The sequence below is a fragment of the Triticum aestivum genome, chromosome 2A (assembly GCF_018294505.1).
Source record: "Triticum aestivum cultivar Chinese Spring chromosome 2A, IWGSC CS RefSeq v2.1, whole genome shotgun sequence".
Classification (NCBI taxonomy): Eukaryota; Viridiplantae; Streptophyta; class Magnoliopsida; order Poales; family Poaceae; genus Triticum; species Triticum aestivum.
Window position 1 is genome coordinate 67,342,995 of NC_057797.1, and position 72,089 is coordinate 67,415,083.

The window sequence follows — 72,089 nt, forward strand, 5'->3', positions numbered from 1 at the left end:
TTCCTTGGTTCGGTTTATTTTAAGAAAACCGTTCCGGTTCTTTTCTTTTTCCTCCCGATTTTGTTTCGGATTTTTTCCGAAAACCCTATATCGGTTTTCCGTTTTGTTTTCGGTTTAGTTGTTTAGCGAGCGTTCGCCGGACCGTTCGTCCTAACGAACGTGATCACCGGTTATTCCCGGTTAACGAACGTCCGTTCGTTTAACCGTTCTTCGTTTTCTTTTCGTCGGATTTATTCCGAGTTTTTCGCTCGCGATCTCAGATCCGATCTTCGTTCTAGTTTTTCTTCTCGCTCGTTTATCGGAATCAGGTGATTCAAGCGCCTGGAGTTTCGTTTCGAAACCGCCGTTCCGTCTAATGAACTTAAACAAGTTTTTGCTATGGTAAAATTTGACCTAGTTTCAACTGGCTAGAACCGAGCTGTTTTCTTCCGCCGTTTGTTTTCCGTTGCTTTGTTCGGTTCGTTCTTTCTTTTCAACCGGAGTTCTTAAGTTGAACTTTCTGGTTCGATCTCTTGTTTGAGTTTTACCTGTGCATTAGATGAGTACTTATTGTGTGCTTGTTGTTTGTCTGCGATAGATTACCCGGAGTGCGCCGCATGTTACTTTGAATCCCTAGGTCTCGCGGATCATCAGCAAGGCAAGTAACACTTTTATCATACCTTTTCTACAACCCATGTTTTATTGCATTAGATCAATCCTCTCACATTGCATGATTAGGATCTAATTAAATTGTGGGATGGGAAGTAGATGAGGTAGTACCTATTACCTGTTTATTATGAAACCCTTGGGAGTTACTTCTACGTTTGCTTATTATGCCATGCTATGCTAGTAGACGTGGATTGGGTGAGTGATATCCATGACAGATGTGAGTTTGTTAATGTTAATGGTTTATCTAAGGTGGCAACTTAAACACACATCTGGGTGGATTGAGGCACCTGGTTTCTATCAGGACTTGCCTGTTTATTTTGGACCGCCACCCAGGCTCAAAGGGATCATAAGATCCTTCATGCTAGTAACTTCCGTGTGCAGCCACAAGCCATTATGGGCTCTGGCATAGTTGACTAAGTCGTGCGAACTCTTACAGTGGTAGACTAGCAGATGTACGGGATAGGTGGTACGGTCTACCCGATCGTAAGGTGCTAGTGCTTCTGAAAGACTATGTCTTGGTCATCCGTTTCTCAAACACCATGTAGTGCGAGAAAACAAACGGAGGCGGTCGAGTCTTGTGGGGAAAAGTGCGCAAACCTCTGCAAGTGTAACAAACTAATCATGATTAGCCGTGTCCCCGGTTATGGACAACTTGAGTATCTAGTACTTGAATATCGTGTGAATCTCATCATGTTACTTCTAATTAATATTGTTGGGTTTTAATTGTTCACTTAATTGGGATCGGAATGCTGTCAACCATTCTCGATGTTCAACTACCATGATAGTTAAATAAATCTATTCCTTTGCAGTAGGGAAAAACTGGCTTTACGCAAAACCTGTAACCATAGAGCTTTCCACCAGCCATACTTGCATATAGTATAGCCATTACTGTTCATTACTCTCTATGTGTTACCTTGCCAGCATATTCCATGTGCTGACCCGTTTTCGGGCTGCAACTTTCATATTGCAGACTTTTCAGACGACGAGTAAGGTGTTTTTGGTCATGCTTCTATACTCAGTGATGTCGTTGGAGTTGATGGACCCATTTATCTTCCAAGTCTTCCGCTGTTATCGGTATTAGATGGCCTTAAGCCATATTTATTGTAATAAGTTCTCTTTGAGACATCAATGTAATAAGTGTGTGATTGCCACTCTGCTATAAATCCTTCGAAGTACTGTGTGGTGTCAGCATTACTGATCCAGGGATGACACCGGAGCACAGTAGACTTGATCCATTCGGGTCGGGTCGCTACAGAGATGGTATCAGAGCACACGTTGACTGTAGGACACGACCACTAAGTTAAAGCCATAGATCACTATTCTCTTCTCATTTTCTAACTCCCCATCTTTTCTACTCTTTTAGGATGACGAACGCGAAGATTAAGTACGCTCAACCGGATGAAGGCACACCTTTTGGATTTCACTTGAAGGAAGTCACCAAGTACCTGAACATTGGACTACCAAGCTTCACCGGGACCTTCAACGCCACTCTGCCTGAAGAGGAGCGCTGGAAGATTCAAGCTCACGTTTCGGGAAGGACATTCGCGCCAATCACAAAACCCATAGATAGTGTTTTCAATGCATCAACCTTGAGTCTGGGAAAGAGCATGGCAGCCCATATCACCATAGGATGCATTGGAGAAGTTTACCAAGAAGACCTTAAGGACACTATCTACCAGATTTGCGGACGCCGAGATGAACAATGGGAGTTAGTCAAGCACTAAGAGGATAGATCCATTGCAGCTTTCATCCAGGAGTTAAAGACCAGCACATTGACGCTCAGAGAAACCATATGTGCAATGATATGATAGAGTTGAAGAATGCGAAGGCAAGGATCATCGAGTTAGAAGGAGAACTGAAGGCTACACGCAAGGACTATATGGAGGAGATAGTAGCTCTAGCAAGACACAATGGCGATCTTAAGCAGGAGGTTGAAGAACTCAAGGTGAAGTTAGCATCCAGGAAGGAAGATATGTACGACGCATGTCCGGACAATTACATCATCATCGACGACACCGATTCGGATCCAAGTGAACCCGACTTTGAAGACGAAGCTGGAGCGGACATCATGGAGTCTTCCACCGGTTCAAATTTCTAGATGACCACCAAATATTAGTAGTAGTTCCCCCCATGTAAACATTATAGTTCGAGCACTTTTGCGATAGCTAGATCGATTGTAAGCCCTTGTTTGAATTGAATGAAGTGATTTTTGTTGGGGAACGTTGCAGAAAACAAAAATTTTCCTACTCGTTTCACCAAGATCATCTACGTACCTTGTAGATCGCGCACGGAAGCGTTCAAAAGAACGGTGATGATGTAGTCGTACTCGACGTGATCCAAATCACCGATGACCAGCGCCGAACGGACGGCACCTCCGCGTTCAACACACGTACGGAACAGCCACGTCTCCTCTTCTTGATCCAGCAAGGGAGGGAGGAGAGGTTGAGGGAGATGGCACCAGCAGCAGCACGACGGCGTGGTGTTGATGGAGCTGCAGTACTCCGGCAGAGCTTCGCTAAGCACTATGGAGGTGGAGGAGGTGTTGGGGAGGGAGAAGGAGGCAACCAAAGGCCAAGGCTTCAAGGTATGAAGTCCCTCCTCTCCCCCACTATATATAGGGGTGCCAAGGGGGGGTGGCCGGCCCTAGGAGATCCAATCTCCTAGGGGGTGCGGCGGCCAAGGGGGGTTTCCCTCCCCCCCAAGGCACCTAGGAGGTGCCTTACCCTCCTAGGACTCTTGCCCCCTTGAACCCTAGGCGCATGGGCCTATGTGGGGCTGGTGCCCTTGGCCCAAGCAGGCCAAGGCGCACCCCCTACAGCCCATGTGGCCCCCCGGGAAGGTGGCCCCACCCGGTGGGCCCCCGGGACCCCTTCCGGTGGTCCCGGTACAATACCGATAACCCCGAAACTTGTCCCGATGCCCGAAACAGGACTTCCCATATATAAATCTTTACCTCCGGACCATTCCGGAACTCCTCGTGACGTCCGGGATCTCATCCGGGACTCCGAACAACATTCGGGTTACTGCATATACATATCCCTACAACCCTAGCGTAACCGAACCTTAAGTGTGTAGACCCTACGGGTTCGGGAAACAAGCAGACATGACCGAGACGACTCTCGGTCAATAACCAACAGCGGGATCTGGATACCCATGTTGGCTCCCACATGCTCCACGATGATCTCATCGGATGAACCACGATGTCGAGGATTCAATCAACCCCGTACGCTATTCCCTTCGTCTATCGATATGTTACTTGCCCGAGATTCGATCGTCGGTATCCCAATACCTCATTCAATCTCGTTACCGGCAAGTCACTTTACTCGTACCGTAATGCATGATCCCGTGACCAGACACTTGGTCACTCTGAGCTCATTATGATGATGCATTACCGAGTGGGCCCAGTGATACCTCTCCGTCATACGGAGTGACAAATCCCAGTCTTGATCCATGTCACCCAACAGACACTTTCGGAAGATACCCGTAGTCTACCTTTATAGTCACCCAGTTACGTTGTGACGTTTGGCATACCCAAAGCACTCCTACGGTATCCGGGAGTTACACGATCTCATGGTCTAAGGAAAAGATACTTGACATTGGAAAACTCTAGCAAACGAACTATACGATCTTGTGCTATGTTTAGGATTGGGTCTTGTCCATCACATCATTCTCCTAATGATGTGATCTCGTTATCAATGACATCCAGTGTCCATAGTCAGGAAACCATGACTATCTGTTGATCAACGAGCTAGTCAACTAGAGGCTCACTAGGGACACGTTGGTGTCTGTTATTCACACATGTATTACGATTTCCGGATAACACAATTATAGCATGAATAAAGACAATTATCATGAACAAGGAAATATAATAATAATGCTTTTATTATTGCCTCTAGGGCATATTTCCAACAGTCTCCCACTTGCACTAGAGTCAATAATCTAGTTACATTGTGATGAATCGAACACCCATGGAATTCTGGTGTTGATCATGTTTTGCTCTAGGGAGAGGTTTAGTCAACGGATCTGCTACATTCAGGTCCGTATGTACTTTACAAATCTCTATGTCTCCATCTTGAACATTTTCACGAATGGAGTTGAAGCGACGCTTGATGTGCCTTGTCTTCTTGTGAAACCTGGGCTCCTTGGCAAGTGCAATAGCTCCAGTGTTGTCACAGAAGAGCTTGATCGGCCCCGACGCATTGGGTATGACTCCTAGGTCGGTGATGAACTCCTTCACCCATATTGCTTCATGTGCTGCCTCCGAGGCTGCCATGTACTCCGCTTCACATGTAGATCCCGCCACGACGCTTTGCTTGCAACTGCACCAGCTTACTGCCCCACCATTCAAAATATACACGTATCCGGTTTGTGACTTAGAGTCATCCAGATCTGTGTCGAAGCTAGCGTCGACGTAACCCTTTACGACGAGCTCTTCGTCACCTCCATAAACGAGAAACATTTCCTTAGTCCTTTTCAGGTACTTCAGGATATTCTTGACCGCTGTCCAGTGTTCCTTGCCGGGATTACTTTGGTACCTTCCTACCAAACTTACGGCAAGGTTAACATCAGGTCTGGTACACAGCATGGCATACATAATAGAACCTATGGCTGAGGCATAGGGGATGACGCTCATCTCTTCTATATCTTCTGCCGTGGTCGGACATTGAGCTGAGCTCAATTTCATACCTTGTAACACAGGCAAGAACCCTTCTTGGATTGATCCATATTGAACTTCTTCAATATCTTATCAAGGTATGTGCTTTGTGAAAGACCTATGAGGCGTCTCGATCTATCTCTATAGATTTTGATGCCTAATATATAAGCAGCTTCTCCAAGGTCCTTCATTGAAAAACTTTTATTCAAGTAGGCCTTGATGCTGTCCAAGAGTTCTATATCATTTCCCATCAAAAGTATGTCATCTACATATAATATGAGAAATGCTACAGAGCTCCCACTCACTTTCTTGTAAACGCAGGCTTCTCCATAAGTCTGTGTAAACCCAAACGCTTTGATCATCTCATCAAAGCGAATGTTCCAACTCCGAGATGCTTGCACCAGCCCATAAATCGAGCGTTGGAGCTTGCACACTTTGTCAGCATTCTTAGGATCGACAAAACCTTCCGGCTGCATCATATACAATTCTTCCTTAAGGAAACCATTAAGGAATGCCGTTTTGACGTCCATTTGCCATATTTCATAATCATAGAATGCGGCAATTGCTAACATGATTCGGACGGACTTCAGCTTCGCTACCGGTGAAGAAGTCTCATCGTAGTCAACCCCTTGAACTTGTCGATAACCCTTAGCGACAAGCCGAGCTTTATAGATGGTCACATTACCATCCGCGTCTGTCTTCTTCTTAAAGATCCATTTATTTTCTATGGCTCGCCGCTCAACGGGCAAGTCAGTCAAAGTCCATACTTTGTTTTCATACATGGATCCTATCTCGGATTTCATGGCTTCTAGCCATTTGTCGGAATCCGGGCCCGCCATCGCTTCTTCATAGTTCGAAGGTTCACCGTTGTCTAACAACATGATTTCCAAGACAGGGTTGCCGTACCACTTTGGTGCGGAACGTGTCCTTGTGGACCTTCGAATTTCAGTAGGAGCTTGATCAGAAGTATCTTGATCATTATCATTAACTTCCTCTCTAGTCGGTGCTGGCACCTCAGGAACATTTTCTTGAGTTGCGCCATTTTCCGGTTCAAGAGGCAATACTTCATCAAGCTCTACTTTCCTCCCACTTACTTCTTTCGAGAGAAACTCTTTCTCCAGAAAGGACCCATTCTTGGCAACAAAGATCTTGCCTTCGGATCTGAGGTAGAAGGTGTACCCAATAGTTTCTTTTGGGTATCCTATGAAGACGCATTTTTCCGATTTGGGTTCGAGCTTTTCAGGTTGAAGTTTCTTGACATAAGCATCGCATCCCCAAACTTTTAGAAACGACAGCTTAGGTTTCTTCCCAAACCATAATTCATACGGTGTCGTCTCAACGGATTTCGACGGAGCCCTATTTAAAGTGAATGCGGCAGTCTCTAAAGCATAGCCCCAAAAAGAAAGCGGTAAATCGGTAAGAGACATCATAGATCGCACCATATCTAACAGAGTGCGATTACGACGTTCGGACACACCATTACGCTGAGGTGTTCCAGGCGGCGTGAGTTGTGAAACTATTCCACATTTTCTTAAGTGTGCCCCAAACTCGTGACTCAAGTATTCTCCTCCACGATCTGATCGTAGAAACTTGATTTTCCTGTCACGTTGATTTTCAACCTCACTCTGAAATTCCTTGAACTTTTCAAAGGTTTCAGACTTGTGTTTCATTAAGTAGATATACCCATACCTACTTAAATCATCAGTGAGGGTGAGAACATAACGATAGCCACCGCGAGCCTCAACACTCATCGGACCGCACACATCAGTATGTATGATTTCCAATAAGTCGGTTGCTCGCTCCATTGTTCCTGAGAACGGAGTCTTGGTCATTTTACCCATAAGGCATGGTTCGCACGTGTCAAATGATTCATAATCAAGAGACTCTAAAAGTCCATCAGCATGGAGCTTCTTCATGCGTTTGACACCTATGTGACCAAGGCGGCAGTGCCACAAGTATGTGGGACTATCATTATCAACCTTACTTCTTTTGGTACTCACATTATGAACATGTGTAGCATCACGTTCGAGATTCATAAAGAATAAACCATTCACCATAGGAGCATGACCATAAAACATATCTCTCATAAAAATGGAACAACCATTATTCTCAGATTTAAAAGAGTAGCCATCTCGAATTAAACGAGATCCCGATACAATGTTCATGCTCAAAGCTGGCACTAAATAACAATTATTAAGGTTTAAAACTAATCCCGAAGGGAGATGCAGAGGTAGCGTGCCGACGGCGATCACATTGACCTTGGAACCATTCCCGACGCGCATCGTCACCTCGTCCTTTGCCAGTTTCCGCTTATTCCGCAGCCCCTGCTTTGAGTTACAAATGTGAGCAACTGCACCGGTATCAAATACCCAGGAGCCACTACGGGCACTAGTAAGGTACACATCAATTACATGTATATCACATATACCTTTGGTTTTGCCGGCCTTCTTATCCGCTAAGTACTTAGGGCAGTTCCGCTTCCAGTGACCGCTTCCCTTGCAATAAAAGCACTCAGTCTCGGGCTTGGGTCCATTCTTTGGCTTCTTCCCGGCAGCTTGCTTGCCGGGCGCGGCAACCTCCTTGCCGTCCTTCTTGAAGTTCTTTTTACCCTTGCCTTTCTTGAACTTAGTGGTTTTATTGACCATCAACACTTGATGTTCCTTCCTGACTTCTACCTCTGCTGATTTCAGCATAGCAAATACTTCAGGAATGGTCTTTTCCATCCCCTGCATATTGAAGTTCATCACAAAGCTCTTGTAGCTTGGTGGAAGCGACTGGAGGATTCTGTCAATGACCGCATCATCCGGGAGATTAACTCCCAGCTGAGTCAAGCGGTTATGCAACCCAGACATAGTGAGTATGTGCTCACTGACAGAACTGTTTTCCTCCATCTTACAGCTGAAGAATTTGTCGGAGACTTCATATCTCTCGACCCGGGCATGAGCTTGGAAAACCATTTTCAGCTCTTCGAACATCTCATATGCTCCATGTCTCTCAAAACGCTTTTGGAGCCCCGGCTCTAGGCTGTAAAGCATGCCGCACTGAACGAGGGAGTAGTCATCGAAACGTGCCTGCCAAGCGTTCATAACATCTTGTTCTGCAGGGAGAACGGGTGCGTCACCAAGCGGTGCTTGTAGGACATAATCTTTCTTGGCAGCTATGAGGATGATCCTCAGGTTCCGGACCCAGTCCGTATAGTTGCTGCCATCGTCTTTCAGCTTAGTTTTCTCTAGGAACGCGTTGAAGTTGAGGACTACGTTGGCCATTTGATCTACAAGACATATTGCAAAGATTTTAGACTAAGTTCATGATAATTAAGTTCAACTAATCAAATTATTAGTGAACTCCCACTTAGATTAGACATCCCTCTAGTCATCTAAGTATTACATGATCCGAGTTAAACTAGACCGTGTCCGATCATCACGTGAGACGGACTAGTCAACATCGGTGAACATCTTCATGTTGATCGTATCTTCTATACGACTCATGCTCGACCTTTCGGTCTTCTGTGTTCCGAGGCCATGTCTGTACATGCTAGGCTCGTCAAGTCAACCTAAGTGTTTGCATGTGTAAATCTGTCTTACACCCGTTGTATGTGAACGTCTGAATAAAACACCCGATCATCACGTGGTGTTTTGAAACAGCGAACTGTCGCAACGGTGCACAGTTAGGGGGAACACTTCTTGAATTTATTGTGAGGGATCATCTTATTTACTACCGTCGTTCTAAGTAAACAAGATGCAAAACATGATAAACATCACATGCAATCAAATAATAAACGTGACATGATATGGCCAATATCACATAGCTCCTTTGATCTCCATCTTGGGGCTCCATGATCATCTTGTCACCGGCTTGACACCATGATCTCCATCATCATGATCTCCATCATCGTGTCTCCATGAAGTTGCTCGCCAACTATTACTTCTACTACTATGGCTAACGCGTTTAGCAATAAAGTAAAGTAATTTACATGGCGTTTCTCGATGACACGCAGGTCATTAAAAGAATAAAGACAACTCCTATGGCTCCTGCCGGTTGTCATACTCATCGACATGCAAGTCGTGAATCCTATTACAATAGCATGAACATCTCATACATCACATATAGATCATTCATCATTCATCACAACTTTGGCCATATCATATCACAAACCACTTGCTGCAAAAACAAGTTAGACGTCCTCTAATTGTTGTTGCAAGTTTTACGTGGCTGAATTAGGGTTCTAGCAAGAACGTTTTCTTACCTACGTTAAAGCCACAACGTGATTTGTCAACTTCTATTTACCCTTCATAAGGACCCTGTTCATCGATTCCGCTCCAACTAAAGTAGGAGAGACAGACACCCGCCAGCCACCTTATGCAACTAGTGCATGTTAGTCGGTGGAACCGGTCTCACGTAAGCGTACGTGTAAGGTTGGTCCGGGCCGCTTCATCCCACAATACCGCTGAAGCAAGAAAGGACTAGTAACGGCAAGAAAGTTGACAAATCTACGCCCACAACAAATTGTGTTCTACTCGCGCAAGAAGAACTACGCATAGACCTAGCTCATGATGCCACTGTTGGGGAACGTTGCAGAAAACAAAAATTTTCCTACTCGTTTCACCAAGATCATCTAGGAGTTCATCTAGCAACGAGTCATTGGATGCATCTACGTACCTTGTAGATCGCGCAGCGGAAGCGTTCAAAAGAACGGTGATGATGTAGTCGTACTCGACGTGATCCAAATCACCGATGACCAGCGCCGAACGGACGGCACCTCCGCGTTCAACACACGTACGGAACAGCCACGTCTCCTCTTCTTGATCCAGCAAGGGAGGGAGGAGAGGTTGAGGAAGATGGCACCAGCAGCAGCACGACGGCGTGGTGTTGATGGAGCTGCAGTACTCCGGCAGAGCTTCGCTAAGCACTATGGAGGTGGAGGAGGTGTTGGGGAGGGAGAAGGAGGCAACCAAAGGCCAAGGACTCAAGGTATGAAGTCCCTCCTCTCCCCCACTATATATAGGGGTGCCAAGGGGGGGTGGCCGGCCCTAGGAGATCCAATCTCCTAGGGGGTGCGGCGGCCAAGGGGGGTTTCCCTCCCCCCCAAGGCACCTAGGAGGTGCCTTACCCTCCTAGGACTCTTGCCCCCTTGAACCCTAGGCGCATGGGCCTATGTGGGGCTGGTGCCCTTGGCCCAAGCAGGCCAAGGCGCACCCCCTACAGCCCATGTGGCCCCCGGGATGGGTGGCCCCACCCGGTGGGCCCCCGGGACCCCTCCGGTGGTCCCGGTACAATACCGATAACCCCGAAACTTGTCCCGATGCCCGAAACAGGACTTCCCATATATAAATCTTTACCTCCGGACCATTCCGGAACTCCTCGTGACGTCCGGGATCTCATCCGGGACTCCGAACAACATTTGGGTTACTGCATATACATATCCCTACAACCCTAGCGTAACCGAACCTTAAGTGTGTAGACCCTACGGGTTCGGGAAACAAGCAGACATGACCGAGACGACTCTTCGGTCAATAACCAACAGCGGGATCTGGATACCCATGTTGGCTCCCACATGCTCCACGATGATCTCATCGGATGAACCACGATGTCGAGGATTCAATCAACCCCGTACGCTATTCCCTTCGTCTATCGATATGTTACTTGCCCGAGATTCGATCGTCGGTATCCCAATACCTCGTTCAATCTCGTTACCGGCAAGTCACTTTGCTCGTACCGTAATGCATGATCCCGTGACCAGACACTTGGTCACTCTGAGCTCATTATGATGATGCATTACCGAGTGGGCCCAGTGATACCTCTCCGTCATACGGAGTGACAAATCCCAGTCTTGATTCATGTCACCCAACAGACACTTTCGGAGATACCCGTAGTCTACCTTTATAGTCACCCAGTTACGTTGTGACGTTTGGCATACCCAAAGCACTCCTACGGTATCCGGGAGTTACACGATCTCATGGTCTAAGGAAAAGATACTTGACATTGTAAAACTCTAGCAAACGAACTATACGATCTTGTGCTATGTTTAGGATTGGGTCTTGTCCATCACATCATTCTCCTAATGATGTGATCTCGTTATCAATGACATCTAGTGTCCATAGTCAGGAAACCATGACTATCTGTTGATCAACGAGCTAGTCAACTAGAGGCTCACTAGGGACACGTTGGTGTCTGTTATTCACACATGTATTACGGTTTCCGGATAACACAATTATAGCATGAATAAAGACAATTATCATGAACAAGGAAATATAATAATAATGCTTTTATTATTGCCTCTAGGGCATATTTCCAACAATTTTGTGTGCATTTGCTCATGTGCATTGGGGTAGTGTTTTCTCTTTTAGACCTCAATCTATTCTTAAATCTCATCTTTTCTAAACCCTTAGATGCCTCCGAGACGTGACAATGGATTCCCACCGGAGCTCACTCAGTTGATCCAGCAACAGAATCAATTGATGCAGGTGTTAGTCCAGAACCAGCAGAACAACAACAACCCACCACCACCACCACCACCTGTTGACCACTTAGCCCGTTTCCTTAGGCTGAATCCGCCGTTGTTTTCCAGTAGCACCGAGCCGATAGTAGCAGACGATTGGCTCCGCAAGATAGGAAGGGAGTTGACCACCGCAGGATGCACAGATGGTGAGAAAATGAAGTTTGCCGCACATCAACTTGACGGACCCGCGGCAGCATGGTGGGAGAATTTCACAGCCACTTACCCAGTTGACACTGTCACATGGGATCAGTTTCAGCAAGCCTTCCACACTGCCCATGTTTCAGCAGGAGCTATGGCCATGAAGAAGCGTGAGTTTCGCAACTTACGCCAAGGAGGAAGGACAGTTGGCCAGTACGTTGACGATTTCAGCAAGTTAGCACGTTATGCCCCAGATGACGTTGCTACGGATGCAACTAAGCAGGAGAAGTTTTTAGAAGGACTGAATGATGAGTTGAGTATGCAGTTGATGGTAGCAAGTTTCAACAACTACCAGGAGTTGGTAGATCGTGCCATCATGATTGAAGGGAAGCAACAGCAAATTGAGAACCGCAAGAGGAAGTATGGACAGGGGAAGTATAACTCTGGAGCCCAGCAGAAGCCCCGTTTTACCCCTAAACCGGGATTTCAGTTTCAGCATACCCATGGAGGAGGTAGTTTGCACAACCATAATGGCCACAAGAATGGTAATGGGAATGGAGGAAGCAACGGCCAGAACCCTACCGCCCCATCAACCCCAACCAAGAGAGATCTGAGTCAAGTCACCTGTTTCAAGTGTTCCAAGACCGGACATTATGCCAATGAATGTCCTGAAGGCCAGAATGGAAATGGCAATGGAAGCTCTGGGAAGAAGCCGAACCCTTTCAATAGGGGACAGGTGAACCACGTTAGTGTGGAGGAGATTGAAGCTCAGCCTGATGCAGTAATAGGTAAGTTTCTGGTTAGGTCATTTACTGCACTTGTTCTTTTTGACACTGGTGCATCGCATTCATACATATCACGGGGATTTGTGGATAAATATGACCTGCCAACCCAAGCCCTTAGGTCACCCATGTTAGTAAGCTCACCAGGAGCGGAGTTTATGGCTAGACGATGGTGTGATCGGTTACCATTAAGGATTGGTACTATGTTTTTCCCTCAGACCTAATAGTATTGGAATCTCAAGGATTGGATGTGATATTAGGCATGGATTGGTTATCAAAGTATGAAGGGAATATTGAGTGTGCTAGTAAGTCAATTTTGCTTACCACACCAGAAGGACGAAGGATCAAGTATGTATCCCGGCATGTGCCAAAAAGGACACAAGTAAATTGTCTAATGGAGTCGTGCAGGAGGAAGTACCAGTGGTGAAGGATTACCCTGATGTATTTCCGAAAGAGTTGCCAGGCATGCCACCGGATAGAGACATTGAGTTTTTGATTGAGTTATTGCCAGGCACTGGGCCAATATCAAAGAGACCATATAGGATGTCAGCAAAAGATTTGGTAGAAATTAAGAATCAGATTAAGGAGTTACTGGAGAAAGGTTACATTCGCCCAAGTTCTTCATCTTGGGGATCACCCGTACTTCTAATGGAGAAGAATGATGGATCATTAAGGATGGTTGTTAATTACCGTGGATTGAATGAAGTAACCATCAAGAACAAGTACCCACTGCCAATGATTAACGATCTGTTTGATCGATTGCAAGGAGCTAAAGTGTTTTCCAAGATTGATTTGCGATCAGGGTACCATCAGTTGAAGATTCGAGAGCAGGACATACCTAAGACAGCATTCACCACAAGATACGGATTGTATGAATATACCGTTATGTCATTTGGATTGACTAATGCACCTGCCTATTTTATGAACCTGATGAACAAAGTATTTATGGAATTTTTGGATAAGTTCGTCGTAGTGTTCATTGATGACATCCTGATTTATTCAAAGAATGAAGAGGAGCATAAGGAACATTTGCGTTTGGTTTTGGAGAAGCTAAGGGAACATCAGTTATATGCCAAATTCAGCAAGTGTGAGTTTTGGTTAAAGGAAGTTGGATTTCTTGGACATGTTATATCCGGAGAAGGGATAGCAGTTGACCCCACAAAGGTTAAGACCGTAACCGAATGGGAAGCACCAACGACAGTTGGAGAGATCCGGAGTTTTCTTGGACTCGCAGGATACTACCGGAGATTCATTGAGAACTTTTCAAAGATTGCGAAGCCTATGGCGGAGTTGTTGAAGAAGGATACCAAGTTTAATTGGACTGAGGAGTGTGAGGCTAGTTTCCAGGAGTTGAAGAAACGCTTGGTTACCTCACCAGTGTTGATATTGCCAGATCAGACCAAGGATTATGAGGTGTACTGTGACGCTTCACGTCGAGGACTTGGAGCAGTGCTTATGCAGGAAGGAAGAGTTGTTTCGTATGCTTCACAACAACTGAAGCCTCATGAGTTGAATTATGCCACGCACGATTTGGAGTTAGCAGCTGTAGTGCATGCATTGAAGACGTGGAGACATTTCCTCATTGGAAATCATTGTGAGGTGTACACGGATCACAAGAGTTTGAAGTACATTTTCACGCAGAAGGAGTTGAATCTCAGACAGAGGAGATGGTTGGAGCTCATCAAGGATTATGATATGAGATTGCATTACCATCCCGAAAAAGCTAATGTAGTAGCTGACGCATTAAGCCGTAAGAGCCATGTCAACACTCTAATGACGGGAGAAGTACCCAAGGAGTTAGCAGAAAACCTTCATGAGCTATGTTTGGAAATAGTTCCGAGAGGCTATGTAGCAGCATTGGAGATTCAGTCAACATTGATGGATAAAATCAGAGAGGCTCAGAAATCTGACAAGGAGATTGCTTCTATAAAGGAGAAACTTAGCAAAGGAAAAGCTAAGGGATTTCGTGAGGATGAGCACGACACCCTATGGTTTGAAGACCGTGTTTATGTGCCAAATGACCCGGAGATCAGGAAGTTGATTCTGCAAGAGGCCCATGAATCACCGTATTCGATTCACCCAGGAAATACCAAGATGTATTTGGATTTGAAGGAAACATTCTGGTGGACCGGAATGAAGAAGGATATTGCAGCATATGTAGTAGTTTGTGATGTGTGCCATAGAGTAAAGGCAGAACATCAGAAGCCAGCCGGATTGTTACAACCATTGCCGATACCCGAATGGAAGTGGGACAAGATAGGCATGGATTTTATCACAGGACTACCCAGGACAAAGGCCGGTTATGACTCGATATGGGTAGTAGTTGATCGTTTGACGAAGGTAGCACATTTCATACCAGTTAAGACCACTTACACCAGTGCTAAGTTGGCAAAGATATACATGACTAGAATCATTTGTTTGCATGGAGTTCCGAGGAGTATCGTATCAGATAGAGGAACCCAATTTACCTCAAAGTTTTGGAATCAGTTGCATGAAACTTTGGGAACCAGACTAGAGTTCAGCACAGCTTTTCACCCACAGACGGATGGACAGACTGAGAGAGTCAATCAGATTTTGGAAGATATGCTGAGAGCTTGTGCACTACATTATGGATCTAGTTGGGACGATAACTTGCTGTATGCGGAGTTTTCTTATAACAACAGTTATCAAACCAGTTTGAAGATGGCACCTTTCGAAGCTTTATACGGAAGGAGGTGCAGGACACCGTTGTCATGGGACGAAGTTGGAGACCGTCAGTTCTTTGGACCAGATTTGATTAAGGAGTCTGAACGGAAAGTTAAGTTGATTCGCGATAGGCTCAAGGTAGCCCAGTCCAGGCAGAAGAGCTACGCAGATTCTAAACGCAAAGAGACAGTTTACGAAACTGGAGACAGAGTTTATCTTCGAGTATCCCCACTTCGAGGAGTTAAGCGCTTTGGAGTTAAGGGAAAATTAGCACCGTGCTTCGTTGGACCGTATAAGATCTTGCAACGTATGGGAGAAGTCGCTTATAAGTTGGAATTACCAGAGGGACTGTCAGGAGTTCATGATGTATTCCATGTTTCTCAGCTGAAGAAATGTCACGCCGAGATGGCGGAGGTAGCGCTAAGAGATACAGTGCCACTTGAAGCGATTTAGTTGAAGGATGACTCAACGTATGAGGAGAAGCCAGTCAAGATTCTCGAGTTTGCCAGCAGAGTTACCCACAGCAAGGTTATCAAGTTTTGCAAAGTTCAGTGGAACCACCACTCCGAGGATGAAGCCACCTGGGAGAGAGAAGAAGATTTGCTCAAGGACCACCCTCACCTATTTTCTAGCCAACCCGAATCTCGAGGGCGAGATTCATCTTAAGGGGGGTAGGTTTGTAACATCCCAAATTTTCAATTTGGAATGTTATACAGTAGATCATCATGCATATCATATTTTCTTGCATTTTGGTCGATCCTAGAAATTTCACGCAACTCAAGGACCCTCGGAGAGAGTTGGAGATTTCATTATTTTCATATTTGAGTTTTCTCAAATTTTGAAAAGAGGATCATTTGATTTATTTATTTCATCTTCAATTATTTTTCCGATGTCAAAATATGAGAGAGGGAAATAATATGACTTTTCCCAAATTTAGGAAAAATGAAGATTTAATAAATAAATCAAATTTTGGTTTTCCGGTGTTTATTTGCATTTTATTTGGATAGGGAAAAATGCGTGTTTTCAAAATTGCATTTTAGGCCTAGGGAAAAGTTCATTTTGTTCGACTCATTTTTAGGAGTCGGGGAAAATTTATTTTAGAAATTTTGGAGTTCGTTTAGTTTTCTTTTTCTTTGTTTTTCTGCGCGCGGAACTATTTAAAAAAAATAGAGGACCGCAGGCCCAGCCGCCGCCGCGCCAGCCAGCCCCTCGCGCGCCGAGTCCTAGAAAGACTCTAGGCCGCCGCCCTCCCTTTTTCTTGCCCCCTCCCCCAAGCAATCCCCCCTCCTATATAAATACCCAACCCCCCCCCCCCCTCTCCTCCCAAGCCGCAGCCGCCCCACCCCGCGCCCCCAAGCCGCCGCAGCCCCGCCGCCCTAGCCGCGCCGCCGCCTAGCTGCCACCGCCGCCGTCGCCTAGAGCCGCCGCCGCCGCCCTAGCGCCGCCGCCTAGCCCCGCCGGAGCCCCTCGCCGGAGCCCCTCGCCGGAGGTAGCCGCGCCACCCTTTTCCTCGGATCGGTTTTTTTTTAGAAAACCGTTCCGGTTCTTTTCTTTTTCCTCCCGGTTTTGTTTCGTATTTTTTCCGAAAAACCCTAGATCGGTTTTCCGTTTTGTTTTTGGTTTAGTTGTTTAGCGAGCGTTCGCCGGACCGTTCGTCCTAACGAACGTGATCACCGGTTATTCCCGGTTAACGAACGTCCGTTCGTTTAACCGTTCTTCGTTTTCTTTTCGTCGGATTTATTCCGCGTTTTCCGATCGTGATCTCAGATCCGATCTTCGTTCTAGTTTTTCTTCTCGCTCGTTTATCGGAATCAGGTGATTCAAGCGCCTGGAGTTTCGTTTCGAAACCGCCGTTCCGTCTAATCAACTTAAACAAGTTTTTGCTACGGTAAAATTTGACCTAGTTTCAACTTGCTAGAACCGAGCTGTTTTCTTCGGCCGTTTGTTTTCCGTTGCTTTGTTCGGTTCGTTCTTTCTTTTCAACCGGACTTCTTAAGTTGAACTTTCTGGCTCGATCTCTTGTTTGAGTTTTACCTGTGCATTAGATGAGTACTTATTGTGTGCTTGTTGTTTGTCTGCGATAGATTACCCGGAGTGCGTCGCCTGTTACTTTGAATCCCTAGGTCTCGCGGATCATCAGCAAGGCAAGTAACACTTTGATCATACCTTTTCTACAACCCATGTTTTATTGCATCAGATCAATCCTCTCACATTGCATGATTAGGATCTAATTAAATTGTGGGATGGGAAGTAGATGAGGTAGTACCTATTACCTGTTTATTATGAAACCCTTGGGAGTTACTTCTACGTTTGCTTATTATGCCATGCTATGCTAGTAGACGTGGATTGGGTGAATGATATCCATGACAGATGTGAGTTTGTTAATGTTAATGGTTTATCTAAGGTGGCAACTTAAACACACATCTGGGTGGATTGAGGCACCTGGTTTCTATCAGGACTTGCCTGTTTATTTTGGACCGCCACCCAGGCTCAAAGGGATCATAAGATCATTCATGCTAGTAACTTCCGTGTGCAGCCACAAGCCATTATGGGCTCTGGCATAGTTGATTAAGTCGTGCGAACTCTTATAGTGGTAGACTAGCAGATGTACGGGATAGGTGGTACGGTCTACCCGATCGTAAGGTGCTAGTGCTTCTGAAAGACTATGTCTCGGTCATTCGTTTCTCAAACACCATGTAGTGCGAGAAAACAAACGGAGGCGGTCGAGTCTTGTGGGGAAAAGTGCGCAAACCTCTGCAGAGTGTAACAAACTAATCATGATTAGCCGTGTCCCCGGTTATGGACAACTTGAGTATCTAGTACTTGAATATCGTGTGAATCTTATCATGTTACTTCTAATTAATATTGTTGGGTTTTAATTGTTCACTTGATTGGGATCGGAATGCTGTCAACCATTCTCGATGTTCAACTACCATGATAGTTAAATAAATCTATTCCTTTGCAGTAGGGAAAAACTGGCTTTATGCAAAACCTGTAACCATAGAGCTTTCCACCAGCCATACTTGCATATAGTATAACCATTACTGTTCATTACTCTCTATGTGTTACCTTGCCAGCATATTCCATGTGCTGACCCGTTTTCGGGCTGCAACTTTCATGTTGCAGACTTTTCAGACGACGAGTAAGGTGTTTTAGGTCGTGGTTCTATACTCAGTGATGCCGTTGGAGTTGATGGACCCATTTATCTTCCAAGTCTTCCGCTGTTATCGGTATTAGATGGTCTTAAGCCAATTTATTGTAATAAGTTCTCTTTAAGACATCGATGTAATAAGTGTGTGATTGCCACTCTGCTATAAATCCTTCAAAATACTGTGTGGTGTCAGCATTACTGATCCAGGGATGACACCGGAGCACAGTAGACTTGATCCATTCGGGTCGGGTCGCTACAAAGCAATAGCAACATACTAAACGATCGGGTGCTAAGCTAATGGAATGGGTCATGTCAATCAGATCATTCAACTAATGATGTGACCTCGTTAATCAAATAACAACTCTTTGTTCATGGTTAGGAAACATAACCATCTTTGATTAACGAGCTAGTCAAGTAGAGGCATACTAGTGACACTCTGTTTGTCTATGTATTCACACATGTATTATGTTTCCGGTTAATACAATTCTAGCATGAATAATAAACATTTATCATGATATAAGGAAATAAATAATAACTTTATTATTGCCTCTAGGGCATATTTCCTTCAGTCTCGCACTTGCACTAGAGTCAATAATCTAGATCACATCACCATGTGATTAACATCGATAGTTCACATCATCATGTGATTAACACCCATAGTTCACATCGCCATGTGACCAACACCCAAAGTGTTTACTAGATTCAGTAATCTAGTTCACATCGCTATGTGATCAACACCCAAAGAGTACTAAGGTGTGATCATGTTTTGCTTGTGAGAGAATCTTTGTCTACGGGTCTGCCGCATTCAGATCCACATGTATTTTGCAAATTTCTATGTCAACAATGCTCTGCATGGAGCTACTCTAGCTAATTGCTCACACTTTCAATATGTGTCTAGACCGAGACTTAGAGTCATCTAGATTAGTGTCAAAACTTGCATCGGCATAACCCTTTACGACGAACATTTTTATCACGTCCATAATCAAGAAACATATCCTTATTTCACTAAGGATAATTCTGACCGCTGTCCAGTGATCTACTCTTCGATCACTATTGTACTCCCTTGCCAAATCAGTGCAGGGTATACAATAGATCTGGTATACAGCATGACATACTTTATAGAACCTATGGCCTATGGCCAATGCATAGGGAATGACTTTCATTCTCTTTCTATCTTCTGCCGTGGTCGGGCTTTGAGTCTTACTCAACTTCACACCTTATAATACAGGCAAGAACTCTTTCTTTGACTGCTCTATTTTGAACTACTTCAAAATCTTGTTAAGGTATGTACTCATTGAAAAAACTTATCAAGCGTCTTGATCTATCTCTATAGATCTTGAAGCTCAATATGTAAGCAGCTTCACCGAAGTCATCTTTCAACTTGAGCAAGGCGCTCCGAAGCGACTCCATCTGCTAATAAACCTTCATTTCTTTTCTTTTGCGAAAATTGATGAATAAAGATCAGCATCATGGGCCTCCTCACCAATCAAAGAAGGATCTGCCTGACCACGTGACACATGTGGTAAGCAATCCAAACAATTAAAAAAAGAAGGATCTGCCTGAATCCTTTTTATAATTTCATCCTGAAAGGTTTGTATAACTACAGGGTTGCAAGCATGAATTTTATGAAGCACTGAACTAGATATAACAAAGCACTATAGATATAGCACACATATTTATCCAAGGAAACAAAGTGTGGTCTAATTTTATTAAAAATACACCAATATTTTGCTAAATGAAGAACATGTAGTAGCATTTGATCTGTCATATATGTCAATTGTTACACATGTGTGATTCTGAAAAAACCATTACACATGCAAACACAAATACAGAGGAAAAATTGGGAGGCCTTCCGACTACTAAGCATTTCAGCTGTCCAAGAGGCATGGATATGACAGGGTGTCCAAACTTCATCTAGGCACTTCATACATCACCAAACAATACAAGTACTACAATTGTGCAATTATATTTATAGTACTGTTATAGCAAATATAGTACTTCAACAACAACCCACTATGCTAGTGCAAATTTACGGTGTACTGTATTGATGTCAAACTAATTTCCACAGCTATAGTACTGTTATAGCAATTGCCAAACTGCACAAGTGCAGGTTCAAACTATCACTGTCATGCATCTATTCTAGACAAATATAGTACTACAACAGCCGCTGACTATGCTATGGTGCAAAATCGAGTTGAAAAAAATTATCACGGATGAAGAGACATTACCACAAACAGCTTGCGTGCAGACTTGGAAACTGCTAGCTGCAATCCTAGGTAGAGCGACTTGGTCAGGCCCAGTGGTGTCGACCAGGGACAAATAAGTCATGCGTACAGCAGAAGGCCTCGGCGACGCATCCAGCGGCAGGCCTCCGCGGCGTCTCCGGCCACGGGGATCTGCGGCGGGTCAGCCGCGCGTCCAGCCGCGGTGGTCGAGGACGAACCTGGAGGGAGACCAGCAGGGGGCTTCGGCACGTCCAGCAGCACGTCTCTAGGGGCGGTGCTGGTGAGCACGGGCAGCAACGCCGGCCCCGGATCCCGGCCGGCAGCGGCGGAGCTCTCTATCTGTCGGTGACGAGGACGATTTGGTTTTCTATTTTTTTCTCATCCACGAATCGTACCTAAGTGAGAGGTGGGAGGACTCTTTAGTCTAAATATTATATACCTAAGGGTCTAAATGAAAGATTAGGCGTTGCATCGGAGGCATTCTACCCAAAAATGCCTTCTAAACGCTAATGGCGTTTTTGCCGAACGCCCCCCAATAGTAAGCGATATTGAGGCGTTTTGACATGTGCCGGGAAATGCACGGAGCTTCGGAGGCGTTTTCTTAAAATGCCTACATAAGCACCATCTTTTGAGGCATTACTCAGAATTGCCTTCTATACTAAAGAGTTTGAGGCAATTTACCAATATGCCACCATAAAAATGCCTCCGATTGATGACCGTGCTGTAGTGCGTAGTGGTTGGTTCCAACATCGATGTTGCTAGTTGCAGCATCATGTGGTGGTCGGTTGTAGTACGAGGGCCACGTCGTAGCCCACTCGTTGCAGGATCTTGGTCGCCAGCGTCGCAACTCCTGGCCACTATGACCACAGTGTGCGGCCGCCGCCGTTGAAGCAGAGCCCATGGCAGAGGTTACTGGGATGAAAGAGAATATGTGTTAGGGGAGTGCAGCTGTGGAAAGGAGGGCGTCGGTGGAGTGCCAGAGCGTGGGGACATCGGAGAGAGGAGGGAGGGTGGAGGGAGCATAGGAGCTCAAGTTGAGCCATGGCGGAGCTCAAGTTGTGCAATGATGGAGCGCATGCAGAAGATAATAGAGGATGACGGTTGGTTCAATGCTTGGGGGGGAAAATTAGGGTCAGTGTTGTTCGGGGAAAGAGTCAAAGAGGGGATAGCTAGAGCAGTGCCCACGTGACGTTGCTGCCTCTCCCATGTGTCGGATCTTGCCAGATCAGGTACCTTTTGTGCGACCCGCACTAGATACTAGCTGGTCGGCCCAAACCCATTATTTAGTTTTTTTTTGCGAATCAACATGTGGTTGGATGGTTAGGAGGACAGTGATATTCTCAGCCCACCAGTGTTCAAATTCTAGACTTGACATTGATGCTTGCATTTTTTTTGAATTTATTTCAGGCCTTTCAGCGATGTGTGTTCAGTAGGAGAAGACGTTTCTATCGACTTCGAAGGCGTCTGTGACGACATCATCAATTTCAAAATGATATGCCGACCCAATCTCTCGGAGATGCTCATAGAGGTATGATGTGCGTACATGCGTTCATAGGAACGAGTATATGTGCATATGAACGTCTACGTTGATACTGTGTGTGTTTCTTTTTATGTATTTTAGCTGCCATCTATCTATACGTACTAATAAAAGAAATAGGTATGCTTAGTTCGGATTGCTATTTTATAGAAAACCCCCTAATGTTTCTGACATTAAACCCGCAGTACATATCAAATATTTTTTAAAATACTCATATCTTCTAAACCATAACTCCAAATTTAACATATTGTATATGAAATTTGATTAGAAAAATATGTAGAATCTGAATGTGATGTTATTTTACCTGTTAACAATTTAAAAAACACTATCTAGGCTGCAATGTTAATCAACAATGCATTATTCGTGTGTTTTTTTCATACCGGTGCCGATTCAGATTGGGGATGAACACCTCAACAAAATTAGGATTGAACATTAAATTGAAGATAAATTTGCGAGAGAGACCCAATAAATAAGGACATGCATGAAAAGAAATAAAAAAGGACCCAATAAAAATAGGATGTCCTCTATAAAAGAAATAAAAATAAAATGCAGAGCAGATCCGATAAAGATGGGATGTTGCGTTATTCTCCTATATGTAAGAAGAAGAAAAAGAGGACATGCATGAAAAAAAGTAAAAAGGAGGCATGCATGACAAAAAAAGAAGTTTGATAAGATATAAATAGTAATGACAAAGGGACCTACACCTATGACATGTATGGCAAGAAATAGTGATGAAATAGGGGCGCAAGTATCTGCGTTCACAGGAGATCATACAAAAATGTTCTTTTCTAGAAAAAAATCTTTTTATAATTAAAAAATCATGCATATTTTTAACAACTCTTCATGTATTTAAGAAATATGCATGTGAAAAAAAAGTGTTCAAGAGTTACCCTAAGTTGGCGATTCTTAAACTGAAAACTGCACACATGTCTCCGTAGTGTGCTAATGTGTCATCATTTGTTTTTGTCGTTTTTCTTTACTCGCCTGTAACAACACCCTATTTCGAACATGACATGAATAAATGCATGATCACTTGCCCATTTCTTGGTACGGATCAAATCTGCATGCAAGCCGTGTTGAAATAGAACACTTATAGAATCTTAACCCGCACTTTTTATAGGTTAAGACCATCTTTGTTTGAGCCGTAGTTACAAATTTTCAGATTATAGACCATTTTTTGCAAATTAAAAACGTGTGGTATTTTTTTCCCGTTGCAACGCACAGGCCTTTTTGCTAGTATCTCGAAAGCATGAGTATGCAAACCCAAAATATGGGCCACTACAGGATATATTATGGGCCTAATGCCAGTGTGTGTGTGTGTATGCGAACGCGCGACAGGTTGTCTTGGCCTGTTGGGTCTTCTCATATTCTTTTGCCCTTCTATTTAATAATTCCCAAAAAGGAAAAAAATACCCATAAGAAAATCTATCTCCGTCTGCTCATAACAAAATCTATCTCCATAACAAATCTATCGCCATGGTTCGGCTCCTCCGAAACAAGTATTCATCGCCGACGTACGGGGAAGCCGTAAAGAGAGAACCGACGGCGATGTGGCGGAGGCTCGCCATGGCCGGAAACCACCGAGGAGCGCCATCATTGCCGCCGGCCGCCATCACTCCCAGCACCAAGTCTGCACGCCCACCCTTGCCCTAACCTCGACTGTCGCCTTCTCTATTTACTCCTCTCGATTTGAGTTTCTAATGGTGTGGTTTTTATGATATATTGTACTGTATACTATCGTATAACTCTTGTTACGTTGATCAAATTAATTAATAATCTACTAGAGCTATGCGTCGCCTTACAAAACGGGAGGGGGTGGTAAATATGCATGTACCGTACATATAGAAGTTACCCACATAAACTGGGATCACACTTTCATATTGCCAAGTTATAATTTGGAGTTAATTCCATTTTTTACCCCTCGTTTCGTCCTTTTTGACAGGGATTACCCCATTTAAGCGAAATTCATCCATCTTACCCCATTTAACCAAAATATATGCCAAATTTTACCCCTCTTTAGATTTTTCCTCATTCTGTCGATTGATTCCCACATGATTTATAGGCATTTTTCTTTGTCTGTAGCCAGTTTTATTCACTTCCTCGACCGCACATCCGGTTCGGCTCCAAGCGGTGGAGATAAATACACTCGGACCTATCTTGATCTGCTCCTCATTTAGGAATTAGGACCCATCAAATTGATCAATTCCATCGACTCCTGCCCATGCTAGTTTAGCCATTTTGCGCGCGTGACCTGCTCGTGATCGAGTTTGAGCTGAGCCGCGTGCGCGTGTGTGTGTGACATACTCGGCGTCCTTCTCCTATTCTAGCGCTGCCGCCTCGCCACACTCGCAACTTATGGTAGCTGTTGCTTGGTCTGCCAGTTGCTGTAGGTGCAAGCTAGCTGTTGCTTGGTCTGTTGCCTGTGTGCTGCTGCTGGTTGGTCTGCTTCGTGTGCCATGTTTTTGTTTTGTGCTTCGCATTAGCCCCTACTCCATATTGTGCGTAGCGCTAGGTGCTACTACTTGCAAAGGCACTTGCAAATTGATGTACGCTATCAAATGTTTGAAATGAGATGCAATACAAGCAGACATTTGTTTTGGTTGACATAACATCTGCAAAGAACGCCCAATTCGTAGAGGGGGCTCGGGAGAGATGCAAAGCGGTTGATGTTCTAGTGGCAGCGGATGCGGTATAACAGGACAAGGAGGAGTAGCGATGGAGGAGGGAGACATGGAGCGAGATGGAGGAATGACATGGAAGGGGCCTGCGTGATGTAGAACCGAAGAAAGAACCGGGTGTGCAATCGAGCGGGGAAGAAACGGGCTGCAAAAAATAAAAGATTGACAGAATGTGCAAAAAAAGGGTAAACTCTGGCACAAATTTAGTTAAATGGGGTAAGATGGATGACTTTTGCTTATATGGGGTAATCCTTGTCAAAAAGGACAAAAGAGGGGGTAAAAAATGGAATTAACTCTATAAATTGATATATGTCTTCATCTGAAAGATACTATGTACGTAGAATATGCACCCCTAGAGTGAACCTCCTCCAAACCTAGTGATTATACAGTGCCATGATCCCATGCCTTCCAAAATATTCTACCTCGTGTAAGTCATGATACCATCCACTACAAGAAATATGTTAACTTGTGACCTTGACTATTGGTCACTGAAAGGTCATAAATTTCCATTTACGACCTTTTTGTGACCAAAAACAGAAGGTCAAAAGCTGGTGGTCGTAAACTGACTATAGCGACCTTCTCTGTGAGAAGGTCGTAGACGTTTATGACCAAAATATGTCTACTGTGGCGTTTTGGTCACTAGCAACCTCCCCAGGCCACGTAGGCATCCAGCGTGGCAAGCTGATGTGGCACAAGATTCAGCCCGGTCCAATTTGGTTTTTTACATGGGCTTAGCCCAACTATTCGGCCTTTTTACTGTATATTTTTTCTATGAATTTTGTCTAGCTACATGGGCCTGGCCCAACAATTTGGCCTTTTTTATATTTTGGGCCATGGCCTTTTTAGTTTTTCAATATATATTTTTCAATCTGGTCCCACAAGTCAGATGGGTCCCACTTGTCATAATCTCCTATATTGGTCCCACATGTCAAAAATGTGAGCATTGTTTAGATTATTTTCACAAATGGGCCCACTAATCAGGTTTCCATTTCACACGTCTTCAAATCACACAAATAATCCATATTTTAAATAGAACAGAAAAAATGTAGAATTTCTTAGGCCTGGAGCTACTGTACATAGTCTATTACAATCTGTGCATAGTCTATTACAACCCAGATATGCCTACTATTACAGTACTATAATATTTACAGTTTATTACAGTCAAACAGAACAAATCTTTGCTGCTAGGGCTACACGCCGCTTCGAACTTGAAATTTCCTAGGCCTGGAGCTCCTGTAAAAGGGTGAACACAAAGGCATTAGAGTACCATCTTCATTCCTGGAGTAGATATTCAAACCTCCAGGTTTAGTGTATAGACAATCTAGAAAATATATATTTAACAAAATTTCACAGAAATGCAGATGTCTATAATGTAATGAAGATGTAATCACAACAACTGATGTATACATGAGAAGCAGCAACTAAAAGAATTCTACAATCTTTCATAGCAAGATATTGTATATTACTGTACTACGATGTATTGTATATTACTGTACTTCAGATGTATTGCCACACCAAATTCTACAAGACGTCTGAAGTACAGTAATATACAATACATCATAGCAAGCTGACTAGACGAGTTTAGTTTGAACAACCCACTAAACAATTTAGCAATAAGAGCATACAACTACAGCAAAACAGAGCATAATTCAGTTCTAATATGCACAACTAAAACAACTCCAATTTTGGTTTTAATATGTATACAGCACGCATCATTGACCACGAAGCATAGGCCATAGCAAAACAAGGGAGCAATTCAGGGAAAGGAATACTACAGTTGCTTGAGACATGTGCTACTCGCTCGAAAGTAATCAGTAACCAACGAGTCAATAAAAGTGTGCAAGTAGGCCACTCTACCCAGTGAGATTAATACACTACAGAATCTATCTAAGACAAGACCACCACCGACATTAAACTGTACTATATTTCTGGACAGCAAACTAAATAGACGGCTGCTCTCAAACCATACATCCAAACGAAGCAAACGAGTACTCTACGGAAACCTTAGAGCATGCTTTACAACTCATATGTAGAGGCCAACTTGAAATTATGAGCATAACAAACTCGTTTTTCAGTTAGAAGCTCGCTGCCCAAAACTGTCAGGTAGTGCAGTTTTTTAACTGAACCAAATTTAGTTTACGGAACGGCCAGAGAAATCCAATTCTACAGGAGACATGATCATATTCCTAATCATCATGCATTTGCCATGCAGATCAACCAATTCTTCTTGAAAAATGAAAATTACAGCAGTGATTCTGAAATGGCATTTACCTTCCATATCAAAGATGAAGCGTTCCCTTCTTTTAACTTCTTCAACCTAGAGCTCCTGTAGAAGAATGAAAATGATCGTTATCATGGCCGCCAATTCAAAATGAAAGCAATACCTTCCAACAGAGAACAACTAGGAAAAGAATAATTAACAGAATAATAAATAGATACACAAGCAGCTAGGAGTCGATCCTGAAGCATGAGGGCATGGATAACAGTAGCAACCATGAGGAGTAAATAGTAGCAAATATTATATTGGTGGAAAAAGGTAAATACCAGCAAGCTCTAAGAAGACTCCAAGAGCTTGATGGCTCACAATACAATCATGTTTTCGATAACAAATACTACTAGAATTAAGGCACTAAACATATTCTAAGAAGTATCAACATCATGGCAGTAAAAATTAGTAGTAGCAGCTAGCAGGACATCAATCGAACACAACGTAATTATCATTTGAACAATCGAGACAACAAGTTACAGAACAAGCATGTATTGACAGGATAGTTATCAATAGTATAGAACAGAACTAAATCAAACAGAACTAAATATGCAAACGACAAGTGTACAAAAGCTGTATATACTGATACATACATGCTAACTGATTTCTGTTTGGCCTTTAAAGCATTAGTACGCTTGTTACTCTTTTTAGAGAGACAGGTATGTATATGGTCCTTTTTGTGCCTGTGGTTGCAAGCATATGCAGAAGAAGCAACTGCCGGACGACACTTATATGTGTACATTCAAAAGTAAGTACAAAATGGCTTTAGCTTCGAAACAAGAGAACCAGATGCATGCCCCGTGCAGTATTTAATTTCAGGCGAGTGGGTGCAAACACCAACCATAACCAGGAATACTGGAGAACTACAAGTTAAATGTACTCAAAGAAACCACCAAAATCTCTCAATACCGGTCACAACAAGTAATCAGAATACAGCAGCAACAAGTACCAGGAATAAATCACGTAAGTAACTAGAACAGAGAAAGAAAATGTAGAAGTGGCACGAGTCATGAATGGTGTCTTGAGTTACTGCTGCATCGTCCGTAACAGAGGCCGAGGAACTCGCTGTGATGGGTTGCAGCATCTATGCTGATGCAGTCTCAGCCACAGGCTCCTCCTCACACCTGAAGTGAAACACGCAGGTTGGTCAGCAGAACTACAACAGTTTAGCTTTTGGAGATGACGAATAACTCAAATTACCCTTGATATCTGTTTCAAAAAAATTAACCTTCTAGTATGGCCATGTTAATACATAAAATTAACCTTTTCCCTTTTACTTTCTATGAAAAATGTAAGAGACCAGAATTCTACATGTAGCTTCTGTAGACATAAATCCTAGAGAAATACAACTCTGTACGAGAATCACACCAAATATGAACAGAACAGTTCAGTATCGCCTAGACGAGGAATTGAAAATGCATGAGCTGATGCTATTGTATGATACAGTTATATACTCCCATAAAAGAAGTGTTGTTTAAGTACACTCTCTTCTCTTTATTCCATCTATTAAGTATATACTCCCATAATAGATAAAAGAAGTATATACTCCCATAAAAGACTTCCAGCTGCCTTTCAGTGCCTACGTACAGTGCTTTGCAGTCAGGTTTAGGACTAGCACAGTGAAAACAAAACTATCTACTTGTTGTACTTGTTATGTTAAACCATCAAAATCAATGTGGTGTGACACAGGTGGGTTATGCTATCCACGACACGAGCACTGCATTTGTTAATATCGACTGCAGTAACGAGGGACTGTTCAATGCTACGATTCAACCATGGAGTAAACTCAAATGAGCGTGGAAGAAGAGCTCACCTCGTTGAAGGCGAGGATCTGGCCGTAGCTCTTCTTCACGCATTCTCGAGAGGCTTCCGAATTTGAATCATGTCCTCACCAAAACTTGGACTTGGCGTGGATCTCGCTGGTGGCCCAGAGCTTCATGCGGTAGATCCTGGGATGCTCCTCGGTCAGCGTCGGTAGGCCCCTCCCGACAACCTCGTACTGGTGGAACTGCACGAGCGCGAGCGCCAAATGGTCAGTTCAGATCACACGACAAGAACTAATCCCCATGATAATGGTGCGAACGAGTAAGAGGGGCTCACCCTGACCGTGACCATCCTGGCCGGAGTTGCTGAGGTCGCCGTGCGTCGGTCTGGGGCGATGGGATTGCTGTTGTGCGATGCTGCAACGGGCTTCTGTCCGCGGGAGCCGCGCCAGCCCAGGGCCCCGCCGGTGAGCTCCGACGAGGGGAGGGGGAGGGAGGCGACCCCCATCACCATGGCTGCCAAATCCCTCCCTCCGGATCGAGGCTGTGTCCGCCAGATCGGTGTGGCCAAGGCTGCCAATCCGCCTCGCCTGCTCGAACTGGGCCTCGAGGAGAGGAGGTGGTGGCCATCGACGGTGGGGATGGGGGGCGACGGCGGCGGCGGCGTCCATCTCCGCCTGGATCACGCGCGTGGGGGTATGGGGAGGGGAGGGGAATTGGCTCGCGAGATTTGTTCGCGAGGGGGCGACTCGGACAGGAGGGGTGGTGGAAGGAAGGATGGCCGGTGCTGGGGGTGATGAGGAGGTCGGCGGCGGCGGGGTGGGGGAGGCCGGCGGCGGGGTTGGGATGGCAGAGAGAGGGAGGTCTGGGTCGGGGACAGGGGATCTGGGAGGAGGTGGCGGCGGTGAGGAGCTGAGGGAGGAGGAGTGTGGGTGCGGGTTAGGGTTTGGGCTGCGGATGGATGGCTGGATGGAGAGGTGGAGAGTTGGACGGATGGATGGGCGCCATGTCATCGATCCATGTGACAACTAAACCCACCAATGAGAATAGAGCACATATAATTGTGTTTTTCCTTTTGTTTTTCTTCTACTTTCACACATGAAAAAAATCAAAAAATGGTCTCACATTATGCACAAGTTTGTATCTTGAATGAAAAACAATGTTGCCTAAGAAATTTTTCATTTTCGTTGCATGAAATATTCATTTTCCATTTCTCGAGTGCTCAAAATGAGTTTTTTTGTGAAGAACATACCAAATATTTGTTGCAAAATTGTATCAAATCATTTTTCTCAAATACTAGACCATATTTAATGTACAAATAACCAAATGGTTGGGTGTCAAAACTTTTAATCCACCTCTCGTGAAAAAGACAAATTTCCGCCGATTCAGGTGGAAGCGGGTCAAATTTGAACTACAGTTGCCTCATAGTTTGCTATTTATTTTTTCCAAAAATCATTTCTAGGTACATAAGTATCTATTTAATCAGAGAAACATCAAAAGTTTTCCAAGATTCAACCACTAGCTACGAACGGTCAAGCCCGCCGTTTTGACCGCATTTTGAAACGGGCATAAAAAATTCAAAAAAAATCAAAAAATTGGAAAACCTTCGCATTGTGTCATTATATGTGACCAAGTTTCCAGGAAAAATAATAAACTTGTAATACGGTAATTATTTTAAAAAAGTGTTCTCAGAAATGAGCTATCATGTGTGAAGATTCATGGATTTCAACCCAAACGCTCAATCTCATGGTCACATTCATGGCATAGTTTGTTCAAATGATCTCATATTGTGCACAAGGGTGCATCTTGGAATTCCAAACAATGTTGCCAAAGGGAGTTTTCATTTTCTTTGCACGGAAAATTCATTTTCCATTTTTCGAGTGCCCGAAATGAGGTTTTTTTGTGAAGGACCTACCATATATTTGTTGCAAAATTGTACCAAATCATTTTTATAAAATACTAGACCATATTTAATGCACAATTGACAAAATGGTTGGGTGCCAAAAGTTTTGATCCACCTCTGGTGAAAAAGACAAATTCCCGCCGATTCAGTTGGAAGCGGGTCAAATTTGAACTGCAGCTGCCTCATAGTTTGCTATTTATTTTTTCCAAAAATCATTTCTAGGTACATAAGTATCTATTTAATCAGAGAAACATCAAAAGTTTTCCAAGATTCAACCACTAGCTAGGAACGGTCAAGCCCGCCGTTTTGACCGCATTTTGAAACGGGCATAAAAAATTCAAAAAAAATCAAAAAATTGGAAAACCTTCGCATTGTGTCATTATATGTGACCAAGTTTCCAGGAAAAATAATAAACTTGTAATACGGTAATTATATTAAAAAAGTGTTCTAAAAAATGAGCTATCAAGTGTGAAGATTCATGGCTTTCAAGTCAAATGATCAATCTTATGGCCACATTCATGGCATAGTTTGTTCAAATGATCTCATATTATGCACAAAGGTGCATATTGGAATGGCAAACAATGTTGCCTAAGAAAGTTTTCATTTTCTTTGGACGAAAAAACCATTTTCCATTTTCTGAGTGCCTGAAATGAGTTTTTTTTGTGAAGGACCTACCATATATTTGTTGCAACATTGTACCAAATCATTTTATAAAATATTAGGACATATTTAATGCACAACTGACAAAATGGTTGGGTGCCAAAAGTTTTGATCCACCTCTGGTGAAAAAGACAAATTCCCGCCGATTCAGTTGGAAGCGGGTCAAATTTGAACTGCAGCTGCCTCATAGTTTGCTATTTATTTTTTCCAAAAATCATTTCTAGGTAATAAGTATCTATTTAATCAGAAATACATGGTTTGATGGCGAGACATCGAGGTTTGGACGGTGGCCGAGGGCCCCAACTCTAGAGCGCGTAAGCTGGCATGCCCGCCACGTGGTCACCGCGTGACCGTGGCGTTGCCATGTGTTCTGGGCGGCCTAGGCATGTCTAGTGGGTTGGGCACTCCCCAGGTAGGTGCTAGGAAGAAAATCACAACATAAGATTCTCACGAGGAGACCGATCGATGCTCAAACATGAATAAGCAACCAAGTGTTTGATTTGCGGTACGGGAAATGCACATGGCTAATGGGCGTGAGTTTTGGCTGAGGATGACCAGTTACTAAGAATACCGTCTTCACAAATTTTCACCTCAAAAGGAGGAGCCTAGGTGGTACTTGCTTTACAAAGTACCACACTGGACATAAATACGAATGTTGAAGCTGGGCTCAAAATAATGAATGGATTGAGTTGGCATTTGGTGGAGGATGGTTATTTGGGCATAGGAAAGCACTGTAGAAAATGGATACCATTTGGACATGCCAAAGTGGTACTTCCTTCACAAACTGTTGTTCTGAACAGAATAGGAAAATAAATATTTTTTAATTATTTTTGAACTAGAAAAGGAAGGTTTTTACATATTTGACGAAGATATGACCCAAAGAATTTATGAGATTTTTTTGGGAATTTTGGGAATGACAGAAATATAGGTTGCTTCACAACCTAGGGCAAAAATTGCCACATGGACATGACACATAGGCAAAACTGATGAGATGGCGCCTAGTCATCGCAACCCACCACAATTTACAAGGCTATGACTATCTATATTGGTCGTTAACAACTAGAAATAAGGCAGCGGACTAGCGCTGTTTGCTTTATGACCATTTCGTGTAAGGAAATTATGACCTTTCTGACCAAAAGGGTCGCAATGGTTTAGGGTTTGGAACCCCCCAGATAGCTTTTGACCAATTGGTCTAAAATGGTCATAAATTTATGACCAATTCTTCGAGGGTCACTGACAGAAGGTCATAAGTTGACATATTTCTTGTAGTGATCAAAGGCCAGGGATAGTGCTCCTTCCCATATTTCTACTAACAAGTGTTAACTTAATCGGCATCCGGGATCGCCTAGTTAAGAGGATTATATTCTAATGTACGTTGTAGAAACCATGAGATTTTACATTTACAATAATATAATTAGAGTTCTTCAATGGAGACAAACATACTTGCTCACATTGGCCTTCACCTGCGTTATTTCTAACGTTTTCATAATTCTGTTCTACCCTAGGTCCCCACCATCGCCAAATATTACCATGGTTCTTGATGACGATGACCTCCTCCGCGAGATCCTGGTTCGTCTAGTCTTCCCTGCCAGCCTCGTCCGTGCCGCCCTCGTGTGCAAGCGCTGGCTCAACATCACCTCTGACCCTGCTTTACTTCACCGCTTCCGCAATCTCCACCCACCTCTCCTTGGCTTCGACCTGAAATGTTGGAAATTCTCGCTCCCAAAGTTCATGGTGATGCCTCACATCCAGCGGCTTGACACCATGATCTGCCGTGCCAGATCGGCCTTCGATGCCTTCTTCGATACGTGGGGTGTCCTTTATGGTTCTCAGAACGGTTGTCTTCTCGGCAGATTTCATCGGGTCAATAGTACTACAGATGTTCTACTCAATCCGTTGAACCTTGAGAGGAACATTGTAACCCTACCGCCACTTCCACCCATTGACCTTGAGCGAGGCATTTCTACCGTGCTACCGAGTATGTCCTCAATGACCAATCATCCTTGGGCGCGACATTAGTGATTAGCCAGGACAGAACCACTGTCCACCTTTATGAATTACTAGATGGTGTATGGAAGAACCATACATCGTCTACATTAGAGGGGGCCCCCGTGTCAACTTCCGGAGACATGATTCTACTCACCAACCATACGCTCTACATCGTGTGCTCCGGACCCAAGATTCTTGTGTTGGATTTGTTCTCCTCGGTTCTCTCGGTGATCAACCTGCCAGATGGGCTCGAGTACAAGTATGACAATCTTGGGCTATCACAAGCAGATGATACTGGATTTAATCTTGTTCATCTAAAAGGACTTGAGCTCCACATTTGGCTATGCACCCACAAACGCAGCAGCAACAACAACAGTATCTGTGACAACTGGTTGTTAGTTCATACTATTTGTCTGCGTGAGGTGTGTGCAAGTATGAGGATGCCAACTCGAGCACTGGAGAATGGAAAGAATGCTGGTGTCAAGCTGCACGCAGTCGGGGACAATGCGAAGTTCGTATTCTTGGAGATATGTGGTGCTGTCATCTACTTGGACATTGCGAGCAGGGCAGCAAAGAAGGTGTACACATTGGCGCCCCGTGACGGAGACATTTATAAGATCCATCCTTTTATGATGATGTGGCCTCCTACTTTTCCCCGCCCTCAAATCAGGACTGGACCAAAAGGAGTGGTGCAGCCACAGAGAGCCCCATGCAAAGCCATCCAACAGGTACATATCATTGCATGAGATCAATTGTGTTGCCTTTGCGTGCATGATTTGTTTAATTGTGTTGATTGTTCCAGGAGAATGAGCTAGCTCTCCTGACCAACCATGATGACGAAGTGCTTTCAACTCCCCCAGGCGACTGGGAGAAGCCTCCACTTTGAGGTCCTCCGTCGAGGTAATACACATATATTTCACACGTTTTCTTCTTTCCTCTCAGCTGCAATCAATACAAAGTTCCAAGTTATGGTTATTCATTTTTATTTCAGTACAAGATGGCTTGCAAACATCCCTGTCGCTCCTCCAGGGCGTGCGAACATGAAGTTCATCCATTGTACATGTGTGATATAGGAAATGCTGGCTCCTTCAGGCTAGGCACATCCCCGTTGTCTCAAGGACCAGAGGAGGATGACCAAGATGATGCGCACTGGAATTCTGCAAATCAATCTTCCTCTAGGTTTAGCTGAAAGGAACTACATACTTTGTTGATCGACATGGCTGATTGTTCCTGTAGATAGCATGTGCGTGTTGCTCATGATGATTACTTCTTCTTGTGCAAAATGTAATTTTGAGAGAAGCAATCTCGCTTTTAATTTGATGGAATATCGCTGGCTTTCTTCTTTTATGTTTATCCGTCACTTTTGATCGTTCATAAATCATAAGTAATCTTATCACGTGTACTGGTGTACTGCTCTTTCTTTTGTTTCTTTCTGAATCTTAGGTGTACTAGTAGTTTAATTGCCGTTATATGCAATGGACCTTAAGGCAGAAGTAAGTTCCATTCCAGCAAAACTATAGCAATTTCAGTGTTTAACTTGGGAAAACTTCATGAGATCACGACGGAACTCGACTTTCAGACGAATCTTTGAAAAGGAAAAATGCGGCTGTTCTTTTCACTGCCCATAGTGGAAACAACTAGGCGACCTCTAACTGTCAGTCTATTCGGTCACCTGGACAGAAATGTACATATCAATGAAGCAGACTCGTAGATCATATGTCATTGCTACATTTCTTCTCATGCCCAGAAGAAGCACATCAACACAATGTGCAGACCATCATCGGAGATCCACAAGAGGTCAATAGAAAATTACATTATTATTTATGCTGGAAAATGGCTAACTGAATCTCTCTCTTTTTTGCGGGAAAATGGCTAACTGAATTTGTTCCTATATCGTGGGGAATATGACTAACTGAATAAGCGCGGGAATATGAACTTCAGAGAACCAGCAGTGTTGGCGCTAGCTAGGTTCCCATTTGATTGGTCCTGCTTCCATGGAGTTGAGTTCGTCCGAGGGCAAGCCCGAGAGCAAACGCGGCGGCGACACCGGCAACGATTGCCCCGACTCTAATTGTTCTCTTGTTCCTTGGTGAAGGCACTGTGGCTGCCTGTTTAAGCTTTTCCAGCCCCCCAGATACCCTGCCAGCAACGGTCCTTGACCAGGCCTTCCTCTGCATCAGCTGCTCGCATGCAACGGAGTTCTGAAACCGAACATCACATTCAAATTATTGCTAGTATGTGCAAGAGAAGTAGAGAGTATGTGGGTCTTGGATCACTAACCGGGATGCACACAGGCGAAATGAGGGTGCCACGGAGGCTATGCGTAAACGCATAACGGACATCTTTCTCATACTCTTCCCACTTCTTGAGGGCGTCGGGATCGTCGGCGAAGTGGGGGCGTAGCCTCCGCAGCAAGACGTCCAAGTCCTCCACCACCTGGGGCATACGTTTGTCCATCGTGTCGGCCCGGGACTGTCGCCATTCAAACTCCTCTCTGGGCATGCCGCACCGGGGGTCATATTTCTGCAACACCGATCGGGTTTGAGAGAGGTCAGCAGCAGCCGTGATCGAGAACGTGACCATCATGAAACAATGTAATAAGAATCGCAGTCGTTGTTTTGAGAGAGAGAGAGAAGCACCGGTACGCACCCGTTCTTCGCTCTTATCATCATCATCTGAAAAAAGATATCACAATCAATTACAGCAAAACTCTTAAAAGGTACTACTGCTATGGATTATTAGCGGAACGTGCATACTGCAACAGCTTAATAACAACAAAAAGGCTAGAGCCCAATACTTGTGTTCATCGTTTCGCAATAGATTGGTACCTTGCTAATTCGGCAATTCCCCAATTTAAATACCATAGAAAATCGCTTGCAAATTTGCCATGAAGCCTGTGAACAAAATCTATCCAATCTGAGGTGTGTACTTGTTCTCATTTGCAATGAAATTCTACAACCATATAGGAGTGGTATATAAACAATCAATTTTCATGTCCGATTGTTGATTTTAGTGTTTGTTCTTCAACACTTGAATTGCATCCGATGCAGGAAAACAAGGTGTTGGGGGTTGATTCGTCGCGCGCACCTTTTTCTCGGGGGCGGAAGAACGGCGGGAGGAACTTGGCCATGGCCGACCACCACGGAGAAGGAGCAGGGCGGCGGCGTAGAAGCCTGGTCGGTCTGGAGCTGGACTGGATGTGGCCGCCGCCGGCGTGGCCTTCCCTAAAGTTTGTGTTTTTTTTTATGTCTGTAAACGAGAGAACAATCAAACGATCCTACGGTTCCCACCAAATATTATAGCGAGGAGCCGCTCTGCTCCCGCCGCCGCCGCCGCTGCTGAGAGGAGATCGATGGTTCGCTTCCGCCCGGAGGACTGCGTGATCGACCGTACGTCCTCCGTCCCCTCTCTCTTCGTCGTCTTCTCCGGTCCCGGTGACCGGTCTCAATCCGCTTCAACCAAACTGAAATAATAATGTAGGCGCGACCGACCGGCACGGGATCCACGGGGGCGCGAGGCCACTCCTCGCCGGCGGGGTCCATCTGATCGGCTTGCGGACCGGACTCTTCCACGACCTCAGCTTGCGCCGCGCCCTCACCGACGAGCACCGCCTCCGAGCTCACCTGGAGTTCCAGCACCGCGTGCTCCACATCGCCATCCCCGAGCTCTTCTCCGCAGCAAGATCACCGGTGCGTGCGCCTCTGACCGACCCATCCATCCATATGTTTACCCAAAAAGGCTTTCGCCCTGCTTTATATATAAAGCACCAAACAATTGATCACCGTTGTTCTTGACGTTCAGACTGATCGATTGGGACCAGTCTGACGCACGCATCGTCGAGCACATCATGCTGCGCCACACCAGGCACGATGGGACCTGCTCTCTCTTGCAGCAGGCCGCCATTGATGATGGCGGCGACGGTGGAAATATTGGAAGTGGGACTCCCGTCAACGACGACGGCGGAGCAAGGGGTGGAGTTGAGGCTACCATTGCCGACGGTGAGGATGGAGGAATTAGTGGAATTAGGGGCGCCATCGACGACAATGATGGATTAAGGCCCTGTTCGGCCATCCTCCGCGGAGCGGAGCGCGCGGAGCAGCGTTTAATCAACTCCGCAGATTATAACTGGATTGCCGCTCCGCTCCGGCACGGAGCCGCGGAGCGGAGGGAATCCGAACGCGGCTTAAGTAACGGGATTGGGGCTGACAAAATCTCGATAATGCGGTACTTGCCTGAGAGTACAATCCGCACAATCGAGAATGTGAGTGCTCGATAAAGTTTTACTTATGTTGTTGTCACTGAGGTAGAAGTTTGATTCAATCTAATAAGCTCACATTGTCGATCACAGGATCAGATGTGTCTTTACTGGCGATTGTGTGGTGCTCAAAGACATTTTGCGTACCGGAAACTTCTTTTGAAGCTTGACTTTATTCAGGTGCCGGACCGATTTCCGCTATTTCGCTGTTTGTGCTTGTCACTATGTTAAGCTTGTGCATACCCCAAGTTCATGCTATTTGCAGCCGGATAGTGATCGTGAAGATGTCCTAGAAAAGCTTAAATCTTTGACCAGATGGCCAGGGCTGAAAGATTATTGCGAGCTCACAAGTTGTTTAAAGGTTCTTATTGACATATGATTCCTATGATGAACCCCCAAAATTTTCACTTAACGTTGCTAATTTCCTTTCTTTTCAGAGCCATATGCAATTTTTACAGAAACATGAGCAGAGTAAAACGAACACAGCTTCCGGTACATCTGAGGTATAGAATCGGCAATATTCATTGAATGTTGTAAAATACTTACAACTGTGGATGCAGTTTTAAATCAGAAATAAAAGCCATTCAAGTTTCTTAACAGTTATATGATGTGGTATATATGTGCACGCTTTACAGTTAACATCATTGCATTTTTCACTTGGGCAGTATGAAAGTGCAGCTTTGGAGAAGATCAACTCAGAGCTGAGCACAACACTGCAGAAGCATCTAGATCGATATGACTGGGTAAGCTCCGGCAGGATGCTCTATTTTGCAGCTCGCGTCGAACATCTCGCTCATTTTTTCTCCCCTCTGATAATTTTTAGATGCTGATGGAGCAGTACTATGACCGTGTGAAACTAAGGAGGCTGGCAAGAGAATGTGCCACTCAAGCACAAACAATTGGGGTTATTCTTGTTGGCGAGGCAAGTTTCCTTTTCTTTTCAGTTGTGCGTTTCGCAATCAAGGAAATATATATGAGTAAAAAAATGTGTTGTAGAGTACAAATTCATCGGTGACTATTCTTGTTTACCATGGCTATTGCTCAAGGTTGACTTCAAATTATTTACCGCAAATGGCTATTGTTCCTTATTTTCGTTACTGCAGGCTCTACCTATAAATCCAGAAGATAGTGCATTTCCTTTGATTAAACGAATACAAGGAAAATTCAGGAGTGGTGCTGCTGCTGGTAGGCCGTTGCGGTTGCTCGCTCTCGGTGTGTTTGCGGTGGTTGCAGCAGCAGGAAGCTTGTCATCAAATGTGCCTCTGGGGTGAATTTTTGTGTGACAGATTAGATACCGAGATACATGATTTATCACATATTCACATGTCACAAGGACTTGAGAAGGCTACATTGTAACAAAAAAAAGATTCCAACACAACAACATTGGTTTGTATATATATATATAGCATCACAGGAAATTTTTGTCACAAACAAGTTGCGCTGCTGACGAAGATCAGTTGCGAAGAACAGAGGCACAAGATAGAGGGCAAGCTTGCCTGCACAACATTTTTTTCTTTGTTAATTAATCACATATTCTAATTGTACATGATAAAACAGCCTTCTTATATCTGTAGATGCATTTCTTGAAGTACGTTGCTCTTGTTGCATCAGTCGTCTGTTGGTTATCACAGGGATTTTCCATTGCCAAATTAACTTGAGGTTACTCATCAGTCTGCAACTAGAGTAGAGATATAGATACATTCGCATGGTGATGTGCATTGACACTTGATCATTAACTCTAAAATGACAGTAATAGATTTTAAAAAGTCGTTGCAAATTAAGTAAAAAAAGTATCTCACATTGCTACACATCTAGCAGAAAAACCTATGTGGTCCTGGAAACTTTTTCTCCTATGTAAATGAATGTATATATACATGCGAACGCCCTAGTCTGGCGCTTAACTGGTTACTTGTCCGAACATGGGCTATGCACTCTCTTCCTCATCTTCATAGTCTGAATAATCTGAATAAGAACCTCTATGACGAGACGTTGACGGTGGGTTCCAATCCGTCATCAGCTTCTCTTCCTCTGCCGCAGCAGCGAGCATCTTATCTTTCAGCACATGGATGTGCGCAGCGTCTTTGCTGCCCGCATGCAACACCGTCAGCAAATCAGCCAGGGCCTTTGCCGCATCATCATAGATGTTCTTTGGGACCTCATCTTTTCTCGCCGACAAGACGTCGCGGAGGGTATTCGCTATATGCTTTCCCATGTTTACCAGACGAGCATGGATCTCTATGCCTTGCATTGACCAGCCAAGCAAGGCGTTCCTAACGGACTCGCCGACTTTGCCCTTAGACATAACGATCTCGCGTACATTGAAGACCTTGAATGTTGCTTTCCTCGCGCCGTCGGCGTCACCAGGGTTTCTGCCAGTTACTTTGACCATGTAGTCTGTGTCAACTTCAAAAGTCAGCTCAAAATGAACTGATCCTTGACCCGACCATCGATTGTTGACTAGCTCTACCTCTCCTAGGAATGTGTTATGGCTAACCATGACATGCTCCCCAAGGAAAACTTTGAGATGCAGACTTTCACCATATGCACACCATGAAGGAATTTTAACCGTCCGTTTAGTAGGAATTGTGGTATGCCTTGGAATAACCCGCATGAAAACTCCTTCTGACTCAACACCAATAGAGAGTGGAATCATGTCTTCTCTCATCTCACGCTGATCTTCCACAATGAGAGCAGCTTGTATTGCTGAACCGATAACCACGGCTTCATCATGGTTCACGCTTGTACCCTGATTCTTGCCAAATATGTCATATATGATTCTCCGTATCATGGGAACTCTTGTCATCCCCCCAGTCAATACAATTTCATTGATACGCTTGTCAGTGATGTTAGCCTCTTTTAGGACCACACAACACTTGTATTGAATTTGTTCTACCATGTTGTGAACCAACCTCTCGAACTCTGCCCGAGAAATAGAGACGCTAGCATCATCATGACACGGAAATTGTGACTTCGTGTTGGGTTGATAATTCCACTTTAGCTTGCTCCGCTGCTTCAGCAAGTAACATCATAGCATATTTATCTGAACGAATGTCGACCTGATGAAAATTTCTGATCTGCGTAATAAAGTAGTACAGAACTATATCGTCGAATTGATCCCCACCAACAATGGGGTCAGCAGATTGACTTTTGACCTGCTCATTCATGCAGAACAAAAGACTAAAAGCTTTACAAACATAAATAAGCGTAATCAGTTAATTATGGGCGACAACACAAGAATGAGTAACTGAAAAATTACCTCAATGTTTGTGCCAGACACACCAAGTACGGAGACTGTGTATGATCCAGCACCCATGTCGAAAACAACAATGGTACCTTCTTTAATTGTTGCTCTAGAAAGAGCGGCCGCCGTTGGTTCATCTATTAACTGCAATACCGTTAAGCCCGCTTTGTTTGCCGCCAACAATATGGCCTCCCTTTGCTGTTCACTGAAGAAAATGGGCACACTTATCACCGCTTTTAATTCGTGATGAAATTGGTACATCAGGACGACATCCTTGAGCTTTGCAAAAATAACACTGGCAATTTCAACAGGAGAAAATCTCACTCCATGGATTTGGACGCAAGCTTCTCCTCTCCCCCCTTCAACGATGCTAAAATGGACTCTTTTCCTCATTCCTTGCACCCAGCAGTCATCAAATTGTTTCCCAATCAACTTTTTTATATTCAAGACAACATCGGATGGTTGTCTAGACATCCTGCGCTTTGCGAGTTCTCCAACTGCGACACATTTGCCAAGACCTTCCAAACGCTGCAGGGCCCATGCATACCGTTCACTAGTTTCTGGCTCTATTGAAGTAACATACGATGGAGTGGAATGCCCACCTTCACTGTCGATAACCTCCGGTACCTGAAACAAGAGAGTAAATAAGGGATTAGAACATAATTAATGGCATTAATTTTTTATTAGCTCTATGGTGTGCACATTAATTTCAAGATTTCCCTAACTAAACAAGTAAATATATTTCTGAAAACAAACACAGAAAGAGCATTGTAATTGCCAAGTTAGACGCAATGTAAACTGTACTACGATTCGGCCTGCTTGTATATTCAATCAGAAAGCGAAAGCAAACACATCAGGTAAGCATCATCGACGACTCTGAGAAGCCTTGTGTAAGAACCTTGCATACTTCACACAAGGACTTCATTTTTACTATAATAACCTAGGCATACCTTCCATCATTAACTTTCATCAAGTAGTCTTCCAATAACATGAGGTTATTAAACTAAACTGAACAAATATGAACGCGTTACTGTACAGCTTGCGTACCAAGGAATCTATGATCGCAACTCTTGAATTCTTGCATCCAAAGTCAATTCCAACTGTGACAACTTTTGGCAGCGCCGTACTGACAAACCAAGAGTTAAGTGTAAAGACACACCATGGAATCATGGATGCAAGAAACACAGGGGTTTATAGAGTGCACTGTGGAAAGTACCTGAGAGTTGTACATCCACGGATGTTATCCTGAAACAATATACGCGATACTGGTTAAGACATGTCAATCAATGTTGATGTCAATACATACAGGGCCATAGAAATTGAAGAAGGCCTATGTACAGAATATGAACATCATATGTCGTTTGTACAGGAAAGACGACATTTGCAGCAAGAAGATTTGTCATTCCCACCAATCATTCTTTTTAAGGTGAATCCAGTATTCCAGTTCATCACAACAATGGCATTATTATTAACTGTCATTCTCCTACAGTCCTACTATATAACCATAGGCAACAGCTTCAATATACGAATTCAACACAACTAGTCCCAGTCAATTGTCTTTTTGATCTCTGTTTTACTATTCTCACATATTTAGCACACAGGATTCTCTATCCTGTCCCAAAAAGTAACATGTGCATAATCATATCGGCAGCAGTTTGTTATTCAACTGGTCTACCCTCTAAACAAGGGAAAAGGACATGTTCGCTTGAATGCAGAACTGCAGAGTAATGTGGTCATAAAGGAAGGTTACATTGCAAGTTCCAAACAACCAAACGTTGGCAGCAAAAGAATTAGGCTGAAAATAAGCGTCAAATAGGTGTTGTTTGGTTCCATTGGTACGAATGAACAAACGGCAGCAGTGAACAAAAGCCATCGATAGTAGTTTTCAGATCCATTACGTACCCTGAGTAGCAGCGCTTTGGCCTTGAGCAAACGGAGATGCATTGCGCTGCAGGAGGATCAATCAACCAAGCCTGAGAGCAGCAACGGGGCGAGGATTCAGTGAGGGGTTCCTCCAGGAAGAAAGATCGGAGACGGCGCCGGCACCGGCGCCGGCGGACCTCCAGGAAGGGCTCGGCCTAGCGGTGGCGGCGGCCTGGGTGGGTACGAATCGCGCCGTCACCGGGGCGGCCTGGGTGCGCAGCCCGAGAGGGGCGGACTCATGTAGACACACCCGGTGTCACAGGACCCCGGGTAAGATCTCCGATTACCTTAAGCGATCGCTGATATATTACGTGGGACACCGGTAAAATTCGTACGTGGACACCGGCTGAAGCGACCGTGCACAGGTCTGACCCATCTATTGGCCATTGAGGCACCCAGTTGGCCACACCCCAGGCTATCGATCAATTTTATTAAACTGTACTATAACATTGGCATAGTCATGTGCACGTAAGTGTATCGGCCTGTGTTGGCCTTTTGCTGGGATTATGTCGTGTTGGTAGCTTTCCTAGTTCAGGTTTTATGTTAGATACTTTGTTATTCTGTGATGGTTTTCAGTAATGAAAATCGAAAGGGGCAAGCCCTTCTTTGATAAAAAAAAATAGTCATGTGCACCTTCTGTAAACGTTTCCTGGTCTTTATAGGCTCTGGCGCACTCCATGGCCTGCGTGCCTATGATTCAGGAAGTGCTGTTAGCTGTATTGAAGAGATAAGGAAGCACAAGATTCTCCAACAAATTTGATCGTTTTTATTTACGCCTGCAACCCTTAATAAACCTGCGCCTACTCATGGATTCTTGCCTCCCCCTGCATAGATTCGTCACAGTGTCGCCTCGTCCACCCGCCCAACCGCCATCGAAGCGTCCGTGCTGCCATGTCCTATTCGATCATCTAATCGTTGGAGAATTGATGAAAGAAGTACCGCAAGTCGCTACAATCTTGTCCAAGTGCGTACCTATACAATTTTTTTTGTAGGTGTAGGGCTTTTAGTTTCAAGGATGTTACAGTTAAGAATTGAATTACTGCGATTTGCTAGTGTTGGTAAGTAAGAATTGAGTCCACGTTCATTTATATGGATTATTCCTCGACCTTTGAATGCACAACTCAGTACCACACAATGTACTCCCTTCGTTTCAAAATATAGTGCTTCCTCTATTCCCGTGCTTCAACTTTGACCATAAACTTAACCAACGAGACCGACTGCGGCTGGAGCAAAATTTATACCAGTGAATTCATATTTAAAAGAAGTTTTCAATTATATAATTTTTTCTCCCGCCACAGTCGATCTCTTGTTGGTTAAATTTATGGTCAAAGTTGAACCTCAGAAAGCGCGGACACACTATATTTTAGAATGAAGGAAGTAGTAAGTAAGTATATATATTCATAATTATAAATTCAATCATTATGTTTTATCTTATGTTTCGATGTTAGCCTTTTCAAACAGAAATAGTGTAGCCTTATCTGATTAAATTTGTCTTCATACTTTATATGCTTTATTGTTGAACTTGGTCGAAAAACTTCATATAATCAACTACGATTTCAAGTAGACCACTATTTTGATAAGCATTTTTACTACTGGATATTTGGAATTGTTGAGTATGTTAGTTTTAAGCATAACATAGCTTGGCGTCCACACATATGCAATTTAGGCGTGGACACCGGGACATTTTTTTCTAGGTCCGCCTCGGCCGAGAAACCGAGAGGGTCGAGGTGTTGAGCCGCTGAGGGTTCACCGAACCGAGGATGGGATGGGACTGTATAGGAGGGAAACGGCGAAGTCGCAGGTCGCAGCAGCGGCAGCAATGGCGGTCGATGCCTTCCAGGTAACCAAGCAGTGGGGTTTAGCCAGCTAACGTCAGCGGTAATGTACAATTAGGGCATCTCCAAGACGGAGCAACCGCGTACGTCCGAATGTAGTTTGTTATCCATGTATCTTATTGGTATGTGGACCGGTTGGGATGTTTGTTTTCTTGCATACCGACACAAATTAGAGGATCTTACGGGCGCACGGACTGCTGTCATGTATGTGTCCGTCACCGCCTAGGTTCCACCCAAAAACCTCTCCCGCGGTCGCGCCTCTCCCTTGTGAAGTGGTTGCCGCGTATTCAGGCCGGTCCACAGCGTTAATTCATGTAGGCCTAGAGCGAACACGTCCTTTCACTGGAGCTAACATTGAAGCGGTGCGCCAGACGAGAGCGCCGCCCGCGTCCCAGTCTCCACGCCTGTTCAATGTCGGAGCAACGTGACTGAACGGAACGGCAATCTACCACATTCATAGTGACTGCCCCGTTCGTCCACTAACCAGCATTAAATCAACACGACAATCGAGAAACCAAATCCACACCCGCATATTGACACGTCCCGCCGCTTTGTCTGGCCGGCACCCTCGATTTAAACGTGGCCTTGCCCAGCACCATCTGCATCACAAACATGTCCGCTCTCAACCCTCATTCGTGCACCACATCCGCAAGAACCTCAAGCTCTAGAGCTACGTGGGAGAGACTCTTGACAGAGAAAAAGCATGAGTTAGCAGGCCTTGCGGCCGCCTGGCAGGCCCGTCATGCCCGATGGATAGAGGGTCACCTGCCGACGACCTCGTCCGGGGGAGCACGACAACCCAACAATGGTGGATGCCTCCAATGAAGAGTCGGGACCCCCTCTAGCGCCGGTCCCTACCGGCTTTACCATGGAGATGGCGCAAGCACACTTCGAAGCCGTCTAATAGGCGCAGGAGGAACTGTGGTACAACATAGCCCTCCTAGCGCACCACTGACTGGTGTAGGGACACTCTACGACGAGTTTGCAAACGAGGGGGCATGGTGGCCATGGTCGTGGAGAATCTGAACTTCGTCGCCGAGCAGCAGGCGCTCTACGAGGCCGCTCGTGCTCGCGCCGATTGCAACGTAATCATGCCGCAGTCGGACGTGGAAGCAGCACCGGCGATTGCAGAAGAGAACGCCGGGAGTTGCGCGTCATCCACGCCGACAACGGTGCCTCGTTCACGCCGCTATGACCATGAGGCTGGCCCATCCACATCATCGTGGACCTCATCTCCACCGCTGACGGCCAGGTCATGGACTCTGATGAGGAGGCGTAGGGTATGGGAGACGGCGGCGCCACATGTCCCCCTTGCTAGTGACGGCACCTTCACTTAGAGGGTCTCACGCCCGCAGGCATGGAAGGGGGAGGGGGGGAGGCAACACGGATTTGGAGGATGGGTGTTGGCGAAGATGTAGACGAGGTTAGGGCCCAAACCTTCTTTTAATGAAACATGTCAAAAATATAATGGACTTTGTCCGGTTTAATTGAAAATAATCTTTTTGCATGAAAAACATCCGGTTTGTTCAAATTCACTTTGAAATGTATGCTGGCACGATTAGATGGCAGGCTCCCGTATCACTATCCGCGGACGGATAACATGTCCGTTTTAGGGCTCTACGTTGGAGATGCCCTTAGCCAACTTGTCATTGCAGCTTTCAAAAACCCTAGTGCCCTGATCTAATTAGAGAGAGAGAATAGGAATTTGGGCCTATGAGATATAAAGTCATGAGTTTGGTTTGAGGGAATAGGAATTCATGAAGGATTGGGCCTATGAGTTTAGAGTTTCACTCCCAGTATTTTATTGGGAAACACTTTCTATCAGTAGTATGATAGAAGACTTTCCTCAGACTGGTCCTGGGCCGTTGATTCTTTTCTAACCGCACAGCCGAGATTGCATAAGAAAATTGCAATTGATGCCTCACTCAATTTGTAAACGGCACCCTTTTTTCACGTCATTGTCCCGTAATCCCTCGCTCGTGTCTATCCTCATTGATCACTTAACCGCGCTTCCGTTCGTCTTGCCTTTCTCCAACCGAACTCACCCTCGTTCACCTCGCCTGCCTCCGATCCATTTCACCGCTGAGATCGTACGGCCCCTCATAACTAAGGTTCTCTCCGCCAAGATCCTCGATGGATCAGCCATGAGAATACCGACCATGTTGTTCGGCTAGCTCCTCGTTGACGGAGGAGGTGTTCGATAGGGCAGGTGGCACTACTAGGCAAAAGTTTAGCAGCAGCGTGGATTTTAGGTACTCTTTCCGTTTCTTTTTAGTTCGCATATAAGGTTTGGTCAAAATCAAGCTTTGTAGAGTTTGACTAACTTTATATTAAAAAATATAAACATTCACAATATGAAATGTAAACATTCTCAATATGAAATCAATATTATCAGATGCACTATAAAACGTATTTTCATACTATATAGCTTTAATATTATAGATGTTCGTATACTTTTATATAAATTTGGTCAAACTTTGTGTAGTTTGACTTTGACCACATCTTATATGCAGACTAAAAAGAAACGAAGGGAGTATAGCAGTAGCGCGGGGACAAGAGCTACGGATACGGCGCTACAGCTAACCTGTAGAAGCAGCGCGTGTCCGCCCACGCTACTGCTATACAAGCATAGCAACAGCGAGCAGCATAAAAGCACGCTACTTCTAATATCTCTAGCGCACTTTATTAGGCCGCGCTACTGCTAGTGGCACGCTGCTGCTAACTTTTCTCCACTCGCTACTGCTAATTTTATTAGTTTTTGATTTTTTTTCTGCATATTTGTTTTGTATTTGAATAGGCTTTATACAAGAATCTTTAGCATATACAAATATCATCATCATACACATACAAATGGCTGCGAGACCATACATGTAATCATAGCATATACATACAAATAGTCTCATCATAATTATTATCCAACACAAAGTGGTCTCTCGTCATCATTTCAAAAATAGCGATACATGCAAGTCTCGAATACTTGCAACTACAACGTCATCCATCTAAACAATGATATACGCGAGAAGTGCTATCACTATGAGTGACAGTGGAACTATGCAGTACATGAGACGGCGGTTATGAGTCCTCTCTCGCGCTAGCATGAACCTCAAGTAACTAGCTTGTGCTTCTTGTCTGCTTTTGAAGCCTTTATGGCTGGCGCCCGAGACCCCTTCCACTTGCGTCTGACACTCATGCCACTCGTCGTACACCCGAAACCTTCCCTTCGTACACGACATAGCACTCCTTCGCCATCAAGAATCTAGGTACCTGTTAGAGATGCATCTTTATCAAGAGAATGTACGATCATATGCAACAAAATATACTAGAGCAACACAAAAAAGAAAGGGTTAGCAACTAGATGCAACATATAGTACGCAAACTAATTAACTAGAGGTATGCATGTCATCGTACCCAAACCAACAAAGTGGCGTTACGCAAGTTCGCCAGGGACCATGGACATCACTAGAAGTTCCATCCTTCCATATCATTAAGGATGGACCCTAGCTTCTTGAATGGCGTGAGGTCATGACGTTGCATGCCTATGCGAGTTCGGACGTCAGCTCGCGATATAGGGCCGTGGTGGAACATCCCCTTCTCATCGACGACTTCTTTCATGATGATCGTCGCAATGCCCCTTTGGATGCCAAAGAAGTCATCTCTAAGTTTATAATCCGCTTCTCCATGAGATTCTACCCACTTGCGGATATGATCATTGTTTTTGGTTGTCATACGAAGCTTTTGGTGATCCGTGTTGAACTCAATCATGAGATGAAGGAGGTAGAATCCATCTTGGTTGCTTGGTTTTGGGGCATGGATGCAGCAGAAATTAGTTTTATGGGAGAAACCCAACTTCTTGTTCCTTTGTTTCCTGATCTGCAGGTGGCCACCCCTAATGCTGAAGCCTTGGAGAGAATCATCTAGAATATTCATTATTTGGGTGTATTCCTTCTTCCCGTAGTCTTTGGTAGGGTCAAAATACACGGCGTGGGAGACTCGTGGGTGAAGAGCGATAAGGACGGCGCGTCCGTTGTTGCGGGGAAAAGAAACCTCAAATTATTCTCCATATGAGCGAGAAGGAATGATTGAAATGTACGAAAGGGTTGTCCGGAACTGACTTACTTTGGAAGATAAGGCAGGAGGACAATTTTCGGGTCCTTATTCTGTACCATGAAGTTTTGGAGGTACTCCCTAGCAGTTTCACGCTCAAAGTCGCCGAGACTCAAGAAAGACTCGTGCATGTAGTACGGATCCGCCACACAGATTTGCGAGACTTCTTCTCTCTTCATGACGGAGCTCATATGTAGCGCAAAAAGGCGGACGATTGTAAAATCGACCCGCCTTGTCAGAAACATCTCAAAGATATGGTCAAACCGCAGGAAGAACACCTCCGCGGGCCATGTGTCGACGTAGCACTTTCCCTCGGGCACACGAGCTGCGTATGTCGGATATCCTGGATCCTTCGAGCCTAGTAGGCTTTTCTCAGTCGACAGCACATGGTCGTGCAGTCTCCTGAGACCCCTTGATAGTGCCTCCAGCAGTTTTGGCGGTAGCATCGGCTCACCTATGAGATGGAACATGGCCGCACCTTTCACGGGTACACGCTCTTCAGAATCCACCGTCTGCTTGCTATGTGCTCTGGCTTGTTTGGAGGCAGCTATCTTCCCTGGTCTCTTCCTCTCCTTTTTCTTGGGCACACCTTCCAGACCCTTCCTTAACCCCTGCCCCAGTGTTGTCGGGCTAAGCACTGTACGAGACCCCTGGCTAGTTGAGCCTGTGTTGAGGCGGCATCTTCAGGCGTGTCCTGTGAGGATTTCATGAAGAGAGACTTCTTGCAATCCCTGCTACGACGTTCCTGGCCGGGCAGATCATCCATATCCTCATTAGCATGCCGATAGCCTGATTCGTCATATGGTTGACTCATCATATCTAAGTCACCCTCATACACGTTTGTATTGAGGAAACCCATTGGGTCCTCCATCTCCTCCGTCTCATCATCCATTCTCTGTTCTACGTGACCGATTACATCAGCCAGTACTATTGCACCCCCTTCATCACGTTGTCCGCCGCTCTCACCCGGCACTACAGGAGCTAGTAATTGCGTAGGCGGGATGGTGGTCTCCATACATGCTTGCTGATGTGTGGTTATTGGTGTGCTCTCGGCCGGCTCCAGACGAAGAAGATTCTTCGGCCATAGCAGCACCCAACCCTTGCAGCTTCCAATCCGCGGCGGGGTCTCGTCGTCCTCTCCCCCTAGGCGTAAAGGAGGAGGCAAATCCTCATGCCCCAATGTCACACTCGACAAGGTAACCTGAAGTGCCCAGCGGGCATCGGGTGGTTGTGGAACGTGAGATCCAAGGGCTTCGTTATCACCCTCTTTCCCACGTCCACCTTCTGGCCTTTGATCAAGTAGAATATGGTGCATGGGGTTTCGTCGGCCTGCAAACACATGTCTGCGGCATAAAACATCCGAAAGGCAACGGAAATGGAATATTGTAGATATATATGTTCGTGCTACATGTAATTACCGTGAGGGCGTCGAGCTCAGCCCAAGACGAAGGCCCGCCTAGCATGCCAGAGACTGAGGACGGGCTGCTATGAGCGGGTGCGGGTGCGAGAGGAGGCCCGGTTGCATGAGCAAGTTATGGTGTGGTGGTGTTGTTGTTCACGGAGTTGCTCGCGACGAAACTGGGCAACGGGAAATCATGTACCGTCTTTTCTAGATTTTCCTTCGTCCAGTTGATGATAGCTGGGACCAAGTTAGTAGCGAAATCATTTCTGCAGGCAGTTACAGTTGCATTGACTGTCCGCTCTAGCAACTCAATTTTATCCTCGGCTGTTTTTTTCGCGTCCTCAGCTGTTTTTTTCTCGAACGCAAGCTTCACCTTCTCGTTGATGTCCGCCAGACTAAACTTCTTTTTCTACTTCTTGGCCTCCGGGCCCTCATCGTAAAACACCTTCCACGTGGCGCCGTCTCCGGCGCCGTGCACACGACCATATTGCGGCCGCTGGCCCAAAGGGAGTCCCTTAAGTTCGTTCAAGGCCCGGTTGAGAGGGGTGCCCCACTTGGGCCTCATCGGGGAAGTAGGGCTTTCGGCTGCAAGCTGGTGTTGTTTCTCCTGCAGAAGGAACGTGAACCGTTTACGAATGTGTAGTTGACTAGATCTGGAGCTAAATGTAACGTGGTGAAAGAATAATTACCAGTAGTCTAATCAATCTCCTCACGATCTGGTCCGTGTAAAAAACCTTTTTTTCCTTGTCCCATTTGTAGCAGGCCCTGATGAAGTCATGCTCCAAGGGATTGGTGAACTTCGCGAAGGGGTCTGGGAGACCCGCGGCTTCATGTTCCGTGTCCTCCTTATCCTATATGGGCCTTTTACCGAGGTAGCCACGGCTTCCGAGGTGATGCTTCCCCGTGTTCCTTTGCTGAAGGCTCTTGAATTTCGCAGCCTTAGCCTTGGTTGCCTCGGTAGCGCAAGTGTCCTTGAACTTTTCGAACTCCTCTTCCGTAAGTATCGGATTTTCCTCCAGAATCTTGGACAGGGGTTCCTCCGCCTCAATAGCTCGTTTCACCCTCCCTTTCCAGGAGGCCAAATCATTGCTGAACATGGACATGGCATGATTGTTAACCTTTTTCATCTTTGGATTATCCCACGGTTGTTCTATGTTATCATCCCGGTCGGGGAACTTGAATATCTTGTGCAACTTCGTCAGGAGCAACTGCCTCAAATGTTCTTTACTCCTTAAGTCATCGTCGTTGATGCTCGCCCATTCCCGTAGGATGCATCCTACTTGGTTACCATATCACTTGCGAGGTTCTTCCGGCTCTAATGGCTCAAACTTGCCAGGTGCCATCTTTGTGATCACCAGTCATCCAGTGCCTAGTTTGTTAGGTTTTCGTATCCTCTGCTTCTTCTGCTTCTTCTTTTCGGTAGCGACATCAGCGCCGGTACCTTCCCTGCCGGTATCTTCTCCGCCGGTCTCGGTGTCGATGTCGGCGTCAGTACCATCATCGAGGCCGACCTGTAAACCTTGGCGTTGCTTAGCAGACAAAAAGTCGAGGTACTCTTGTTCACCCTCATAATCCATCTCGTCTGCATCTTTGTCAGAAGGCCCGGTTTCTTCGTTGTTCGACATGTTTCCTATGATTAAGTCTCCTTGTTTAATTCTAAAACTATGAAAAATGAGAAATGAAATAAAAAAGATCTATGTTTGCCGGAATGTCGTTTCCCAGCAATTCCTGACACTCGATATGCGTACTATCTAGCACAAGTCATGCCAAAATTCATGGAAAATTTTGGCATGACCTTTGCTAAAAAATGGACATATCGAGCGCCTAAAATTCACCGGAACGGAAATGAATCAACATTCCGGCGTAACATAGGCCACTCAGATCATTTAACCTGCACATAATCATCATTTTCTAGATATGACATGTCCAAAACATCACATGTCCAAATGACATGTCCAAATTCTAAATATGACATGTCCAAAACATCACATGCCCACTTCAAATTTGCATATGGAAGGAAGAAAAATATAGAACTTGAAGAATAATGCAAGAAGTCATAACAATATTTGAAAGTAAAATTCAGCCTACCTAGATTTGCTTTAACAAGGGATGCTGATTTGGATGCTTAAACTAATTCTGTTTTTTTAAATACTAATTCTAATTAACTAACTAGCACTATAAAATTTAAATAGCAACAATTACTTAAGCTAGAAAACCTAGCTAGCAGAGAGAGGAGGAGCGGTGGGGGGCTTACAAAGGGTGCAAGGCTGACGACGGCCGGGGTTGGGAGGAGAGGAAGCAGAGGAGGGAGGCGTGGCGCGTCGGGGTCAGAGCCGGGGTTGGGGTCGGGGCTGGGGCCGGGGTTGGGGCCGGGGCCGGGGCCAGGGGTGAGCGCCGGGGTCGGTCGGGGGCGAGCGCAGGGGCATGGTGAGGGCAGGGCTCCGGCGGCGCGATGGGGGAAGAGAGAGTGGGGATTTGGGGGGAAAAGAGGCGGGATGAAGCAGAGGGAGAAGGATTTGGGGGGTTAAGTGGACATAGCAGTAGCGCGTTTGAACAAAACACGCTATAGCTAAGTTAGCTATAACGGTTTTATGCAGACAACGCTACTGCTATTACAGGTAGCTATAGCGGTTTTACAAGGAAACGCTACTGCTACCTTGACTAGCTGCAACTCTTTTTCAGAAAAGCACTACTGCTATAAGTACGTATAGCAGTTTTCCTGTTCGTTTTCTTCTATTTTCTTTTCCTTTATTTTCTCTCACTTTTCTTTTCTTTTTTTCCGAGAGCAGTGAACGAAGGGAAGGCGATATATATTGCATCATTTGACGGTTAAGTATGTATACAAAATAGGAACATATATATTACATCATTGGACTCATGCATAATGGCTAAGTGTGTATACAAAATAGGAACATATATATTACATCATTTGACGGATAACATACGGTTCCTCAGCGTTGACGTTTTTGTTTTTGAGTGAGTTTCTTTCCCTTCTTGTTCGTTGAAGAATAATTGAGCCCCTCATTGTGAATTTTCCTTTTCCATGGAGTACGATTTTTCTTAGGTAATGTAGTATTGATTCTTTGTTTGACGTATACTTCATCGTCATCGTCATCTTCCCTCATTGGGTTGCCGTACTGGTCATAGTCATCCTCATTGGCGAAATGGCGACTCCATCCATTCCAATGATGTTCCTTTTGTCTCTCCTCACGACAACACGGCTGAGATTGTGCGGGTCGGTTATGAAGAAGCATTGTGTCACGTGCTTAGTGTGTACCCATGGCTTGTTTTTTGCGATAGCGTTCATGGTAGTGCTCTTGGCGTCGGGTATAGTCATGGTAGTGAAATACCGGTTTTCTCTTTCAACATTCTTAGCCCATCTGACACGGAACATTGTCGTGTTGTGCAGTCCAGAGTAGTCAAGCTCCCAGATCTCCTCGACCCTTCCATAAAATCTCTCAGTTGCGCCGTTGTCGCTGCCGGTCATGCATTCCATCGTCACCCCTGAGTTCTGATCATCACTGTCCATATCTTTGGCCTCAGTGTAGAACGTGTATCCGTTGATATCGTATGCCTGATAGGTGACGAGGTTGGGCGACGGGCCATGTGCTAAGGCGTATATGAGCAATCCGTTCTTAGAGCCCTCCTCCGAGGGATTAGCAATAATATGCTCTTTGAACCAATGCAGGAAAGTGGAGTTGTGCTCTCTAGTAACTTCAGCGTCCGTCCTGCATACCCCCCCGGTCACAATACTTCTTTGCAATAATTTCTTTGTGTAGTGCCACGAAAGGATCTACCTCGTCTAGGTGTTGTAGCACTACCAAGTTTGCTCTGTCAAAGTCGTTGCATCGATCTAATTATGCCACGTGCAGTTCCCTACGACCGTTGGAGTGACCTTCTCCTTCGAGCCTCCCATCGTGCTTGTTAACGAGCAAACCAACACCAACACCAACACCAGGCGGCTGGTCTGCGCCATATAGAAAATTCCCGCAGAAAGAGATGCACTCTTGTGTCAGATAGCCCTGGATGATACTTCCATCCGGACGAGACATGTTACAAACGAATCCTTTGATGATCCCATTCATCCTCTCAAACGGTATCATGTTGTGCAGGAATGACGGCCCTAGGTCTATTATGTCATCCACAATATGGACACACAGATGCACCATGACGTCAAAGAACACGGGCGGGAAGTACATCTCAAGCTCATTCAGTATCACAACGATCTCTTCCTGTAGCCTTCGGAGCTGCTTCACACTGATCGACTTTCGGGAGATAAAGTCAAAAAAGTTGTAGAGACCAATAAGCGTTTCATGGACGTGCTTGTCCATTATCCCTCTAAGGGAAACAAGTAGTATATGCGTCATCATCACATGGCAGTCATGGGACTTCATCCCGCTGAACCTTTTCTTGTCCGTGTCTAGATATCTGCTTATCTTGCCACAGTAACCAGAACTAACTTTGACTCCGGTAAGGCACTTAAAGAATTGATCGATCTCAACCTCACTTAAGGTGAAGCAAGAAGGGGGGCAATAATACTTGCACTAGTGAAAGTATGAACCCTAGGCCTTGTTTCAACACATTGTAATACCGTTTACTCTCACTTTTACCACTTGTTACCTTGCTGTTTTTATATTTTCAAATTACAAAAACCTATATCTACCATCCATATTGCACTTGTATCACCATCTCTTCGCCGAACTAGTGCACCTATACAATTTACCATTGTATTGGGTGTGTTGGGGACACAAGAGACTCTTTGTTATTTGGTTGCAGGGTTGCTTGAGAGAGACCATCTTCATCCTACGCCTCCCACGCATTGATAAACCTTAGGTCATCCACTTGAGGGAAATTTGCTACTGTCCTACAAACCTCTGCACTTGGAGGCCCAACAACGTCTACAAGAAGAAGGTTGCGTAGTAGACATCAGCCTCATCCACACTAGTAGGACATAGATTCCCCGCGGGAAGAACGTCCTTTAGGTACTTGAGATGCTTATCGAGGCTAGTGTCGGTCCATTTGTTTTTAGCCTTCGTCTTCAGGAGTTGGAGCATGAAACTCAAGCGGGTCACCTTAGGACTGCAACCATCATACAATGGAGTGTTTGAGTCTACCACCAGTTGCTGCAGCTTAGCCTCCTCTTTAGAAGTAGCTCTCTCAATACTCGTCTCCTTGCGAAGCAGTGCTTGAACATGAGGGTCCCGCACGATTGGACTTAGTACCGACGAACTCTGCGGCGTGGAGTCGACGTTCTCTCCGCCGCCATGTCCGGCCCCTTCTCCGCCGCCATGTCCAGCCTCTTCCTCGCCGCCATTATTGATCATCTCTTCGTCTTGCCCCGTGTTGTCACTACCGCAGGATGCTGCTAACGCGACACTACGATCAGAGAACCTTCGAGAAACTGTGTGCGATGCCATAATCGCAAACGGTGTTGTATGAAAACCGTCAGAAATGTATAAAACGTTTGCGATGACGAATGCATCAAACACGGTTCAGGTTTTAGTTGCGTGTGCAATTAAGGGCATACGATTCAGTTCAATGAACTGTTTGCGATGAGGAGGAACAAAAGAAACGGGCAACCAGATGAAGTCGTGTGCGATACACAGCATACGGGTCACTCAGATGAACTGTTTGTGATTAGGCAACACAAAAGAAACGGGCAACCAGATGAAGGTGTGTGTGATTGAGGGCATACGCTTCATAAGGATTAACTGTTTGTGATTAGGCAACAGAACAGAAATGGGTTAGCCAGATCAAAGTGTCTGTGATTGATGGCATAGACTTCACATGGATGAACTGTTTGCGATTAGCCAAAACAAACTGAAACAGTTAGATAGATCAATGTGTGTGCGCTAGACGGGCACACACATTCTAATTGAAAGAAGCGTGCGGGATGGTAATAACGAGAGCGCACGGTTGTTGGAACAAGACGTGTGCTGACATTGCCTATTGCGGTGCACCTCAAGATGGCAACGGGGACGAAACCCATCGGGTTTTGCCTTCCCAAACCCATCCCCACGAGAAAATCGTAAACCCGTCCCCGTCCCCATCACCGTGTGCGGGGCTAGTTTTCTGCCCGTCCCCTAAACCCATCGGGTTTCGGGGAACCCACGGGGAACCCACGATAAAATCAAAATATTTAAACAAACATAGTGGCGACAAAGAATAACACTTCAACAACAAAACAAGCACATTTCAGCAGCATAACTTGAGTAAATTTCAACAAAAAACAATAGTAGATGGTTCAACAGCTATATAAGTTCTGAAGTAGAACTAATAGTTCACAAATCACTTTAAAGTTGGAATCATCATGGTATCTTTCACATCTCCAAGCCTCCAAACGACCATCTTCAAATCTTCCAATGCCAAATCAAAGTGCCAAGTACTAGGAAAGATCAAAACTCGCTCAAGCTAAAGTTAAACATGAGAAAAATATGCACAAGTCCAAAAACTTTGTCCTTATTCATTGTCAGCATCTATGAGAATCAAATAAGTAGTAACGAACATCTTATGAAATATTGCAACAAGATAATGATAAACTTTATGATGATATGTAAAGAAAGACACACCTTTATATTTGTTTCTTATCCAATCTTGTGAACACATCAAGGCCTCTAAGATTTCGGGGGTAAGATGACTACGGTGATAAAAAAATAATGTAATTTCGCGGGTATTGCCGGGTTTCGGGTTCGAGGACTACCGAAACGGGTGTAAACCCATGAAACGTGTCGGGTTGTATAATTTGCCCAACAACAGCCCCGCGGGGATGAAAAGATGCCCATCCCCGTCCCCTAATAGGGTAAAAACCCACGGGGACGCGGGTTTCGGGACCCCATTGCCATCTTGAGGTGCACCCTGTTGGAAATATGCCCTAGAGGAAATAATAAAAGTGCTATTATTATATTTCTTTGTTCATGATAATAGTCTTTTATTCATGCTATAACTGTATTATCCGGAAATCGTAATACACGTGTGAATACATAGACCACAATATGTCCCTAGTGAGCCTCTAGTTGACTAGCTCGTTGTGATCAACAGATAGTCATGGTTTCCTGGCTATGGATATTGGATGTCGTTGATAACGGGATCACATCATTAGGAGAATGATGTGATGGACAAGACCCAATCCTAAGCCTACCACAAAGATCGTGTAGTTCGTATGCTAAAGCTTTTCTAATGTCAAGTATCTTTTCCTTAGACCATGAGATTGTGCAACTCCCGGATACCGTAGGAATGCTTTGGGTGTACCAAACGTTACAACGTAACTGGGTGGCTATAAAGGTGCATTACAGGTATCTCCGAAAGTGTCTGTTGGGTTGGCACGAATCGAGACTGGGATTTGTCACTCCGTGTAAGCGGAGAGGTATCTCTGGGCCCACTCGGTAGGACATCATCAGAATGTGCACAATGTGACCAAGGGGTTGATCACGGGATGATGTGTTACGGAACGAGTAAAGAGACTTGCTGGTAACGAGATTGAACAAGGTATCGGTATACCGACGATCGAATCTCGGGCAAGTAAAATACCGCTAGACAAAGGGAATTGTATACGGGATCGATTGAGTCCTTGACATCGTGGTTCATCCGATGAGATCATCGTGGAACATGTGGGAGCCAACATGGGTATCCAGATCCCGCTGTTGGTTATTGACCGAAGAACGTCTCAGTCATGTCTACATGTCTCCCGAACCCGTAGGGTCTACACACTTAAGGTTCGATGACGCTAGGGTTATAAAGGAAGTTTGTATGTGGTTACCGAATGTTGTTCGGAGTCTCGGATGAGATCCCGGACGTCACGAGGAGTTCCGGAATGGTCCGGAGGTAAAGATTTATATATGGGAAGTCCTGTTTTAGTCGCAGGAAAAGTTTCGCACTTTATCGGTATTGTACCGGGAGTGCCGAAAGGGGTCCGGGGGTCCACCGGGGGGTCCACCTGCCCCGGGGGGCCACATGGGCTGTAGGGGGTGCGCCTTGGCCTATATGGGCCAAGGGCACCAGTCCCAAGAGGCCCATGCGCCAAGGAAACTTGGGGAGGGAAGAGTCCTCAAGGGGGAAGGCACCTCCGAGGTGCCTTGGGGAGGATGGACTCCTCCCCCCCTCTTGGCCGCACCCTTTCCTTGGAGGAAGGGGCAAGGCTGTGCCTCCCCCCTCTCCCTTGCCCCTATATATAGTGGAGGGGAGGGAGGGCATCCATACCAGAAGCCCTGGCGCCTCCCTCCCTCCCGTGACACCTCCTCCTCTCCCGCAAGTGCTTGGCGAAGCCCTGCAGGATTGCCACGCTCCTCCACCACCACCACGCCGTTGTGCTGCTACTGGATGGAGTCTTCCTCAACCTCTCCCTCTCTCCTTGCTGGATCAAGGCGTGGGAGACGTCACCGGGCTGTACGTGTGTTGAACGCGGAGGTGCCGTCCGTTCGGCACTAGGATCTCCGGTGATTTGGATCACGACGAGTACGACTCCTTCAACCCCGTTCTCTTGAACGCTTCCGCTTAGCGATCTACAAGGGTATGTAGATGCACTCTCCTTCCCCTCGTTGCTGGTTTCTCCATAGATAGATCTTGGTGACTCGTAGGAAAATTTTGAATTTCTGCTACGTTCCCCAACACACCCTATGCTGCAAACGCCACGTACGCGGCCAAGAAGGCGTACGTGCCCATGTTATGCCTTCCTGGAATAGTGTCGTACTTATAGCTATCAGTAAATTTTGAGCATGCATCCCGTCACAATTTTTTTAGAAGAACAGGGAGGCCGCGTCCCGTCACATTCCAAATTGCAAACCTGTTCACACCAATCAAAACCTAAACGGTTTCCCACTTAGGAGTGTATTACTACTCGGTTGTAAATACTACTACTCCAAGATGACTGCACATTCCTCCTCAACTCCTCATCCACAAAAACAAACAAGTCATTCATCATTGTTCCCTACCAAAGACGCTTCACTCCCCGGCAACGGCGCCAGAAAAGAGTCTTGATGACCCACAAGTGTAGGGGATCTATCATAGTCCTTTCGATAAGTAAGAGTGTCGAACCCAACGAGGAGCAGAAGGAAATGACAAACGGTTTTTAGTAAGGTATTCTCTGCAAGCACTGAAATTGTCAATGACAGATAGTTTTGTGATAAGGTAATTTGTAACGAGTAATAAGTAATGAAAGTAAATAAGGTGCAGCAAGATGGCCCAATCCTTTTTGTAGCAAAGGACAAGCCTAGACAAACTCTTATATGAAGGAAAATGCTCCCAAGGACACATGGGAATTATCGTCAAGCTAGTTTTCATCACGCTCATATGATTCATGTTCGTTACTTTGATAATTTGATATGTGGGTGGACCGGTGCTTGGGTGCTTCCCTTCCATGGACAAGCATCCCACTTATGATTAACCCCTATTGCAAGCATCGACAACTACAAAATAAGTATTAAGGTAAACCTAACCATAGCATGAAACATGTGGATCCAAATCAGCCCCTTACGAAGCAACACATAAACTAGGGTTTAAGCTTCTGTCACTCTAGCAACCCATCATCTACTTATTACTTCCCAATGCCTTCCTCTAGGCCCAAACAATGGTGAAGTGTCATGTAGTCGATGTTCACATAACACCACTAGAGGAAAGACAACATACATCTCATCAAAATATCGAACGAATACCAAATTCACATGACTACTTATAGCAAGACTTCTCCCATGTCCTTAGGAACAAACGTAACTACCCACAAATCATATTCATCTTCATAATCAGAGGGGTATTAATATGCATAAAGGACCTGAACATATGATCTTCCACCAAATAAACCAACTAGCATCAACTGCAAGGAGTAATCAACACTACTAGCAACCCACAGGTACCAATCTGAGGTTTTGAGACAAAGATTGGATACAAGAGATGAACTAGGGTTTGAGAGGAGATGGTGCTGATGAAGATGTTGTGGAGATTGACCCCCTCCCACTGAGAGGATCGATGGTGATGACGATGGTGATGATTTTCCCCTCCCGGAGGGATGTTTCCCCGACAGAACAGCTCCGCCGGAGCCCTACATTGGTTCCGCCAAGGTTCCACCTCGTGGCGGCGGTGTTTCGTCCCGAAAGCTTCCTCCTGATTTTTTCCAGGGTGAAAGACTTCATATAGAAGAAAATGGGCATCGAGGGCCAGCCAGGGGGGCCACGAGGCAGGGGGGCGCGCCCAGGGGGGTAGGGTGCGCCCCCCATCCTCGTGGTCAGGGTGTGGGCCCCCTCTGGTTGATTCTTTCGCCAGTATTTTTTATTAATTCCAAAACGTTCCTCCGTAAAATTTCAGGACTTTTGGAGTTGTGCAGAATAGGTCTCTAATATTTGCTCCTTTTCCAGCCCAGAATTCCCGCTGCCGGCATTCTCCCTCTTCATGTAAACCTTGTAAAATAAGAGAGAATAGGCATAAGTATTGTGACATAATGTGTAATAACAGCCCATAATGCAATAAATATCGATATAAAAGCATGATGCAAAATGGACGTATCAGTTACCCTGAGGGTTTTTGGAATATTTGGCAATTTATAGGGCGAAGAGGCGGTGCAGGAGGCCACCGAGGTGGGCACAACCCACCTGGGCGCGCCTGGCCCCCCAGGCGCACCCTGGTGGGTTGTGCCCCCCTCGGGGCACCCCCCCCCAGGTGCTTCTCTGGCCCACTGGATGTCTTCTGGTCCAAAAACATCTTCAAAAAGTTTCGCTGCATTTGGACTCCGTTTGATATTGATTTTCTGCGATGTAAAAAACAAGCAAAAACCAGCAACTGGCACTGGGCACTATGTCAATAGGTTAGTCCCAAAAATGATATAAAGTCACTATAAAATGATTGTAAAACATCCAAGAATGATAATATATCAGCATCAATACTTCATAAATTATAGATACGTTGGAGACGTATCAGTCACCGAGGGGGGCACAACTCCCCTGGGCGTGCCTAGGCTCCTGGGAGCGCCCTGGTGGGTTGTGCCCACCTCGGGTTTTGACATGAAGATTTCAATATTCAATATCAACAATCAACCATGTCTTTCAAAAGATCAACACTAAAGAAAGTTATCCCTAGCCCATCATGCTCAATCATTGATCCATTCATGAAACACACTCGCATATTAGCTACATCCAATGCTCAAGTACGATCATAGTGCCCCTAGTTGGTGCTTTATAAGAGAAGATGGAGACTCAAATAAAAAATTAAAATCGCATAAAGTAAATAGATAGGCCCTTCGCAGAGGGAAGTAGGGATTTGTAGAGGTGCTAGAGCTCAAAGCTTAAGTTGAGAGATAATTTTTTTTGAGAGGCATACTTTTCCCGTCAACGAAAACGACCGAGTAATTCCCAACACTTTCCATGCTAGATATATCATAGGCGGTTCCCAAACAAAAAATAAAGTTTATTCCTTTTTCCACCATACTTTCACACTCCACGGCTAGCCATATCCACGGGTGCCGTCCATACCAACACTTTCCAAGGAATTTATTATTTGAAAACATAAAGTAAATTTCTTTTTCATTTCGGGACTGGGCATCTCTATTACCGCCGTATTCTCATGCAATGACAAGTGAATAAACACTCATATTGAGAATAACACATCTAGCATGGAAAATATTAGCCACCCCTTGCTGCTTCATGAGATGTACGAGCACATAAAAAAGGAAATTCATTTTAAAAATTAGAGATGGCACATACAAATTAGCTTAGAACGGCACAGGAATACCGCATATAGTTAGGTATGGTGGAATCATGTGGCAAAACCGGGTTTAAATATTTTGGATGCACTAGTATTTCTACTTAGTACAAGTGGAGGCTAGCAAAAAGATTGAGAAGCAACCAACCAAGAAACGAAAAATCACATAAGCAAGCATTAAGCATAACTAACACCGAATAATGCACCATAAGTAGGATGTAATTTCATTGCACAACTATTGACTTTCGTACTTGCATAGGGAATCACAAACCTTAACACCAATATTCCTACTAAAGCATAATTACTCACCAACATGACTCATATATCACTATCATCATATCTCAAAACTACTACAAAGAATCAAGTTTATTGTGTCCAATGATCTTCATGAAAGTTTTTATTATATCCCTCTTAAATATCTATCACTTTGGGACTAATTTCAAATATTGCAATTGCTTTTGACAAGCTCAAATAAATTTAAGTGAAGAACGTGAGCATAAAAAATTTTGTCTCTCAAAATAATATAAGTGAAGCATGACAGAATTTATTTAAAAATTTACTAACTCTCAAATTAATATAAGTGAAGCACGAGAGTATTTCTTAAAAAATATTAAAGCACATCATGCTCAAAAAGATATAAGTGAAACACTAGAGCAATTACATAGCTCAAAAAATTTAAGTGAAGCATAAAGAGCAATTCTAACAAATCATAGCATAATTCTAGCAAGGATACTTGTGACAAACTAAAAAGCAAAATAGCAAAGACTCATATAATACAGGACGCTCCAAGCAAAACTCATGATATGTGACGAATAAAAATATAGCTCCAAGTAAAATACTGATGGTCGTTAGAAGAAAGAGGGGATGCCTTCTGAGGCATCCCCAAGCTTAGTTGCTTGGTTCTCCTTGAATATTAACTTGGGGTGCCATGGGCCTTCCCCAAGCTTAGGCTCTTTTCACTCCTTATTCCTTCATCCATCGTGATCTCACCCAAAACTTGAAAACTTCAATCACGCAAAACTTAACTAAATCTTCGTGAGATCCGTTAGTATAAGAAAGCAAATCACCACTCTAAGTACTGTTGCAAACCCATTCATATTTTATAATTGCATTATATCTACTATATTCCAACTTTACTATGGCTTATACCCCCCCCCCCAATACAATCCATAGATTCATCAAAATAAGCACACAATGCAACGAAAACAAAATCTATCAAAAACAGAATAGTCTATAGTAATCTGGAAACTTTGTATACTCCTTTAACTCCAAAAATTCTGAAACATTAGGACAACATGGGCAATATGTATATCAATCTTGCGTAAAAACTTCGGAATTTTTGTCGCTTCTGTGATTTTACAAAATTCTGCTACTGAACGCAAAAGTTTCTGGTTTTCAACAAGATCAAATCAACTATCACCCAACATGATCCCACAAGCTTTACTTGGCACAAACACTAATTAAAATATAAAACACAATCATAACAGTAGCATAATTATGCAAACACTCCAGAATGGAAAGAAAAAGGCAAAAATAAATTTTATTCATTGGGTTGCCTCCCAACAAGCGTTATTGTTTTATGCCCCTAGCTAGGCATAAGATTTTGATGATGCTCACATGGATAAAAAATTGAAGCACAAAGAGAGCATCATAAAACATGTGACCAACATATTTAAGTCTAACATACTTCCTATGCATAGGAATTTTATAAGCAAACAAATTATCAAGACAAGAATTATCTAACATGTGCATAGGAGAAGAAAGAAACAATAGCAATCTCAACATGAAGGGAGGTAATTTAGTAACATGAAAATTTCTACAACCAAATTTTCCTCTCTCATAATAATTACATGTAGGATCATAATTAAATTCAACAATATAGCTATCATATAACATATTCTCTACATGATCCACATGTATGCAAAGTTGACACTCTTCCAATATAGTGGGATCGTCAAATAATTAAAGTCATGACCTCTCCAAGCCCACTTTTATGAAAAAAATCATAAGATTGATCATTCTCCAAAGTAGTGGGATCATTATTATCTAGAGTTGACACTCTTACAAACCCACTTTCAATATTATCGCAAACATATTCATCATGAGGCTTAAGTAAATTTTCAAGATCATAAGAAGAATCACCCCAATCATGATCATTGCAATAAAAGTGGACATAACAAAACAAGCACCCCCAAGCTTGGGGTTTTGCATATTATTAGCACAATTGACATTAATAGAATTTATAATAACACCATTGCAATCATGCTTTTCATCCAAGGAGCTATCATGAATCACTTTATAAATTTCTTCTTTTAACACTTGATCACAATTTTCAGATCCACGAATCTCAAGCAAAACTTCATAAGATAATTCAGTGGACTCAACTCACAAGCAATTGGTTCATCACAATTGGATCTTTTAAAAAGGTTAGCAAGTGGATGAGGATCCATATGAATAGATTTTTAGCAAGCGAAGATGCAAGAAAATAGAAGACACATGGCACGCAAGCAAAGATGGCAAACGAACAAAAAGGCAAACAGAAAGAAGGCAAATAAAAGGCAAATATTTTTGTGAAGTGGGGGACATGAAAATGAGAGGCGAATGGCAAATAAAGTAAATTGCAAGGAGATAAGATTTGTGATTAGGAACCTGATAGATGTTGATGATGTCTCCTCGGCAACGGCGCCATAAATTCCTTTTGATGTCGCTTGAACTATGTTGGTATTTCCCCAAAGAGGAAGGGATGATCCAGCACAACTACGGTAGGTATTTCCCTCAGTTATAAAACCAAGGTATCAATCCAGTAGGAGAACCAAGAATTACTATGTAAACCTTACCTGCACACAAAGAACAAATACTTGCAACCCGACGCTTATGAGGGGTTGTCAATCCCTCTTCAGGTAACGGCGCCAGAAATTGTCAAGTTGACGGGATAAAATTTGTGTAGATTGGATAAATAGATCTTGATAAAACATGAAATAAAATAAGTAACAAAAAAGGTGCAACAAAGTATTTTTGGAATAATAGATCTGAAAATAAAAGAAAATAAAAATAGATCTCAAAGCAAATATGATAAAGAATAGACCCAGGGGCCGTAGATTTCACTAGTGGCTCCTCTTAAGAAAATAGCACACGGTGGGTAAACAAATTACTATTGGGAAATTGATAGAAGATCGAATAATCCTATGGATATCCAAGGCAATGATCAATATAAAGGCATCACGTCCAAGATTAGTAGACTGACTCCTGCCTGCATCTACTACTATTACTCCATACATCGACCGCTATCCAGCATGCATCTAGTGTATTAAGTTCATGGAGAAACGGAGTAATGCAATAAGAACGATGACATGATGTAGATGAGATCTATTCATGCAGGAATAGCCCCCATCTTGTTATCCTTAATAGCAACGATACATGCATGTCTTGCTTCCCCTTCTGTCACTGGGAAAGAACACCGCACGATCGAACCCATCAAAAAGCACCTCTTCCCATGGCAAGAAAAATCGATCTAGTTGGCCTAACTAAACCAAAGATTCGAAGAAGAAATACGAGGCTAGCTATAAATAATCATGCATATGAGAGATCAAAAGAAGACTCAAATAATATTCATTGATATAGATCTGATCATAAACTCAAAGTCTATCGGATCCCAACAAACACACCACAAAAAAGAGTTACATCAAATAGATCTCCAAGACACCATTGTATTGAGAATCAAAAAGAGAGAAGAAGCCATCTAGCTACTGCCTACGGACCCGTAGGTCTATGGTGAACTACTCACGCATCATCGGAGAGGCACCAATGAAGATGATGAACCCCTCTGTGATGGTGTCTAGATTGGATCTCGTGGTTCTGGAACTTGCGGCGGCTGGAATTGTGTTTCGTCGACTCTCCTAGTGTTTCTGGAATATTTGGGTATTTATAGGGTGAAGAGGCGGTGCGGGAGGTCACCGAGGGTAGCACAACCCCCTGGGTGTGCCTAGGCTCCTGGGAGCGCCCTAATGGGTTGTGCCCACCTCGGGCCTCCCCTTTGGTACTTCTTTGGCCCACTGGATGTCTTCTGGTCCAAAAAAGTTCTCCAAAAAGTTTCGCTGCGTTTGGACTCCATTTGGTACTGATATCCTACGAAGTAAAAAACAAGGAAAAAACAACAACTAGCACTGGGCACTATGTCAATAGGTTAATCCCAAAAAATGATGTAAAATTGATATAAAATGATTGTAAAACATCCAAGAATGATAATATGACATCATGGAACAAGCAAAAATTATAGATACATTGGAGATGTATCAACGAGGTGTCTCATCTTCGGGTCATCTCCATCGTCGGGCTTCACCCTCTTCGTGTGCCAACACATGAGCTTTGTTTCCTTAGGATCTACGAAATAACACCGTTGACGGGGAGTGATTGGTAAGTACCATACAACTTTCTGGGAAGATTTCTTTGCGGCCATTCTTGTATCGAGAAGCATTGCACACCTGACAACAGTTTTTTCCCGCGTGCTCCTTCCGATAAATGATGCAATCATTGATGCATGCATGGTATCTAATGTGCGGCAGATCAAGAGGACATATGCATGATTTTCTTGGCCTCATCAACACTAGTAGGACATAGGTTCCCCGCAGGAAGAACCTTCTTTACATAGTTGAGAAGCTCATCGAGGCTTTTGTCGTTCCATTTGTTTTTAGCCTTAGTCTTTAGAAGTTCCAGCGTGAAACTCAAGCGGGTCACCTCAGTATCGCAACCATCATACAATAGAGTCTTCGAGTCTACCTCCAGTTGCTCCATCTTGGCTTCTGATACGTCTCCAACGTATCTATAATTTCTTATTGCTCCATGCTATATTATCTACTGTTTTGGACTATATTGGGCTTTATTTTCCACTTTTATTTTACTTTTGGGACTAACCTATTAACCGGAGGCCCAACCCAGAATTGCTGTTTTTTGCCTATTTCAGTGTTTCGAAGAAACGGAATATCAAACGGAGTCCAAATGGAATGAAACCTTCGGGAACGTGATTTTCAGACTTGGACCCTACACCACGAAAGCCAGGAGGCGGTCACGAGGGTGGAGGGCGCCCCCCCTAGGGCGCGCCCCCTGCCTCGTGGGCCCCCCAAAGCTGCACTGACGTACCTCTTCCTCCTATATATATCTACGTACCCCCGAACGATCAGATATGGAGCAAAAAACCTAATTCCACAACCGCAACTTTCTCTATCAACGAGATCCCATCTTGGGGCCTGCTCCGGAGCTCCACCGGAAGGGGAATCCACCATGGAGGGCTTCTACATCATCATCATAGCCCTTCCGATGAAGTGTGAGTAGTTTACCTTAGACCTTCGGATCCATAGTTAGTAGCTAGATGGCTTCTTCTCTCTTTTTTTATCTCAATACAATGTTCTCCCCCTCTCTCGTGGAGATCTATTCGATGTAATCTTCTTTTTGCGGTGTGTTTGTTGAGACCGATGAATTGTGGGTTTATGATCAAGATTATCTATGAGCAATATTTGAATCTTCTCTGAATTCTTTTATGTATGATTGGTTATCTTTGCAAGTCTCTTCGAATTATCCATTTGGTTTGGCCAACTAGATTGGTAGTTCTTGCAATGCGAGAAGTGCTTGGCTTTGGGTTCAATCTTGCGGTGTCCTTTCCCAGTGATAGAAGGGGCAGCAAGGCACGTATTGTATTGTTGCCATCGAGGATAACAAGATGGGGTTTTTATCATATTGCATGAATTTATCCCTCTACATCATGTCATCTTGCTTAAGGCGTTACTCTGTTTTTATTAACTTAATACTCTAGATGCATGCTGGATAGCGGTCAATGAGTGGAGTAATAGTAGTAGATGCAGGCAGGAGTCGGTCTACTTGTCTCGGACGTGATGCCTATATACATGATCATACCTAGTGAGGGAGTCCTGGATTAGGGGTGTCCAGATGGCCGGACTATACCTTCGGCCGGACTCCTGGACTATGAAGATACAAGATTCAAGACTTCGTCCCGTGTCCGGATGGGACTTGCCTTGGCGTGGAAGGCAAGCTTGGCGATGCGGATATTTAGATCTCCTACCATTGTAACCGACTTTGTGTAACCCGAACCCTCTCCGGTGTCTATATAAACCGGAGGGTTTTAGTCCGTAGGACAACACACAACAATCATACCATAGGCTAGCTTCTAGGGTTTAGCCTCCTTGATCTCGTGGTAGATCTCTTCTTGTACTACCCATATCATCAATATTAATCAAGCAGGACGTAGGGTTTTACCTCCGTCAAGAGGGCCCGAACCTGGGTAAAACATTGTGTCCCTTGTCTCCTGTTACCATCCGCCTAGACGCACAGTTCGGGACCCCCTACCCGAGATCCGCCGGTTTTGACACCGACATTGGTGCTTTCATTGAGAGTTCCTCTGTGCCGTCGCAATCAGGAAGGATGCCTCTTCCCGTCTTTAAAGACGGCGCCGTTGCTAAGGGAGCCTTGGCTGTCGGCCAAACTCTACGGCTAGGCGGTTTTCTTATGACCGCCTATTCGGCTGTTGCGCCGACGATGACCTCTCGGGTCATCAAAAGCAATCTTCACGTCAGCTCGAAACTCGCCGAGCAGTTAGATCCAATGGAGCTCTCTTCTGTAAACGAGCTCTTGGATCGCATCGCCGCATTGGGGGTCACTACGGATTATGACCAGGTTGGGCTTAAACCCGATCTAAGAGAGATTAACTCTCCCCAAGTCACCCATCATGTTGCCGTGGTAGAGGCGCAGTGCGGCGACCCTTCATCTATCTTAAGGACTAGCTACGTCCCGATTCCCGATCCTTCCAAGCCGGATACCCGTGGAGGGGAGGATGTAACTCAAGACCTTAACTTAGAATCAGGCAACGGGCTAGATTCATTGGACAACATCCCAGAACCCAAACTTCAGAGTTCGGAAACTCCTTGGCCTCTGAGTCTCAGATTGGGTGAGGTTTCGGATTTAATTCCACCCACCCACCCAAACATAAGCGATCTATCCCACATCAGGCAAAAGCCCAAAGAAACAGTACATCATTACTTGGCCAGATTCCTCCTGGTTATGAACAGGATAAAGGACTGCCGCGAGGAAGACGCAATCTCAATCTTCTGCAATAATTGCACGGACAAGGGAATCCTCAACGCCATAAGTCGCCGTGATATTACACGCTTCGCTGACTTGGCGTCCATAGTACAAAAGTACTGTGCGATGGAAAGCGCCTGGAAAACCAAAATAAAATTTTGGGACAATCCGGCCCTGAATAGAAACCTCGTCCGAAATAAAAGGGTGCATCATTGTCAGACACCCGGGTTAAACACCAAAAAACCAAAACCCTCTACAGGGCATGGAACCGTACTGGAAGGATGGCTTAATGGACCCTGTAAAATTCATAGTACAGAGGACACCACACCAACTCACAGCCTTAGAGCATGTTGGATACTCCGGCAGGTGGCCAAAATTGGCGAAGACCTCCTAATCCCGGAGGCCGCAGAAAACCACCCCAGGGACACCAGTACAGTCTTAACAGTCTTCGAGACTTTCGCATCAAATAATATGCGAAAAATAACACTCCGCAGCCTTGCCGAAGTTTATCAAGTAGCAACAATAAACCCATGGAGTGATACGGCTATTACTTTTAATGCCAATGACGAACCTAAATTCCGAACAGCCCGAGCACCAGCCGCATTGGTCCTCAGTCCAATTGTGGACGGCTTTCGCCTCACCAAGGTACTCATGGATGGAGGCAGCGGATTGAACCTCATTTATGAGGAAACCCTTCAAAAAATGGAAATAGACTGGAACCGCATCGAGCAAAGCAGCACAACCTTTAGAGGAATAATCCCCAGTCGGGAAGCACGCTGTACAGGAAAAATCACACTAGATGTGGTGTTCGGCACGCCGGATAATTACAGGTCCGAAGAGGTCACGTTCCAGGTGGCCCCGTTCAGTAGCGGATACCACTCTCTGCTAGGGCGGGAAGCGTTTACAATCTTCCAAGCAATACCCCATTACGGGTACATGAAGCTCAAGATGCCCGGGCCGAACAGAATTATCACTCTCGCTAGTGATCCGGACATAGCGCTCCGCGCCGAAAACAAGACAGCCGCATTGGCCCTTGAGGCACTATCCGAAGCCCTAGTGGCTGAGGAACTGACTGCGCTGCGCTCTACGGTAAACAGGGACGATGTGATACTCGACAAAAGATCCAAGTCCACCTCCTTTAAACCAGCGGACGAAATAGTCAAATTCCAGGTCCATCCAACGGACCCCAGTAAAACAGCTTCCATCGGGGCATGATTAAACCCTGATGTAGACGCCGCACTGCGAGAATTCCTATGTGAAAATTGGGACATCTTTGCCTGGCATCCTTCAGACATGCCAGGAATCCCACGCAGGCTGGCCGAACACAGCTTAAATATCCTAAAAGGATTCAAACATGTCAAACAAGCTCTTCGGCGTTTCTCCGACCCTAAGAGACAGGCCATGGGAGAGGAGCTAGCCAAACTATTGGAGGCCGGATTCATCAGGGATATAAAACATCCGGACTGGCTAGCAAACTTGGTGATGGTACCAAAGAAGGACAAATCCTGGCGCATGTGCGTTGATTTTAAAGACCTTAACAAGGCATGCCCAAAGGATCCCTTCCCCCTCCCCCGCATCGATCAAATCATCGATGCTACCGTAGGACACGATTCGTTGTGTTTCCTCGACGCATACTCCGACTACCATCAAATCAAGATGGCCGAGTCAGACCAAGCCGCAACGGCATTCATCACACCATACGGCCCATTCTGCTTCAACACAATGCCCTTCGGGCTCAAAAATGCCGGCGCAACATATCAGCGCATGATTCAGACATGTCTGGCAAACCAGATCGGCAAAACTGTGGAGGCATACATGGATGATGTGGTCGTAAAAACAAGACATGTCAAATCTCTAGTAGACGACCTGAGGCTTACATTCGATAACCTCCGAACATATGACATCAAGCTCAACCCGGAAAAATGCGTTTTCGGAGTTCCAGCCGGAAAGCTCTTGGGCTTCATTGTATCCGGTAGAGGAATTGAAGCAAATCCAGCCAAGATTCGAGCTTTGTCACAATTGGATATCCCAAAGGACCTCAAACAAATACAAAAATTAACTGGATGCGTGGCGGCTTTAAGCCGCTTCATCTCCCGCTTGGGAGAAAAGGCACTACCCCTCTACCGCCTCCTTCGGCGCACCGAACACTTCGAGTGGACGGATGCCACCACGGCCGGACTCGATGTCGTGGTTCTAAGCCTGACAGTAGAGTGGGGGTAGGTATGGAGAGGCAAGGTCCTAGCTATGGAGAGGTTGTAAGCACAAAGGATGTACGAGTTCAGGCCCTTCTCGGAGGAAGTAACAGCCCTACGTCTCGGAGCCCGGAGGCGGTCGAGTGGATTATGAATATATGAATTACAAGGTGCCGAACCCTTCTGCCTGTGGAGGGGGGTGGCTTATATAGAGTGCGCCAGGACTCCAGCCAGCCCGCGTAGGAGAGGGTTTAAGGTGAGTTAAGTCTGGGGTGTTACTGGTAACGCCCCACATAAAGTGCCTTTACTATCATAAAGTCTACTTGATTACAGGCCGTTGCAGTGCAGAGTGCCTCTTGACCTTCTGGTGGTCGAGTGGGTCTTCGTGGTCGAGTCCTTCAAGTCAGTCGAGTGTGTCCCTCGTTGGTCGACTGGAAGGCGACCTCTTCTAAGGGTGTCCTTGGGTAAGGTACTTAGATCAGGTCCATGACCCTACCCTAGGTACATAACCCCATCATTAGCCCCCGAATGGATTGAGGCTTCGAGTGAGGAAGGAGTTGACGTCGTTTACGATTAACCTTTGTGCCCTGGTCGTGCGTTGTCCTGGACCAAAGAATCTCTTCGTCGACAGTGAACGACTTGTCTTCAGTCGACTCGATCCATTCTATTCTTGCGTCGAGTGATCTTTCGGGCTTCGACGATATCCGAGCGACGGATCGCCGGAAACCCCGTGTCTGACAGACTGATCTGCCGTTCGCAGATTCCGCGGGATGCGAAATTTGGGGACG

The 72,089-nt window shown here is 44.9% G+C and overlaps 3 protein-coding genes across 4 annotated transcripts; 1 reads left to right on the top strand and 2 right to left on the bottom strand.

The window, feature by feature from the left end:
* Positions 1-35,381: 35,381 nt before the first annotated feature.
* On the bottom strand, positions 35,382-36,849 carry LOC123184757 (uncharacterized). Its single transcript, XM_044596821.1, has 4 exons — positions 36,666-36,849; positions 36,228-36,253; positions 35,859-36,101; positions 35,382-35,779 (listed from the first exon to the last, which is right to left on the bottom strand). The coding sequence occupies exons 1-4, from the start codon at positions 36,706-36,708 to the stop codon at positions 35,543-35,545; spliced, it is 549 nt and encodes a 182-aa protein (XP_044452756.1). The 5' UTR covers positions 36,709-36,849; the 3' UTR covers positions 35,382-35,542.
* LOC123191516 (uncharacterized) lies at positions 36,848-39,104 on the top strand. The gene is made up of 9 exons (XM_044604222.1): positions 36,848-36,967; positions 37,059-37,267; positions 37,380-37,839; positions 37,927-38,013; positions 38,099-38,194; positions 38,271-38,336; positions 38,499-38,576; positions 38,657-38,755; positions 38,937-39,104. Exons 3-9 carry the CDS (start codon positions 37,426-37,428, stop codon positions 39,102-39,104), a joined length of 1,008 nt encoding a protein of 335 aa, XP_044460157.1. The 5' UTR covers positions 36,848-36,967; positions 37,059-37,267; positions 37,380-37,425.
* Positions 39,105-39,604: 500 nt separating this feature from the next.
* LOC123184758 (chaperone protein DnaK-like) lies at positions 39,605-43,275 on the bottom strand. Of its 2 annotated transcripts, none has more exons than XM_044596822.1 (5): positions 42,977-43,275; positions 42,291-42,319; positions 42,122-42,200; positions 41,090-41,701; positions 39,605-40,985 (listed from the first exon to the last, which is right to left on the bottom strand). In XM_044596822.1, exon 5 carries the CDS (start codon positions 40,727-40,729, stop codon positions 39,758-39,760), a length of 972 nt encoding a protein of 323 aa, XP_044452757.1. In that variant the 5' UTR covers positions 40,730-40,985; positions 41,090-41,701; positions 42,122-42,200; positions 42,291-42,319; positions 42,977-43,275; the 3' UTR covers positions 39,605-39,757. Both variants share the same exon structure in this region, with proteins under 2 accessions (XP_044452757.1, XP_044452758.1).
* Between the last annotated feature and the right edge of the window lie 28,814 nt (positions 43,276-72,089).

Excerpts from the sequence above, each read along its gene's own strand:
- LOC123184757 (XM_044596821.1), bottom strand. The coding sequence starts at position 36,708 with ATGGCCAAGTTCCTCCCGCCGTTCTTCCGCCCCCGAGAAAAAG. Across the intron at positions 36,102-36,227 it reads ATGATAAGAGCGAAGAACGG|AAATATGACCCCCGGTGCGG; the intron begins GTGCGTACCGGT and ends TCGGTGTTGCAG. Across the intron at positions 35,780-35,858 it reads TTTCGCCTGTGTGCATCCCG|AACTCCGTTGCATGCGAGCA; the intron begins GTTAGTGATCCA and ends GTTCGGTTTCAG.
- LOC123191516 (XM_044604222.1), top strand. The coding sequence starts at position 37,426 with ATGCTGCGCCACACCAGGCACGATGGGACCTGCTCTCTCTTGCAGCAG. Across the intron at positions 38,014-38,098 it reads TGAAGCTTGACTTTATTCAG|CCGGATAGTGATCGTGAAGA; the intron begins GTGCCGGACCGA and ends TGCTATTTGCAG. Across the intron at positions 38,337-38,498 it reads CAGCTTCCGGTACATCTGAG|TATGAAAGTGCAGCTTTGGA; the intron begins GTATAGAATCGG and ends TCACTTGGGCAG.
- LOC123184758 (XM_044596822.1), bottom strand. The coding sequence starts at position 40,729 with ATGGTAGAACAAATTCAATACAAGTGTTGTGTGGTCCTAAAAGAGGCT.